This window comes from Leptodactylus fuscus, chromosome 3 (assembly GCF_031893055.1).
Source record: "Leptodactylus fuscus isolate aLepFus1 chromosome 3, aLepFus1.hap2, whole genome shotgun sequence".
NCBI classification, from domain to species: Eukaryota; Metazoa; Chordata; class Amphibia; order Anura; family Leptodactylidae; genus Leptodactylus; species Leptodactylus fuscus.
This window is the reverse complement of record NC_134267.1, coordinates 243,154,194-243,226,282: the sequence shown is the minus strand read 5'-3', so window position 1 is coordinate 243,226,282 and position 72,089 is coordinate 243,154,194. Positions and strand designations below refer to the sequence as shown.

General features: G+C 47.2%; 1 protein-coding gene across 7 annotated transcripts; it reads left to right on the top strand.

The window, feature by feature from the left end:
* Window positions 1-14,670: 14,670 nt before the first annotated feature.
* EMILIN1 (elastin microfibril interfacer 1) lies at window positions 14,671-64,273 on the top strand. Of its 7 annotated transcripts, none has more exons than XM_075269396.1 (9): window positions 14,671-14,733; window positions 29,012-30,008; window positions 43,731-43,856; window positions 46,168-46,379; window positions 50,603-52,771; window positions 53,266-53,391; window positions 57,251-57,268; window positions 57,951-58,085; window positions 60,264-64,273. In XM_075269396.1, exons 2-9 carry the CDS (start codon window positions 29,797-29,799, stop codon window positions 60,596-60,598), a joined length of 3,333 nt encoding a protein of 1,110 aa, XP_075125497.1. In that variant the 5' UTR covers window positions 14,671-14,733; window positions 29,012-29,796; the 3' UTR covers window positions 60,599-64,273. The 7 variants fall into 7 exon arrangements, 2 of the variants coding, with proteins under 2 accessions (XP_075125497.1, XP_075125496.1); XR_012715354.1 differs by lacking the exon at window positions 14,671-14,733 and having other exon boundaries at window positions 28,979-30,008; window positions 60,264-61,882; window positions 62,087-64,273; XR_012715356.1 differs by lacking the exon at window positions 14,671-14,733 and having other exon boundaries at window positions 28,979-30,008; window positions 60,264-62,338; window positions 62,757-64,273.
* The last annotated feature ends 7,816 nt before the right edge of the window (window positions 64,274-72,089 follow it).

Below are 72,089 nucleotides of genomic sequence, written 5' to 3'. Positions count from 1 at the left end.
TACTGTCTGTAGCTCGGCCAAAATATGTGCCGACTCAGGAGTGCGAATAGTGTCTGAACCACAAGACAAGATGATGGGGCAACTGGCGCTCCGAGATCGTCCAGACAAGTGTGGCAGAAATCTTTTCCCTGCTAAGTCCCCTCGCCACATGTGGTCACTGAATGGTCAATGAATGGTCTATGATTCTAGTAGTCGGAGATGTCAACTATACATGTGGAAAATCAGAAACTATAGAGGTGCAGAGGTAGCATCCACCCATGGTCCTGAGGGCTAAAAGCCCATCTGCCACCTTGTTATAGGTAGCACCTGGTAGATGGGAGTGATGTTATAGATTTTGCGTTGGGCCCATGGAGCTTCACGTTACTGGACTGGACAAAAGTGCAGTAGGTCTCAGGTCACCCTCTGTACTTCTAGGATACATACATGGTGGTCCTGGGGATGGGACCCGATGGTCTGTCTGCTCAGATGGAGGTGACTGCAAGAGGCTCATATGAGTACTGTAGGCATACCTCCCAACTTTTGAAGAACCGAAAGAGGGACAAAATGTGCCCCACCCACTTTTGTGTTGACTCCGCCCACTCGTTAATTTTTCATGTGCCCTAACACAGTATAATCCTCCTACAGTCACCCGTAAATTATATGTCCCCCCTCTATCTCTCCCCCAGTTTCATATACACCCTTCATCTGCCCCCAGTTTCATGTCCCTCTTCCATCTCTGCCCCCAGATTCATGTCCTCTCCATCTCTGCCCCCAGATTCATGTCCCTCTTCCATCTCTGCCCCAGATTCATGTCCCCTCCATCTCTGCCCCAGATTCATGTCCCTCCATCTCTGCCCCCAGATTCATGTCCCCTCCATCTCTGCCCCAGATTCATGTCCCTCCATCTCTGCCCCCAGATTCATGTCCCCTCCATCTCTGCCCCCAGATTCATGTCCCACATCTCTGCCCCCAGATTCATGTCCCTCCATCTCTGCCCCCAGATTCATGTCCCCTCCATCTCTGCCCCCAGATTCATGTCCTCTCCATCTCTGCCCCCAGATTCATGTCCTCTCCATCTCTGCCCTCAGATTCATGTCCCCCCATCTCCTCCCCAGATTCATGTCCCACATCTCTGCCCCCAGATTCCTGTCCCTCCATCTCTGCCCCCAGATTCATGTCCCCCATCTCTGCCCCCGGATTCATGTCCCTCCATCTCTGCCCCCAGATTCATGTCCCTCCATCTCTGCCCCCAGATTCATGTCCCTCCATCTCTGCCCCCAGATTCATGTCCTCTCCATCTCTGCCCCCAGATTCATGTCCCCCCATCTATGCCCTCAGATTCATGTCCCCCCATCTCCGCCCCAGATTCATGTCCCACATCTCTGCCCCCAGATTCCTGTCCCTCCATCTCTGCCCCCAGATTCATGTCCCCCATCTCTGCCCCCAGATTCATGTCCCACATCTCTGCCCCCAGATTCCTGTCCCTCCATCTCTGCCCCAGATTCATGTCCCCCATCTCTGCCCCCAGATTCATGTCCCCACATCTCTGCCCCCAGATTCATGTCCCACATCTCTGCCCCCAGATTCATGTCCCTCCATCTCTGCCCCCAGATTCATGTCCCCTCCATCTCTGCCCCCAGATTCATGTCCTCTCCATCTCTGCCCCCAGATTCATGTCCCCCCATCTATGCCCTCAGATTCATGTCCCCCCATCTCTGCCCCCAGATTCATGTCCCACATCTCTGCCCCCAGATTCCTGTCCCTCCATCTCTGCCCCCAGATTCATGTCCCCCATCTCTGCCCCCAGATTCATGTCCCTCCATCTCTGCCCCCAGATTCATGAACCCACATCTCTGCCCCCAGATTCATGTCCCTCCATCTCTGCCCCCGGATTCATGTCCCCTCCATCTCTGCCCCCGGATTCATGTCCCTCCATCTCTGCCCCCAGATTCATGTCCCCTCCATCTCTGCCCCCAAATTCATGTCCCCTCCATCTCTGCCCCCAGATTCATGTCCTCTCCATCTCTGCCCCCAGATTCATGTCCCCCATGTCTGCCCCCAGATTCATGTCCCCCATCTCTGCCCTCAGATTCATGTCCTCTCCATCTCTGCCCCCAGATTCATGTCCCCCATCTCTGCCCTCAGATTCATGTCCTCTCCATCTCTGCCCCCAGATTCATGTCCCCCATCTCTGCCCCAATGTCATGCCGTCCTCTCCTTCATCTGCCTCCAGATTCACGTTCCACCTCCACATTAAACTTACCTTCTCCTCCGCTCCCTCGCCGCCTCTCTCGCTGACACATGCGGCTGAAGGAAGGAGCTGACACAGGTCAGCTCCTCGCTTCGCCGCTGCCCGCCTCTCTCTCTGACACATGCGGCTGAAGCTGCTCGCGTGCTCGCTTCGCCGCTGCGTCTCTCTCTCTCGCTGATACATGCGGCTGAAGCGAGGAGCTGACCTGCTGCCGCCGGCTTCTGGCTTGTAGATGCGATGTACACGCCAGAAGCCGGCGGCAGCAGCAAGCAAGGAGCTGACACAGGTCAGCTCCTCGCTTCAGCCGCATGTGTCAGCGAGAGAGAGAGACGCAGCGGCGAAGCGAGCACGCGAGCAGCTTCAGCCACGTGTGTCAGGGAGAGAGGCGGGCAGCGGCGAAGCGAGGAGCTGACCTGTGTCAGCTCCTTCCTTCAGCCGCATGTGTGTTCAACTCAGATCTGCGTCCTCTGGATGCAGATCTGAGTTGAAATCGGGACATACCTCCCTCCAACCGGGACCGCGGGACATGTCACCCAAATCGGGACTGTCCCGCGGAAATCGGGACGGTTGGGAGGTATGCTGTAGGGACTGTCCAAATATGAAGAGAAAGAGAAATCTGCTCCACCGTCTTTAGCCCGTGGTCCACACCATCATCATGGGAAAGTAGACAGACCCAGGGCGTCCACTGCTGAAAGAACCGGTCACAAATCAAAACCGCAGAACTGAGCGACAGAGATCGGGTATGTAGGAAAAGGGTCAGTGTAAAACTTGGAAATGCTACAGATTGAGGAAAATGGGGGATGTGAGGGAACGTTTCATACTGCACAATGGCTGCAATGTCTCGGGGTCCTGTATGTGGACACATCTTGTGTGACACCTCGGTACATGACCCCAGGCTCTTGTGCTGTGTAGGAGACTGATCCTGTGCTGGAGGAATGTGTCTGATTGTTTATGATCTGCGGCTCCTGGCTCTGGAGACCTCTCAGTAAATAGCCCAGGGCCAGCTCTGACCTGAGCACTTCCAGCCTGAGCTCCATAACTCTGGCCTTTCATCCTGGCCCGGGAACAGATGTTGCTGTGATTTATCGGTGACCTCTGTAATTGTGCTGAGTCTGGGGGATGGGACCCTGAGCAGAAATATTCCTTCTGTACACACAAGCTCAGGCGGATCTGCTCTATCTCCAGAGCCCTGGTATTTGTAGCTCCTCAGGCCTCGGCCTCCCTCTGGGGATCACACATTCAGTGTTTATGTTACTTACAGTATATGTGATGGGGTCTGGAGAGCTCTCCACTCCATGCTGCTATATAGAGATGTCCCAATGTACCAGGACCAATCACCGACATCATCTAGCCCAAAGATGGGTCTCTAGCAGCATCATGGACAGCCTCTCCTCAATCCATCCCTGGACCTGTCCACCATTTGTGGCCAAATCTTACTGCCATGTTGACGGGCATCATGAGAAGAAGTTGTAGCGAGGAGCACGCTTTCCTGGGCATCTAGGTGGCCGTAGTGTTAGAGATCCAGCCAGCCTGCTAAGTTTTTGAGCGCAGTGGCCAGTTGGCACGCGATGGTCTGAGAGCAAGACACAGCCCAAGGAGAGACTTGACAGATGGAGGCTGGAAAGAACCAGTGGAGGGGCTCAGGTTTGGAAGAGGGTGCTTTGTCAGCTTTGTACTGGCAGTGACAATAAAGTTGAGGTGGTTGGAGTAAGATCACAATGAGAGCTCAATGATCTGAGGAGTCACCAATGTATGACCAAAGACCAAGAGTGGAAGATCTTTATCATTATTCTTCTTAAGTTGTTCTTTGTTTTCAGTCCACAGCTCCTTAAGACATCCAGTCATGATATAACCAGTCACCCAGCAGGATGACATGGACAGGACATTGCACCAGTGACTCCCTGCTACAGAGGTGCTCCATGGTCAGAGTCACACTTGGTCCTGTTCAATTGTTGGGATCATGGTATGTGTAATATGCATTGTCGACCATTGTCCTGTTCACTTCAGTTTGTGTCAGACAGGGCCCTTCAGCCCCCTGGCATAGGTCCTATGTACTATAGTGGGTTCTCCATTGTGTGTTACTCGTAGCAGCAGGCAGTCTGTTCCGGACACCTACGATTCTGGACTGTGACTCCTGATCTTCATCACATTATTTACTCCCAATTATATCAGCATCGTATACAGGACATTTTGTCCTGTTGCGGCCTGTTCATTGTATACGGACGTTGTGTCCTACTGCAGCTAGTTCAGTGTATACGGACGTTGTGTCCTACTGCGGCCTGTTCAGTGTATACGGACGTTGTGTCCTACTGCAGCCTGTTCAGTGTATACAGATGTTGTGTCCTACTGCGGCCTGTTCATTGTATACAGGTGTTGTGTCCTACTGCAGCCTGTTCAGTGTATACAGATGTTGTGTCCTACTGCGGCCTGTTCATTGTATACAGGTGTTGTGTCCTACTGCGGCCTGTTCAGTGTATACGGACGTTGTGTCCTACTGCAGCCTGTTCCGTGTATACGGACGTTGTGTCCTACTGCGGCCTGTTCATTGTATACGGACGTTGTGTCCTACTGCGGCCTGTTCCGTGTATACGGATGTTGTGTCCTACTGCGGCCTGTTCCGTGTATACGGACGTTGTGTCCTACTGCGGCCTGTTCAGTGTATACGGACGTTGTGTCCTACTGCGGCCTGTTCAGTGTATACGGACGTTGTGTCCTACTGCGGCCTGTTCAGTGTATACGGACGTTGTGTCCTACTGCGGCCTGTTCAGTGTATACGGACGTTGTGTCCTACTGCGGCCTGTTCAGTGTATACGGACGTTGTGTCCTACTGCAGCCAGTTTTGTGTATACGGACGTTGTGTCCTACTGCGGCCTGTTCAGTGTATACGGATGTTGTGTCCTACTGCGGCCTGTTCATTGTATACGGACATTGTGTCCTACTGCAGCCAGTTTTGTGTATACAGGTGTTGTGTCCTACTGCGGCCTCTTCTGCTGCAGGTTGGTGGCTTCCACCACAGAGACATCCTTATCCATATTTTGGATCGCCAGGGCAGTGGTGAAGGTCATTTGTCCTCAGCCCCGGTCAATGACCTGACATCATACATATAGACTGTAAGCTCCGAGGGTCAGGAATGGCTGAAGGTCTGCTGTTACCCCGCACTATACACCCCGGGAGGTTCTCCGCAGTAATGGCCCTTGTGATAACTTTCAGTGATGGAGAACAAGCTTGAGGTGAAATGTTTGTGACCTGAGCCAGGAAAATGATTTGTTGGAGATCCCCGACTCCTGTGTCCATAGATGGGAAGACATCAAGTAAATGCTCCGCATGTTCACATCACCTTATAATAATATTTAGTCTGTAACCAGATCATTCCTTATAACCAGCTCCTGCCCAGTAGTAACCCCGGAACCAGACAGAAGACACACGACGATCCAGACCTTCCTACTGCTCCTCCTGGCAAGTCAAAGCTTCCACTGAAAGTTAAGATGTCAACAGCAACTGGACTTTGGGCCTTGTACGGGACATGGGGCTCTTTCCAGAAATCAGCCATCTGGTTCGTATTGAGCCAAATTCACTACAAATTCTTTCAAAATCTGAGGTCACCCACAAATCACTATTATGTGTCAAGATCTCGTCTGACCCATTGGGAGGTGCGAAAACATAATAAACACTGATCCCTGTATCCCCGCATCTCTCCACGGTTCCCTCCATCGTAGTTGTCTTGAGTCATCTACCGGCCTCCTGGGTGACATTGTGGGTCCCAGGGGACTGCTGAAGGATGTGATTGGGCCTCAGTGGTCATGTGGTGTCTGCCAATATCAGGCTGTGGGAAGTGAATTGCCTGGATAATCCGAAACGCGTTGTGCCTACTGTTTTTATCTTCATTAAATTTCCTTTTGTTTAACAAACAAATTATTTTTTGGGTATTTTCCTTTTCTACGACCTTTGGAGCGCGGATCCCTGACCTCCGATACTTTCACAAATATCAGGATTTGTGATGTCACCCATGAGGCCTAACGACAACTGAAGACAACCATGACGGAGTAACTTGGTGTGCACTACAATAAAATGTCCCCTGAAACACCACCACCCTCTAGTGCCATATAGGACCTCCTGTCTTCTAGTAACCCAGTGTGCACTACAATATTTGTACCCCCAGAAACACTACTCTGAGGTAGTGTGATATTATAAGACCTTCCGTCTCCTAGTATCTTGGTATGCTGTACAATAAATGCCCCCCCCAGAAGTACTGCCCCGAGGTATATGGTCCCCGTCCAGTGTAAATTAAAGTGATCCATTATCCATAGGATAGAGGATAAATACCTGATCGATGGGGTCTGACCACTGAGATCCCCCCAGAGAACTGGTCTCCTCCCCCCCCCCACTGAATGTGGCCGTGACTGATGGTGGATGGTGCTCCCACTCACGTCAATGGGACTTGTGGATACAGCCAAAGTAAAGCACTGGATATGGAGTCAACTGCATCAACTCCATCACTGTTAGAAATGTTGCCCCCTGCAGGTCATTCTGATCATCTAGAAGTTGATGTGGTCTTCATGAGTTCATGTAGTGTTTTCTCATCCAAGGAGGTCACAGGGTGCTACAGATCGGGACTTCAAGACTCCAGTAGATACGGATATGGTGTAATATCTGCTGCAGATGGGGTCACGACTGCGACTGTACCAGAGCGGGGCCCGAACATTGCCTGGCCTGATATACTTAACCCTGTCATGGGAAATAGTCCAGTCACACATCTATTCACGTAGCAGGATTCAGGGCTCGGTGCGATCTATGTAGATTGTGGTGAGCCAGGCGATGGTGTCTACGCACAAAGGGTTAACGCCTGAACTTCTGTTAACAGCATGTAAAATAAGACGAGCGGTCAATGGCCTGATATTAGGATGACGGGCGAAGGTCAAGCACCTACTACAGGGCTCTGATCAGATGGATTGTGTCAGAGATGTGACCCGAGTGGTGGAGGAGATGTGACGATGTGACCCGAGTGGTGGAGGAGATGTGACCCGAGTGGTGGAGGAGATGTAACCCGAGTGGTGGAGGAGATGTGACCCGAGTGGTGGAGGAGATGGGACTCGAGTGGTGGAGGAGATGTGACCCGAGTGGTGGAGGAGATGTGACCCGGGTTGTGGAGGAGATGTGACCCGAGTGGTGGAGGAGATGTGACCCGAGTGGTGGAGGAGATGTGACCCGAGTGGTGGAGGAGATGGGACTCGAGTGCTGGAGGAGATGTGACCCGAGTGGTGGAGGAGATGTGACCCGAGTGGTGGAGGAGATGTGACCCGAGTGATGGAGGAGATGTGACCCGAGTGGTGGAGGAGATGTGACCCGAGTGGTGGAGGAGATGTGACCCGAGTGGTGGAGGAGATGGGACTCGAGTGCTGGAGGAGATGTGACCCGAGTGGTGGAGGAGATGTGACCCGAGTGGTGGAGGAGATGTGACCCGAGTGATGGAGGAGATGGGACCCGAGTGGTGGAGGAGATGGGACCCGAGTGGTGGAGGAGATGTGACCGCAGGTCTTGGGAGTTAGATCTGTGTCTATAAAGTGACATATCCGACAGCCTTGGTGGCATTAGGTCTGTCCTCTCTATATATAATCCTTCACATAGTCCTCTCTCGCACTCTCTATATATAAATATACTGCTCCTGCAGGTCACCTGGAGTTTTCCACGTAACACTTGGCTGTGGTTTCCTCTGAATTACAGCAGATGTTATAGTACACACATTGGGGTGATGGAATACGGTGGTGATGAATGCCTGGCTCCCACTATCATGGCGGGTGCACCACCAGCTACCGCCATACAATGGCTCCTGCTGTCCAGGTGGTGCGGAGGTGCCCTGGTTCACCCCTGGTGACCGTGTCCTTTTTTTGATTTGGCTCTCCTAGCTCACCTGGTCTCTCTAGATGTCCTCCACCACAAGCTGTCCTCCAGTAGTGAGTAGGGTTGAGCCGATCTTGAAATTTCAGGCTCGATTTTAAAATCTGATTTCCGATAATTTTCCAGCTGATCCCGATCGCTCAACCCTATTTATGATATATACATGAATAGAGTTGAGCCGATCTTGAGATAACCTCTGACCTTGATCCCGCTGGAAAAGTTCGGGATCGGAATTCCGATCGCGATCATGAAATTTACTCGATCGCCGATCGGAATCCGATCTTTTCCGATCCTGATTGCTCAACCCTAGTAGTGAGTTCTCCTCCTGATCCTACGAGCCGTCTCCCTGCCATCCTGATCTCTGAGCCATGTCCTGCCCTGGGTATCTGGGGTAACACCTAACATTAGTGAGGCGCACCATGGGGGAGCACCAAACCACCTCTCCAGTGTGCAGCTCATAGGCACAGCTTAGTCCTGCCTCTGAGGGATCATGGTGTGATATGGCTTATGGAGAGTCCCAGAACACTGAACAGGACCGGTTATTATATAACGTGACCAATAGACCTATGCGCCAACCTACTAGCACTGCCATAACAGGAACAATCAGGACAGGACTTAAGCCTTCCATGTGCAACAGACTAACAGTTCAAGGTGATATCATCTGGTATAATATTATACATATATACATATGACCTTCACTTTCCTATATCTTCTCCAGATGTGCAGCACATTCACTGTATATACATCATAACACAGGTGACCTATGACACAAATCACACATGTGCACAAAACTGCTGAGAGTGTTCTCCATGTGTGTATCATACCATGAAGTGTCCTGTATCTACCCTCCAAGTGTCCCATATCTACCCTCCGTGAGTCCTGTATCTACCCTCCATAAGTCCTGTATCTACCCTCTGTGTGTCCTGTATCTACCCTCCGTGAGTCCTGTATTTACCCTCCGTGTGTCCTGTATCTACCCCCCAAGTGTCCTGTTTCTACCCTCCAAGTGTCCCATATCTACCCTCCGTGATTCCTATATCTACCCTCTGTGTGTCCCGTTTCTACCCTCCATGCAGCCCGTATCCACCCTCCATGCAGCCCGTATCCACCCTCTGTGTGTCCTGTATCTGTGCTCCATATGCTCTATGTATAATTGTCAGTAGGTTGAGCATATGTCTCATGTACTCTCAGCTGGGGTCTCACAATGTCACGGGTCTTCAGCAGTATAAGGCCTCCTTTGTTCTGAGAAGTTGCTCGTCATCTCAGGCGTAGAGGAACGTTAACTTTTTCCAGGTGCACATCCATTACTTATCTCCAGGTATCCTGAGAATTTGGGGCGTAACTTGGATAGGACCTGGGAAAAGGCAATGAACACGAGACATATAGACAGATGGAGCGTCAGCTCCTAGGTCAAGAGTGAGGGTGAGTGAATGTAATGTCCTACAGGACCCATATTATAGCCTAGCAATCCCTTTGGATTGGAAGATGGAGATGGGGTTGCCACTGATCTTATTAGTGACCTCTCGTATTACTGGTCTCGCTTTTCCCTGGCCTCTCATCAGCGGTCTTTCCACCAGTGGTGTCTCTCAGTGAGGGTTTCTTCTCTCTTCTTATTCTTCTGGACCTCTCTGCAGCTTGTGACACTGTTGACCATCATCTCCTCCTCACTATGCTCCGCTCAGTCGGCCTCAATGACACTGCGCTCTCCTGGTTCTCCTCTTATCTCTCAGGCCGCACTTTCAGTCTATCATTTGCGGGCTCTGTTTCCTCCCCTCTTTCCCTTGCTGTTGGGGTTCCTCAGGGCTCGGTCCTCGGCCCCCTGCTCTTTTCTCTCTACACAGGACCCATTGGACAAACCATCGCCAGATTTGGCTTCAGATACCATCTTTATGCTGATGACACCCAATTATACACATCTTCCCATGACATCACCCCTGCACTCATACAGAACACCAGTGACTGTCTCTCTGCTGTCTCTAATATCATGTCCTCACTCTATCTGAAACTAAATCTCTCTAAGACTGAACTACTACTGTTTCCACCATCTAACAGATCTGTCCCTGATATATCCATTGCAGTCTCAGGCCTTACTATAACTCCTAGGCAGTAGGCCCACTGCCTCGGGGTCATGTGTGATGCAGACCTTTCCTTCACCCCTCATATTGAATCACTCGCACGTTCATGTCACCTCCAGCTCAAAAACATCTCCAGAATACACCCTTTCCTTACCAGAGATACACTAAAGACACTTACTGTCTCTCTGATTCATTCTCACCTTGACTACTGTAACTCCTTACTAATCCGTCTTCCCCTCACTAAAGTCTCCCCTCTACAATCTATTCTGAATGCAGCGGCCAGGCTCATCTATCAGGCTAGACGCTACAGTGAGGCCTCCGATCTGTGCCGGTCACTACAGCGAGGCCTCCGGTCTGTGCCGGTCACTACAGCGAGGCCTCCGGTCTGTGCCGGTCACTACAGCGAGGCCTCCGGTCTGTGACTGTCACTACAGCGAGGCCTCCGGTCTGTGCCGGTCACTACAGCGAGGCCTCCGGTCTGCACCGGTCACTACACCGAGGCCTCCGGTCTGCGCCGGTCACTACAGCGAGGCCTCCGGTCTGTGCCGGTCACTACAGCGAGGCCTCCGGTCTGTGCCGGTCACTACAGCGATGCCTCTGGTCTCTGGTCTGTGCCGGTCACTACAGCGAGGCCTCCGGTCTGTGCCGGTCACTACAGCGAGGCCTCCGGTCTGTGACGGTCACTACAGCGAGGCCTCCGGTCTGTGACGGTCACTACAGCGAGGCCTCCGGTCTGTGCCGGTCACTACAGCGAGGCCTCCGGTCTGTGACGGTCACTACAGCGAGGCCTCCGGTCTGTGACGGTCACTACAGCGAGGCCTCCGGTCTGTGACGGTCACTACAGCGAGGCCTCCGGTCTGTGACGGTCACTACAGCGAGGCCTGCGGTCTGTGCCGGTCACTACAGAGAGGACTCCGGTCTGTGACGGTCACTACAGCGAGGCCTCCGGTCTGTGCCGGTCACTACAGAGAGGACTCCGGTCTGTGCCAGTCACTACAGAGAGGACTCCGGTCTGTGCCGGTCACTACATTGGCTGCCTATTCATTATAGAATAAAATATAAAGGTCTCCCCCTCCCCCACAAGGCTCTCCATAATGCCGCACCTCCCTACATTTCCTCCCTCATCTCTGTCTACCGCCCAACCTGTGTTCTCCGCTCACTCAATGACCTAACACTTCCATCCTCTATTATCAGAACCTCCCCCACTCGTTTACAAGACTTCTCCCGAGCTGCACCACTTCTCTGGAATGCTCTACCCTGGACAATCAGAGTAACTCCCAATTTCTACAGTTTCAAACGCAAACTAAAGACGCATCTTATCAGAGCGGCCGATCACAATGTCTAACATAAACCCTTAACCCTCCTCTGTCCCCGCCCCCACATTACCCCACATGATATGATGTCATCTCAGGATAACTTTATCTGTCCAAGCTCCATCCACATGTTACAGGACACGACTGGTGACGGCTCATAAAGTCTTATGTTTGTGTAATGACAGTCACCTCTATTACAGAAGTGTCTGACCCCTGTATAAGCAATGCCGCCCCTGCTACCTCTTGTGTCCCCCCTCTACCTCATAGATTGTAAGCTCTTGTGAGCAGGGCCCTCAGTCCCATTGTGTGTAATGACTTTCTTTGTTATGTATCTTTCTAATAATAAAATGTATTATTATTATCAATGACCTCCAATAGAGTCACATCTATGGTCTCTGTCACCAGTGGTCTCATCATTGGCCTCCAGTAGTCTCTCTCATCTTCACCGTCCTCCTCAGTGGTCTCTATCATTATCTGCCCCCAGAAGCCTCTCACATTGGTGGTCTCACTTATCACTGACCCCCAGTAAGGTCCTACAAGAATTTGCCCTGAGGGTCCTTTAGTCTGAGGCTTTATCAGGTGTGTAGGGCCCCGTCCTGCAGCAGGTTACACATTACAGTACACTGGAGGTCCAGGGGCCCCGGCCTGCAGCAGGTTACAGATTACAGTACACTGGAGGTCCAGGGGCCCCGGCCTGCAGCAGGTTACAGATTACAGTACACTGGAGGTCCAGGGGCCCCGGCCTGCAGCAGGTTACACATTACAGTACACTGGAGGTCCAGGGGCCCCGGCCTGCAGCAGGTTACAGATTACAGTACAGTGGAGGTCCAGGGGCCCCGGCCTGCAGCAGGTTACAGATTACAGTACACTGGAGGTCCAGGGGCCCCGGCCTGCAGCAGGTTACAGATTACAGTACAGTGGAGGTCCAGGGGCCCCAGCCTGCAGCAGGTTACAGATTACAGTACACTGGAGGTCCAGGGGCCCCGGCCTGCAGCAGGTTACAGATTACAGTACACTGGAGGTCCAGGGGCCCCGGCCTGCAGCAGGTTACACATTACAGTACACTGGAGGTCCAGGGGCCCCGTCCTGCAGCAGGTTACACATTACAGTACACTGGAGGTCCAGGGGCCCCGGCCTGCAGCAGGTTACAGATTACAGTACACTGGAGGTCCAGGGGCCCCGGCCTGCAGCAGGTTACAGACTACAGTACACTGGAGGTCCAGGGGCCCCGGCCTGCAGCAGGTTACAGACTACAGTACACTGGTGGTCCAGGGGCCCCGGCCTGTAGCAGGTTACACATTACAGTACAATGGTGGTCCAGGGGCCCCGGCCTGCAGCAGGTTACAGATTACAGTACACTGGAGGTCCAGGGGCCCCGGTCTGCAGCAGGTTACAGATTACAGTACAGTGGAGGTCCAGGGGCCCCGGCCTGCAGCAGGTTACAGATTACAGTACACTGGAGGTCCAGGGGCCCCGGCCTGCAGCAGGTTACAGTACACTGGAGGTCCAGGGGCCCCGGTCTGCAGCAGGTTACAGATTACAGTACAGTGGAGGTCCAGGGGCCCCGGCCTGCAGCAGGTTACAGATTACAGTACACTGGAGGTCCAGGGACCCCGGCCTGCAGCAGGTTACAGATTACAGTACACTGGAGGTCCAGGGGCCCCGGCCTGCAGCAGGTTACACATTACAGTACACTGGAGGTCCAGGGGCCCCGTCCTGCAGCAGGTTACACATTACAGTACACTGGAGGTCCAGGGGCCCCGGCCTGCAGCAGGTTACAGATTACAGTACACTGGAGGTCCAGGGGCCCCGGCCTGCAGCAGGTTACAGTACACTGGAGGTCCAGGGGCCCCGGCCTGCAGCAGGTTACAGACTACAGTACACTGGAGGTCCAGGGGCCCCGGCCTGCAGCAGGTTACAGATTACAGTACACTGGAGGTCCAGGGGCCCCGACCTGCAGCAGGTTACAGATTACAGTACACTGGAGGTCCAGGGGCCCCGGTCTGCAGCAGGTTACAGATTACAGTACAGTGGAGGTCCAGGGGCCACGGCCTGCAGCAGGTTACAGATTACAGTACAGTGGAGGTCCAGGGGCCCCGGCCTGCAGCAGGTTACAGTACACTGGAGGTCCAGGGGCCCCGGTCTGCAGCAGGTTACAGATTACAGTACAGTGGAGGTCCAGGGGCCCCGGCCTGCAGCAGGTTACAGATTACAGTACACTGAAGGTCCAGGGGCCCCGGCCTGCAGCAGGTTACAGTACACTGGAGGTCCAGGGGCCCCGGTCTGCAGCAGGTTACAGATTACAGTACACTGGAGGTCCAGGGGCCCCGGCCTGCAGCAGGTTACAGTACACTGGAGGTCCAGGGGCCCCGGTCTGCAGCAGGTTACAGATTACAGTACACTGGAGGTCCAGGGGCCCCGGCCTGCAGCAGGTTACAGTACACTGGAGGTCCAGGGGCCCCGGTCTGCAGCAGGTTACAGTACACTGGAGGTCCAGGGGCCCCGGTCTGCAGCAGGTTACAGATTACAGTACAGTGGAGGTCCAGGGGCCCCGGCCTGCAGCAGGTTACAGTACACTGGAGGTCCAGGGGCCCCGGCCTGCAGCAGGTTACACATTACAGTACACTGGAGGTCCAGGGGCCCCGGCCTGCAGCAGGTTACAGATTACAGTACAGTGGAGGTCCAGGGGCCCCGGTCTGCAGCAGGTTACAGTACACTGGAGGTCCAGGGGCCCCGGCCTGCAGCAGATTACAGTACAATGGTGGTCCAGGCGCCCCGGCCTGCAGCAGGTTACAGATTACAGTACACTGGAGGTCCAGGGGCCACGGCCTGCAGCAGGTTACAGTACACTGGAGGTCCAGGGGCCCCGGCCTGCAGCAGGTTACATTACTGAAGGACGTCAGAGGCTCCAGCACTGAAGTTGTTAATCCCAGTAGATGGAAACTATGAAGAACTCGCAGGGTCTGAAGCCTTTTCCCTCATTTCTGTTTACCCAGTATCCTAATATTAGCCCGGCGGTCCCTGGGGCCCGGGGTGTGAGGGGCTCCTTATAAGGGATGGGTGAGGTCACGTCTGTGGACTGCCGCCTATTAACCATATCCTTGCCAGGGGCCACCACAATATGACACAATACACACAAGGGCTCCGATGAGACCTCACATGGAAATCTTTCAACAGGGTCCAAACATGGAGGCAAGAGAGGAACATAGAAGACATATAGGTACCATGTAATAATGTATATATATGTGTGTGTGTGTATAATATCAGGACATAATATAGAGGAACGACGGATGGGGGATAATAATATGTAATAGTCAGTATATAATACATCAGGACATAATATAGAGTAGGGGTCCACTACATGTAGAGGAAAGGATGAGAAGGACCACTAGGAGGGCTGTGTGGACTTTCTTAGAGGTTTTTGCTACTAGTGCACTGGACCTGTCTACTGGATGTCCTCAGAAGAACATCTGCCATGTGTCTACACCTGTCCGCTATCGGTCAGAAGATGCACAAAGGATGGAGAGTCTGGCACAGGTGGCCACAGCTAAGAGACAAGGAGAGGGACATGAACATCTGGAACATCTGGTGTCCTACTACAGTAGCCCGAACCTTCAGTATAACCCCCAGTCAGAAGGTCCAGAAGGGTCACTGTTACTGGACACGGGTGACAACGCCCCATATAGTAATATAATATCACTCCTCATCCCCTCCTGTCTTCATATGAGATAAGAGACATTCGCCATATAGTAAGAAAACTGAAGAATCCCAGAGAAGATTGCAGAGGAGGATCGAATAATGTGTGAAGACGGAGGAGAAGTCCTTGTGTCAGCCATGAGATGGAGAAGACGTCACCGAGACCTTGAACAATGGATGTTTTATACTCAGGATCTTCTCAGGAGCCTCCACCCTGTCACATGGGATACGGGAGAAGAATGACATTCAGGTCATGGCACAAGATGTCCACCTGCAGGCCGTACTGATAGTATACACAGCGCTGAAGGAGATCACAGGTCCTGACCTCAGTATACACAGAGTACACCTATACACAGTATACACAGACAGCAGGAGATCACAGGTCCTGACTTCAGTATACACAGAGTACACCTATACACAGTATACACAGACCACAGGAGATCACAGGTCCTGACCTCCGTATACTCAGAGTACACCTATACACAGTATACACAGACCACAGGAGATCACAGGTCCTGACCTCAGTATACACAGCGTACACCTATACACAGTATACACAGACCACAGGAGATCACAGGTCCTGACCTCAGTATACACAGCGTACACCTATACACACAGTATACACAGACCACAGGAGATCACAGGTCCTGACCTCAGTATACACAGAGTACACCTATATACAGTATACACAGACAGCAGGAGATCACAGGTCCTGACCTCAGTATACACAGAGTACACCTATACACAGTATACACAGACAGCAGGAGATCACAGGTCCTAACCCTTCCCTATAGTAACAAATCCTTATATATTAGATACAAGGGTCTATCTACCACCATATATAATTCCCTTGGACCTCGGGGGTGTATTCCATCTGGATCGGGTGATTTCTCTATTTTAGTGTTTTGCAGGCGGCGCCGCACTTCTTCCTGGGTTAAGCAGGTGACATTTCATTGAGAGATAACATTCCCCCTAATCATGTTCTGTCTATTGTATTTTCTTGTGTAAACACTGTAGAGAAGAAGGCATTTAATACTTGTGCTTTTCCTCATCCTCCTCCACCATTACTCCCAGATCACATCGTCAGTTTTTTATCTTCTTCTTATTTATGTAATTGAAGAATAATTTTGGATTATTTTTACTTTCCTTGTCAGTTTTTCTCTCCGCCTCAGTCTTCGCCTCCATTATTTATTTGTCTTTTGGACAATTAGTTCTTCTCCTTATAGATTTTATGTCACTACTTTCTTGTTTTAGCGCTTGTTGTCTTTTTATCCCTCATTGCTCTCCTTACCATGTTAGCCATATTGGTTTTCTATGATTTCTGTCCCGCTTATTTCCATAAGGTATACGGCTTGTACTGCCCTATTTAGGCTGAAGCCCTACGAGGTGTCTACACCACGGTTTGGCCGCGGTGGAATTGCCGTGGAAAATAACTCAGTGTTTTACGGTCCCTGCAAATTGGCGTTTCCCATTCAAACATTGCAGAACAATTTATTTAGTTTTATTCACATTTTAACCCCTTAAAAAATCCCAAAATTTTGGAAAAAAATACATTGCCATATTCTGACTCCTGTAACTTTTTTTTTATATGTAGTGGGATGCATAGGGCGTATTTTTTGTACTGTATTTATTAGATTCCCTCCTGGGGGTCTTGAACCTCAGAGGGTCTGATCACCTTGGCAATGCCAGCACTTCCTTGGGCTCCCGGCGGTCATGGCACCAGATTCCTGACCCCGGATCTTGTTTTGGGCGCCAGCGATCCTCTACAAAGCTCAATTCCTAACAGTGTGGCGGATGTTGGGAAGGGGTTAAAGTGCACATAAAATGTTATGCCATGGTCACTATGACCTTGATGACCCACGACCTCCACTTTTGACAATCTGTCTCATTGGTTGGTCAAAATTCGATGTGTGTGTTTATATGTAATGTGTATATGGTTGTGCTATGTGTGTAGAGATCACAGCGGGGGGTGTATATGGGAGGAGGGGTAACTTTAGGAGGGGTAGAGGCCTGAGGGGCGCAGGATCCAGCTGTTCTTGTCAAAAGGTAAAATTCTGAGTATGTGAAATATGCGATTCTGCTGCCACCCCAGACACTTACAGATCTATCTTATTGATATCCCGTCCCCTCAAGACTTCTTTGTCCTTCTTCAGGTTACCGTTCCCAATTCTCCAGTGGTTCGGGGTTAAGCAGGAACTTTCCATCAATCCTCCTTCTTACAAAGCATGGGTAGTCAGAAAGGTAAACAAGCATGGGGCGCTCCTCAAACTAGAGGGTGCTATCTGATGGCATGGGAACATGCAAAGTGGTCCCATTGCTGTAGGGTCCCGTCTCCCCTATGTATGTCCCTAACTTGATTTACAGGTCTAGAAAACCTGAACTATTGAGGAACTTTAGACTGGTGGCTGTTGGGAAGACCTCTGTGTGACCTGAAATAGTGGAGTAGGTTCTTCGGTCTCACAGTCTATGGGGTGATATGGTGGGGAGTGTATTATACAGCAGTCATAGATAGCTTGAGGGCTGGAGAACTTGGCCTTCTGCGAGGTGTGGTAGGTTAGGGAGAAGGGATTTGTGATTGTTTGGTTCAGATATTATGGTGTTTCCACTAGAGAGGTTGTCCCCACCATTATAGATAAGGGGCCCCTCAATCTATACGACATGTAATACATAAGGACATGAGGTCTTCTCCTGCGCCATCCTCTCCTCTGGTCTGTCCTCCAGTATGTAGATGTGTGATATCAAATCCCGGGGGTGTCCATGAAGGTCCCATCACGTGTAACTAAGTAAGGAAGGAAGTTCACGACATCCTAGCACAAAAACATCCTTCCCATGGGTCCTATCTGATCCCTCACGTCATAATCCTCCGCACATCAGTCATCAGTGAGAAGGTCCCTGGCTCTGACAACCCATCACACTCTTCTCAGCGGGCATTTTCCACTTGTTGACCCCTCGCCTGCTAATCTTTCTTAATTGTTCTAGAAATTCATCTAAATGTCCTGATGAGAAGCAGCGGCCTCGGCTACGGAGAGTCCTGGATGAGATCCATTACATGGCGCGTATAACCCACTCATTACACTGCTAAATATAGAACCAGAAGTATGCTCCTCACCCTGCCAAATCCTGCCTCGTAATAGCCTGCAGCCGGTCATAGCAAAGTCCAATGTCTACGATACTACTACACGAGAGGAAAAGATGTACAGAACCATCACTGTGTGAGAAGAGTGGACCTTCTATACTACATGATATAGATATCACTAAGTGGGGAGAGCGGACCTTCTACAGAACCTGATCTAGATGTGAGGAGAGTGGATCTTCTACAAAACATGATATAGATGTGAGGACAGCGGACCTTCTACAGAACCTGATATAGATGCCATGTGAGGAGAGCGGACCTTCTATAGAACCTGATATAGATATCATTATGTGAGGAGAGCGGACCTTCTACAGAACCTGATCTAGATGTGAGGAGAGTGGATCTTCTACAAAACATGATATAGATGTGAGGACAGCGGACCTTCTACAGAACCTGATATAGATATCATTATGTGAGGAGAGCGGACCTTCTACAGAACCTGATATAGATGTGAGGAGAGCGGACCTTCTACAGTCCCATTTATGGGAGAGGGGTAAGAAAATCTCGACCGATGAAAGTTGTCTTGGTCGATCTACTCTTATAGACGTAAAGTGAAGAATCTCTTGGTCAGACTCGTCTTCTACCCTCTAAGAACCATCAGGACATCACAACTCCAGCCATACTCACATGGTGCACCATCGCTGTCAGTGTCACACACATATCAGGTCTATTCAGGCCCTTAGTAGGTGGGTGAGGGGTTGTAGGGGGTATTGATCGCAGTAATTGATGTGTTGGTCACCAGTCTTTCTTCTTGTCCTTTGATCTCCAGTTCCAGGTCAGTGATGTGAGGAGCCTTCACTTCCTTCCCAGAACTCTCCTGTTCTTTGTTATTTAACCCCTTCAGTAATAAAGCGGGAGGTTTTTAAGATAGCATGTGAAACCTTCAATGGTCCCTCATCCAACGCCATTCACTACACCTTCTCCTTGTGTGAGTCCTTTACTTTGTCCCGATTTCCTCCCTTACATTTTCTGAGTATTCTTATTATCATCTGGGGATCTCCGACCATGGTCACTAGAAGTAGCCATGGGCCTGACTAACTGACCTGAGAGGGGGCGAACACAGCCAGAGAAATAACAGAAAACCTGACTTGGTTCACATTTGAATGGAGAGGCAGAAACAGAGAAAGCCCCGCCCAGGTGTCCGACTGGACTAACGGCGAATATGAGGGAACACAGAGACACTATGCAAAAGTGTAGGAAAAACAGAACTTAGCATCACACACCAAAGCCCTACAAAAAGTCCAAACCTCCAAGTAGTAAAAGCCTAGACCTCATTACACCCGGAACACTAAGCTCGGAGCAATGTGCTCAATACTTATCAACTTCCCACAGCCTGTAATGAGTCTTCAGCATTGCAGAGAGACTTAAAGGGATCCTATCTTTCAAACAAATTTTTTTTCTAACTAATACGTAGGAATAGCCTTAAGAAAGGCTATTCTTCTCCTACCTTTCTTTGTCTTCTCCGTGCCGCTGTTCGCTTGAAATTCTGGTTTTTCTCAGTATGTGAATGAATTCTTTTGCAGCACTGGGGGCGTCCCCAATGCTGAGAACTCTCCAGCGCCGCCTCCGTCTTCTTCTGGAACGAGGTCTTCACCGTGTCTTCTTCCGGCGGCGTCTTCTTACTTCTAGGCCTCGGGCAAGCCGACTGTGCATGCTCACAGCCACAAGAAAAATGGCCGCTTGCACAGTATTGTGGTCAACTGACCTGGTAGAGGTGAGAGGCGCTAATGGCTTAATAAGATTCCACACACCTAAATGGTGGTCTCTCCCTATGGAGTGACGATATCCCCCCGACCCTGTCTAGAAGCCTCTCACCTCTGCCAGGTCTGTGTCAGGCTGATGAGATGCAATAACATCGAAACAGCTGTCCTCGGCTGTGAGACTACCTGGTAAAATCCCAACATCATTGCAAACAAAGGCCGGGCATGATGTTAAAGGGAGCGCCACCTATTGGGCTGCATGACTGAGACTCTGTCTTCCTAATTACATCATGGAAGATAGACTTGCACATCCTCAGGGAGCGCCACCTATTGGGCTGCATGACTGAGGCTTTGTCTTCCTAATTACATCATGGAAGACAGATTTGCATATTCTTCCCATGTTCCCTTGCACAGTGGAGCGCTCATGGCTTAATAAGACTCCACACACCTAAATGGTGGTCTCTCCCTATGGAGTGACGATATCCCCCCAAAAAAAATTTGTTTCAAAGATAAGATCCCTTTAACCCCTTCAGAGGCAAAGACACACTAGAGCACAGACCAGCGGTCCAGCTCATTACGTGATCCACGTGTGACATGCCCAGTGTGAACATTCCCCTGCCGCGTGTCAGACGATTCACACGCAGAATGATGTACAGACCTTCTATGCCTGAACCTAACAGGCTGAGATTGCGAAGACTGGGCCATAACACTTCTCCTTTAACACCTCCTGGTCTCCTCTGTTACTTTCTCCTGTTCTCTTACAGTCCTCCCCTTTGACATTTTTCCCAGAAGCAGTGCGACTTGAAGAGGTGCAGACAGTGCAGTTGCATCCAGGCCCAGGAGCCTTGGGGCCCATTAAGGTTCTCTTCCCAATAATAATACATTTTACTTCTATAGAGCTAACATAGGTCACAAAAGCTTACAATCTATGATAAATGATATATTATCGTCAGGGGGCCTGGTCTTCTCTCTTACCCATTCATGGTCATCTCTCTTACCCCCTCATGGCCTTCTCTTTTAGCCCCTCCTGGTCTCCTCCCTTACCCTTCTCTTTTAGCCCCTCCTGGTCTCCTCCCTTACCCTTCTCTTTTACCCCCTCCTGGTCTCCTCCCTTACCCTTCTCTCTTACCCCTTCATGGTCTTCTCTCTTACCCCCTCATGGTCTCCTCCCTTTCCCTTCTCTCTTACCCCCTTATGGTCTTCTCTTTTACCCCCTCCTGGTCTCCTCCCTTACCCTTCTCTCTTACCCCTTCATGGTCATCTCTCTTACCCCCTCATGGCCTTCTCTTTTACTCCCTCCTTGTCTCCTCCCTTACCCTTCTCTCTTACCCATTCATGGTCATCTCTCTTACCCCCCTCATGGTCTTCTCTTTTACTCCCTCCTTGTCTCCTCCCTTACCCTTCTCTCTTACCCCCTCATGGCCTTCTCTTTTACCCCCTCCTGGTCTCCTCTCTTACTCTCTCCTACTTTCCTGCTCTACCTTCTCCCATCTCCTCTTTTACCATTCACCTCCTCCTTGTATGTTCCCCCTCCTTTGTTTTTCTAGAAGTGTTTCCAGTTCTCAGTCTCCATTTTGCGGTTCAGTAGCCATGTCTCCTATGCATAGAACAGAACTTTAGACCCTGAGTTCCTCCAGCCTGTGCTGACCCTTGCTCGGGTCTTCTGTTCTTACTTTTTGACATTGTTCTCATCCTATTAATATTATAAATGTGAAAGTTTGTGAGTTTGTGGGTTTGTGTGTTTGGATGTTTGCATGTTCGGATGTTTGTTCCTCAATCACGGAAAAACCGCTCCACCGATTTGGCTGAAATTTTCCACAAACATAGTCATTACACTCGATTAAACAATAGGCTACTTTTCGTCACAATAGCGCACATACGTTTGTGCCAGGACCCCCACAAAACCCAAACTCACACCACCATCTCTGCAATCTCACACACTTTGGACCATAGCAAGCCACAAAATTCATATTACCCTCTCCAGCCTCGCCCCTAACCCCACACAATCTCATATACATAGACTTTACCACTCTGCCCCTCACCTTAACGATACTCCAGGAGGCGCTCTATAACGCTCCGGAGCAGCCATGTTTGCCAACCCCCACCGCTCTGACAATCCGCGACACCGCCCACCCATGTCAATACCCCTAGGAGGTCTAATAAATGCAAAAAAAAAAAGTTTTAAAAAAGTAAAAAAATATAAAAAAATAAATAAAAAGGATTAAAAATTCAAATCACCCCCCTTTCCCTAGAACACATATAAAAGTAGTTAAAAACTGTGAAACACATACAACTTAGGTATCCGCGCGTCTTAAATCGCCCGCTCTACAAAGCTATACAAATATTTTTCCTGTTCGGTAAACGCCGTAGCGGGAAAAATGGTCAAAAGTGCCAAACCGCCATTTTCTCACTGTTTTGATTCTGCTAAAAATTTGAATAAAAAGTGATCAAAGCAATAACATTTCCCGAAAATGGTAGAACTACAAAGTACACCCGGTCCTGCAAAAAAAGACGCCCTATACATCCCCGTACACGCACGTATAAAAAAAGTTACGGCTGTCGGAATATGGCGACTTTTCAAAAAATAATTTTTTAACACAGTTTTGGATTTTTTTTAAGGGGTCAAAATGTAAATAAAACCCTAAATATTTGGTATCCCCGGAATCGTAACGAAGCACAGAATACAGGGGACAGGTCATTTTGGTTGCACAGTGAACGCCGTAAAACCAAAGCCCGTAAGAAAGTCGCAGAAATGCATTTTTTCTTCAAATCCACCCCATTCTGAATTTTTTCCCTGCTTCCCAGTACATTATATAGAATAAATAATGGTGGCATCAGGAAGAAAAATTTGTCCCAGGAAAAATTAAGACCTCATATGGCTCTGGGAGCGGAGAAATAAAAAAGTTATGGGGTTTAGAAGGAGGGGAGTCAAAAACGAAAATCAAAAAATGCCATCGGCGGGAAAGGGTTAAATTCAAATACTTCTGTCCCAAAGTCACTATGTAAAGTTTCTCACAACACCGTATATATAGCAGCGCAAATACAAAGTAACTGCAACACAAAAGTCTCACGGATTCTCTGAATTATAGCAACAACAAGATACAAAGTTACATGTCATATCCCATACCTTATACACAGTACAAAAACCTTACCCGCGCCTGTATATACCCACTGCTACAATCACCGCAGACCAAGTCGCGGGTACCAGCTAGTAGGTCATATTGTCCTTTAGTCTTTTCCACACCTACCTCGGGGATTCAGCCTCCAGACCTCATCCTTGAGTCCACCATGTCTGCTTCTCACTGCCGTGCTCATGCTTGTATAGCCTGTGCCAAGGTTCTGGGCCCCTCTATTGCTCTCCTGGATCTTCTGTGGCTCCTTCCTACATGCATGCTGAGTCTTGGCTCTTATAGGTTCCATGTGTACCAAAGCAATGCCTTGCCAGCCAAAGCCAAGGATTTACAGGATCCCATGATCTTGTTTGCTTTGGCAGCAGCTTTCTGACACCAAATGTTATGAACCCTGAAAAATGCTCCTGTGACAAATAACATGGAGAACGGACAAAGAGTGATCTAAAATAGTAGAGATATGCAGCTGGTTTGTTACAAATTTTCCAAAATTTCTAGGGGTTCATCACCCACAAATCATTATTAAACCAAAAGGGTGGTGTGGAAACCTAATACTCACATTCCTCATCTCTCGACTCCCTCGTAGCATCCAGTGCTCATTCCCCGGTGATTTTGGTTGTCTATGGTCCTCTTTTGGCCTCTTCTGTGTTGGCATGAGAGCCAAGGTCACTACTGAGGCCTGTAAGTGGGCTGGTGATGTCACTAAAGTGGCTGGAAAGGCCAGAAGAGGACGGAAGACGACAGAGAATGAGCAACGGCTGCCAAAAGGTGATGGAAGTTGAGTATGACCATTATTTTTCTGCGCATTAGATTGACACACTGATGGGTGAACCTCAAATATTGTGAAGTTTGCCCATGTGTCCTACAGCCAAGACACCAAAGCACAATGACAAAAATGTCTGATATCGTTCTGACCAGAAGATCGGGGCAAAGATAGGAGTGTGCTACAAAGTGAGGTGTGTGCAAATGTGCTATCATTGGGTCACCAACTCTAGGGAACTTCTACACCTTGATCGGCTTTGAACATGGGGCCCGGGTCACCTACAGGTAGGTATGGGGCCAACCTGTATACACCTACTGTCTAAGCTTCCCAATGCATTAGCGTTCCCGTTCCTTACCGATAGTCCAGGCCACTGATCAGAGCGGATACTACACTTGGTCTTAGTCAAAGTGCTGAGAATTGTGGTGTCCATCAGCATTAAACACCCGTATCCTCTCAATGGACCGTGTCAGGGGGTCAGATCTCGGGGTCCGGACTCTGATGTTGGGATTTCCTTCTCTTTATTCCCTCCCAGTTGGGATTTAGCTTTGTATTTTCCTCAGTCTCTATATTTCCGCCTTCATAAGATAAAAGCTTCTCTCTATATTATAATCCTCACATTGTTCCCTCCATAGGGTAATCCCTCACTAACCGTCTAATCTCCACCATCAAAGCCGGTACCAGTCACTTGTGACCTCAGTCAATGTCCTTTATGTCAGGCGCAGACGCCTTACACCCACATATGGGGGTCTTATCTTATCACAGCCATCGGCCCATTGTTTTGATCTTGGGAATATTTGCAGTTGTGTTCATGGAGGCGCCATCAGATGAGGGATGAGGAGATCCGGCCTCACCTGCTGTGCTTCTTCTGTACGATCTGCACATGTTCATCCCCATGAGACTTCAAAACCCCTGTGTCCCCTCCTGATTTCGTTGTCCCCTCCAGACCTACATGTCTCCTCCAGACCTATATATCCATTCAAGAGTCCTCTGTCCTTCTCCAGACACCTTTATCCCCTCCCGACTCCTCCGTCCCCTCCAGACCTACATGTCCCCTCAAGAGTCCTCAGTCCTTCTCCAGACACCTTTGTCCCCCACAGACTCCTTTGTCTTCCTGCAGACTCCTCTATCCCCTAGCTTACTCTTTCTGTCCTCTCCAGGCTCCTCTGTCTCCTCCAGACACCTCTTTCCCCCTCCAGAGTCTTCCAGAGAATGGTTATACCATTAACAATACAGTTCTCCTGATATCTGTCGTCGGGGAGAAGCTAAAGACCACCATACATAGTAGAGAGTCTATGTTTGTAGATCTCTTTGCTTGCTGTCCATCACTGGTAGTCCTTTGGTCTATCCTGGATTGGCCCTTACTGATGACGGGTTCTTCATCCTCCAAATACTAGTCTATGATTTCCCCTTCGCCTGTCTAGAGTCCCCTTTGTTGGTCCCTGTTACATCTACTTGGCTTGGCTCCATTCTTGGTGTGCAGGGTTTCTGGATCTTGTGCGACTCTTCTTCAGGGTCAGTTGTGAGTTATCATTATCCATCAGCTCCATTAGCTACTCCCACCACCATCATCATTGTCTGTCATCATGTATGCGGTTCCTCTCCTAATAGTGAGTCCTGCAATACCCATTATCTTCTCCATATACTGTCCAACTGTTACACCATTCTACCATACCATGTCCTGGAGACACTGATAGTACCCAGGAAAGTGACTTCTACAGATAATGTCCAGGGTATGACACAATAATGGCCAGCAGAAGACACCCAGATTTGAAGGGTATAATGAGCTATATTTTAAGGGTTGTCCACCAAAATAATCTCATCTTGTGGAACCAAGGAACTTCCTTCTGCCACTACTCTAGTGTTCGGCTAGCATTGTCACTCCATGATAAATATGAGCTCGGTGGGTTCAGCGCAATCCACAAACAATTCTCTCTCTGTATTCCGGAAATTAGAGGAAGTTGCTGCGTCCACCACCGCCCATGGACTGGCCACCAGGTGGATCTCTGGATCTTCATTCTACATTCAGATCAATGACCTGTATGGTGTTCTCCGATGTCTGACCCGTTCTTACATGTTCCACCTTTACCACTATGTGCCTGGAGCAGGATCCATGATGGTTCAGACTGTCTTGTGCAACTTCTCATGACATTCCTCTTCCTTTAGGCTTCACACACACGACCAATTTCACAATCTATTGGACTTCCCTTCCAAGTATCCGTTCCGAATATTATACAACATGTCCCATTCATATCCATTGCAATCTGGAGCAATAAGGGCATCTGCAGTGCTCCAAACTGCTAACCCCCGCTGCGCTGTGATTGGCCTCCTTTCTTCCCCCCTTCCTTGAGTGACTGGGTCTGCACCATGTATTGTATAATTATACACCAGTTTTGTCATGGTACAGCCAGAATCTCGTTCCTCTTCATCAGTGAGAAGCCGCGGCCCCATCGTTTATGAGTGCACTGTGACACAATTGTGCAAAATCAGAGTAGTAATGCGCATGCGCCGAATGTGCAATTTGCAGAGTGAATGCGAGATACAGGGCCAGGCAGGGGTTCAGCTCAGTTCCTCAGCCCTATTATTCAAGTAAAGGAAGGGGAAGGGGAGGCCAAATATAGGACAGCGGGGCATAGCAGTTTGGAGCACCTGAGCCGCCCTCGGTGACTCCAGTTAACCGTTCTCTAGTTCTCCGTTATCTTTGTTTATGGCTTCTTGTCCGGACCCTGTGGCCACTGCTTTATAGAGAGGTGACATAATGCTCTCTTCCCTAGAAGCTAGGCCTTTCCTAATACACGTCAATATCTGGTGGCTTCTGACACAGCAGACTGGCACTGAGGGCTAAGATTCACTCAATTCTATAACCTGCCCACCTGCGTGTCACCTGGAGTATCGAGACCACAGGTGACCGATGTGTAGGTGAGTGACTGAGGTGACGGAGGCTGCAGAGGGGCCCTGGGCAAAACCAGTATTCACACCCTATTAATAAACTGCTTGTAAGATTGCAGAGGGACCCATACCTAATGGGGCTCTAACGTGTGTCTACCCCCGAGACCGGGATACTCAGACTTATACTAGAGCGGTATATACAGAAAGAGAGAGAGAGAGAGCAAGAGGAGATACAGAGATATACCAGGATGGAAAGAAACAGAGAGAAGGATAGAGAGACAGAGAGAGAGAGAGACTGAGAGGGATAGAGAGACAGAGAGAGACAGAGATAAACCTAGAGAGACAGAGAGAGACAGAGATAAACCTACAGAGACAGAGAGAGGGATAGAGAGACAGAGAGAGAGAGAGACTGAGAGAGGGATAGAGAGACAGAGAGAGACTGAGAGGGATAGAGAGACTGAGAGAGGAATAGAGACACAGAGATAAACCTAGAGAGACAGAGAGAGACAGAGATAAACCTACAGAGACAGAGAGAGGGATAGAGAGACAGAGAGAGAGACTGAGAGAGGGATAGAGAGACAGAGAGAGACAAAGATAAACCTAGAGAGACAGAGAGAGAGACTGAGAGAGGGATAGAGAGACAGAGAGAGACTGAGAGGGATAGAGAGACTGAGAGAGGAATAGAGACACAGAGATAAACCTAGAGAGACAGAGAGAGAGACTGAGAGAGAGAGAGAGAGAGACAGAGAGAGAGACAGAGATAAACCTACAGAGACAGAGAGAGGGATAGAGAGAGAGAGAGAGAGAGAGAGAGAGAGACTGAGAGAGGGATAGAGAGACGGAGAGAGACTGAGAGAGGGATAGAGAGACAGAGAGAGAGAGACAGAGAGAGACAGAGATAAACCTAGAGAGACAGAGAAAGACAGAGAGAGAGACTGAGAGAGGGATAGAGAGACAGAGAGAGACAGAGAGAGAGACTGAGAGAGGGATAGAGAGACAGAGAGAGACAGAGAGAGGGATATAGAGAGAGAGACAGAGAGAGAGACTGAGAGAGGGATAGAGAGACAGAGAGAGACAGAGAGAGGGATATAGAGAGAGACAGAGAGAGGGAGACTGAGAGAGGGATAGAGAGAAAGAGAGACAGAGATAAACCTAGAGAGAGAGACTGAGAGAGGGATAGAGAGACAGAGAGAGACAGAGATAAACCTAGAGAGACAGAGAGAGAGACTGAGAGAGACTGAGACAGGGATAGAGAGACAGAGAGAGGGATAGAGAGACAGAGAGGGACTGAGAGAGGGATAGAGAGACAGAGAGAGACAGAGATAAACCTAGAGAGACAGAGAGAGAGAGACTGAGAGAGGGATAGAGAGACAGAGAGAGACAGAGATAAACCTAGAGAGACAGAGAGAGAGAGACTGAGAGAGGGATAGAGAGACAGAGAGAGACAGAGATAAACCTAGAGAGACAGAGAGAGAGAGACTGAGAGAGGGATAGAGAGACAGAGAGAGACAGAGATAAACCTACAGAGACAGAGAGACAGTGAGAGACATACTGTAGGGCTTCTCTCAAAAAATTTCTTTCATTTCATATCCACTGGCTAACACGGTACAAAGACATTTTTTCTTAGACATAGAGAGATGGAGAGAGGGATAAAGAAACTGAGAGAGACAGAGATAAACATAGAGAGACAGAGATGGAGACAGAGAGGGATAGAGAGAAGGGAAGACAGACAGAGAGAGGGACAGAGATATACCAGTGAGAGAGTCGGATAGAGGGAAGGAGAGAAGGGAAGACAGAGAAAAAGAGTGACACAGAGGGACAAAGATTTATCAGAACTGAGGGAGAAGGAGAGAGAGATGGAGTGTGAGTGAGAGACAGAGAGAAACAGACATATCACAGTACTAAAATATGGACTGGGAAATAGAGAGAGCGCTCTGATGTCTTTCTACATCCATTATAGACCAGAGACATTTCTAAAGACGTCTCGCTCCCCACTTCTGCTCCGGCCAGCGCTCTCCTGAGCCCCCAGAGCTCACACTCCTCACTGTCACTATAGAAGGTGATCTGTAGGGTTAATATCCAGACTTAGGGGAGGCAGGAAGTTTTGGGAGGGGGTTGGGAATGAAGATTTTCTTTCAGTTGTCCCTCCTCCCCCTCATTCTCCTGCTCCAGGCTTTCTTCTCCCTCTCCAGGAGGATGCTGGCAGTGCTGTGCTGTCCAAGGAGACTTAAGGAGGCTTGTGAGAGTGCGGGGGCAGCAAGAGAAGTGACGTCCCAGAAGAGGCACCAAATGCATGAGACCAGCCTGGCTACAAGGGACCAGGTGTGAACACGATACGAGAGACAAAGTGTGACCTAGAAAACCAAGTAGGATTTGCATCTAGTAGACCAAGAGTGATCTTCATCCAGGAGACCAAGAGTGATCTTCATCCAGGAGACCAAGTGTGATCTTCATCCAGGAGTCCGAGTGATCTTCATACAGGAGACCAAGAGTCTTCTGGTTCCTGGAGATCGTGTGATCGAGTGCGGATTTCTGCAGTTGGGGAAGAGGTTTGACGTGGAGTATTTTGTGGTGATGTAAAATCACTTGGATTGTAGTCTGGGATGTACACAAGACTTCATGCTTTGTCACGTAAGGGAACATGTTCTTGGTTATGTTGAGGAACACCACAGCTTGCTTCACTTCTGAAGGTACTACCACCACTATCTGGATGCATCTCCAAACATCTGCCTGACACATGACAACATCCCCCATCAGGCGGGTAGACATCCCTGAGGAATTCATCATTGATAGCTCAGATACTTTGGATCATTCAGCGTCCCATGATAATCTTGGCCATCAGCCTTGGATTGACGTGTGCAGGATCAGTTATCTATTATCTAGCGTGACACTATCCGAGGCCGGTTCTGGTTTCTTCCATTGATATCTTCTGGGTTGGGATGTCCTCGGATTCTTCTCATCTTGGCCATTGTAATTAATGTCTCTACAATTGTTCACAGTCATAATGATGGAAAAGTCTAAAGTCTTGTGTTTTGTAGCCTACCTACTGTACATTAGTGGAGCCCATGCCACTAACTACCCTCCTCGCTATAACCTGTACACAGGGGGTGCTGCCCCCCAGGGACAAGTCATGACAGCACAGGGGGTGACACAGCCCCAGAACGGACTGCGGGCTGCCAGTCGGCACAGGTAGGTGACAATATTTTCCGTAATGGAACACAGATTGGGGTAACTAATCTGAAGATACTGGACAGTAGGTCATTGATGAGCGCCACAAGATGGGCAGAGAGGGGCAACACACATTGGGGTAACTGATAGTTGGTGATGTGCGCCACATGATGGACACAGAGGGGCAACACACATTGGGGTAACTGATAGTTGGTGATATGCGCCACATGATGGACAGAGAGGGGCAAGACACATTGGGGTAACTAATAGGTGATGATGAGCACCCAACTGATGAGTAGAGAAGGGCTACACACATTGGGGTAACTCTGTAGATACTGGGCACTAAGTGATGACAGCCATATGATGGACAGAGAAGGGCCACACACATGTTGGGGTAACTCTGTAGATACTGGCCGGTAGGTGATGAGTGCCACATGATGGACAGAGAAGGGCCACACACATTGGGGTAACTCTGTAGATACTGGCCTGTAGGTGATGAGCACCACATGATGGACAGAGAAGGGCCACACATATTGGGGAAACACTGTAGATACTGGGCACTAAGTGATGAGAGCCACATGATGGACAGAGATGGGCCACACATATTGGGGTAACTCTGTAGATACTGGCCGTTAGGTGATGGATGAGCGCCACATGATGGACAGAGAAGGGTCACACACATTGGGGTAACTCTGTAGATACTGGCCGGTAGGTGATGGATGAGCGCCACATGATGGACAGAGAAGGGTCACACACATTGGGGTAACTCTGTAGATACTGGCCTGTAGGTGATGAGCACCACATGATGGACAGAGAAGGGCCGCACATATTGGGGTAACTCTGTAGATACTGGCCGGTAGGTGATGAGTGCCATATGATGGACAGAGAAGGGCCACACATATTGGGGTAACTCTGTAGATACTGGCCGGTAGGCGATGGATGAGCGCCACATGATGGACAGAGATGGGCCACACATATTGGGGAAACACTGTAGATACTGGGGACTAAGTGATGAGAGCCATATGATGGACAGAGAAGGGCCACACATATTGGGGTAACTCTGTAGATACTGGCCGGTAGGTGATGGATGAGCGCCACATGATGGACAGAGATGGGTCACACATATTGGGGTAACTCTGTAGATACTGGCCGGTAGGTGATGGATGAGCGCCACATGAAGGACAGAGAAGGGCCACACATATTGGCGTCACTCTGTAGATACTGGGGACTAAGTGATGAGAGCCATATGATGGACAGAGAAGGGCCACACATATTGGGGTAACTCTGTAGATACTGGCCGGTAGGTGATGGATGAGCGCCACATGATGGACAGAGATGGGCCACACATATTGGGGTAACTCTGTAGATACTGGCCGGTAGGTGATGGATGAGCGCCACATGATGGACAGAGAAGGGCCACACATATTGGGATAACTCTGTACATACTGGCCGGTAGGTGATGGATGAGCGCCACATGATGGACAGAGATGGGCCACACATATTGGCGTCACTCTGTAGATACTGGGCACTAAGTGATGAGAGCCACATGATGGACAGAGAAGGGCCACACATATTGGGATAACTCTGTACATACTGGCCGGTAGGTGATGGATGAGCGCCACATGATGGACAGAGAAGGGCCACACATATTGGCGTCACTCTGTAGATACTGGGCACTAAGTGATGAGAGCCACATGATGGACAGAGAAGGGCCACACATATTGGGGTAACTCTGTACATACTGGCCGGTAGGTGATGGATGAGCGCCACATGAAGGACAGAGAAGGGCCACACATATTGGCGTCACTCTGTAGATACTGGGCACTAAGTGATGAGAGCCACATGATGGACAGAAAAGGGCCACACATATTGGGATAACTGATCTGTAGATACTGGCCGGTAGGTGATGAGCACCCACATGATGGACAGAGAATGGCCACACACATTGGGGTAACTGATCTGTAGATACTTTCCGGTAGTTGAAGAGCACCAAAAATGAGGGACAGAGAAGGGCCACACACAGTGGGGTAACTGATCTGTAGATAATGGCCGGTAGGTGATGAGCACACACATGATAGACAGAAAAGGACCACACATATTGGGGTAACTGATCTGTAGATACTGGCCGGTAGGTGATGAGCACCCACATCATGGATAGAGTGGGGTCGCACACATTGGAGTAACTGATCTGTTGGCCGATACGTGATGAGTGATCACCCTTATTATGAAGATCACCACATCCACTGTTATAACAGGGTCAGGCCATGGCTACCCAATGACGATAAAGACCTTGTTCCTGTGGTGGAAGTGATGAGGACTGAATCATGTCTGTTAATAGAAGACCACCCATGGCTTTTACCTCACCATGACCTTCCTGGTGACACAGATTAACCCACACTAGAGGTCATGCACAGGATTGACTATGTGACCTTCACATCAGGAGATCTTCTTGAGATGTTACATTGGAAGGTGGCCAGGTCCAGCATCTCCTGTAGGGGCAGCCATCTGCAGTTTGCTGGGACATATGATATAGATGTCAGCAAATGGGGTCAGGGGTCTCCAGTATATCAGGGTCTCCAGCTGAGTCTTGTCTGACAGAACTGATACACAAACTCCCTGGTGGGGTCATAAAACTACATGAGCTCACAGCCTGAGGCATCTGCTCTACAGGGACTGCTGGGAACATGGAGGATTTATGGCCGGTAATGTCCATGTACTAAGCAGATACTGTGTATAATACTGCGGTCCTAGAGTAAGGGCAGAGATGGAGGCCTCCAACCCACAGGTCAGGTGTAAAGATAGAGACATATGACAAGATATACAGACCTCACCTCTAACACATTATATAATCTGATATAATTTCCTGGTGATATAATCTGAGGGTGCGTGATATAATCTCCTGATATCACCTCTCATACACCTGATATAATCTCCTGATATCACCTCTAATACACCTAATATAATCTGATCTCACCTCTCATGCACTTGACATAATCTCCTGATATCACCTCTCATACACCTGATATAATAACCGATTCACCTCTCATACACCTGATATAATCTCCTGATATCACCTCTCATACACCTGATATAATCTGATATCACCTCTCATACACCTAATATAATCTGATATCACCTCTAATACACCGGATATAATCTCCCGATAACACCTCTCATACACCTGATATAATCCCTGATAGCACCTCTCATACACTTGATATAATCCCCTGATGTCACCTCTCAAACAGCTGATATAATCCCCTGATATCACCTCTCATACACCTGATATAATCCCCTGATCTCACCTCTCATACACCTGATATAATCTGATATCACCTCTCATACACCTGATATAATCCCCTGATATCACCTCTCATACACTTGATATAATCCCCTGATATTACCTCTCATACACTTGATATAATCCCCTGATATCACCTCTCATACACCTGATATAATCTCCTGATATCACCTCTCATACACCTGATATAATCCCCTGATATCACCTCTCATACACTTGATATAATCCCCTGATATTACCTCTCATACACTTGATATAATCCCCTGATATTACCTCTCATACACTTGATATAATCCCCTGATATCACCTCTCATACACCTGATATAATCTCCTGATATCACCTCTCATACACCCAATATAATCTGATATCACCTTTCATATACTTGATATAATCTGATATCACCTCTCATACACCTGATATAATCCCCTGATCTCACCTCTCATACACCTGATATAATCCCCTGATCTCACCTCTCATACACCTGATATAATCTGATATCACCTCTCATACACCTGATATAATCCCCTGATATCACCTCTCATACACTTGATATAATCCCCTGATATTACCTCTCATACACTTGATATAATCCCCTGATATCACCTCTCATACACCTGATATAATCTGATATCACCTCTCATACACCCAATATAATCTGATATCACCTTTCATATACTTGATATAATCTGATATCACCTCTCATACACCTGATATAATCTGATATCACCTTTCATATACTTGATATAATCTGATATCACCTCTCATACACCTGACATAATCTGATATCACCTCTCATATACTTGATATAATCTCCTGATATCACCTCTCATACAGCTGATATAATCTGATATCACCTTTCATACACTTGATATAGTCTGATGGCACCTCTCATACACTTGATATGATCTGATATCACCCTTATACACTTTATATAATCCCCGATATCACCTCTCATACACTTGATATAATACCCTGATATCACCTCTCATACACGTGATATAATCTAATATCACCTCTCATACACCTGATATAATCCCCTGATATCACCTCTCATACACCTGATATAATCCCTGATATCACCTCTCATACACCTGATATAATCCCCTGATATCACCTCTCATACACTTGATATAATCTCCTGATATCACCTCTTATACACCTGATATAATCTAATATCACCTCTCATACACCTGATATAATCTCCTGATATCACCTCTTATACACCTGATATAATCCCCTGATATCACCTTTTATACACCTGATATAATCCCCTGATATCACCTCTTATACACCTGATTTAATCCCCTGATATCACCTCTCATACACCTGATATAATCCCCTGATATCACCTCTTATACACCTGATATAATCCCCTGATATCACCTCTTATACACCTGATATAATCCCCTGATATCACCTCTCATACACCTGATATAATCTGATCTCACCTCTCATACACCTGATATAATCTCCTGATATCACCTCTTATACACCTGATATAATCCCCTGATATCACCTCTCATACACCTGATATAATGCTCTGATATCACCTCTCATACACCTGATATAATCTGATATCACCTCTCATACACCTGATATAATCCCCTGATATCACCTCTTATACACCTGATATAATCCCCTGATATCACCTCTTATACACCTGATATAATCCCCTGATATCACCTCTCATACACCTGATATAATCCCCTGATATCACCTCTCATACACCTGATATAATCTAATATCACCTCTCATACACCTGATATAATCCCCTGATATCACCTCTCATACACCTGATATAATCTCCTGATATCACCTCTTATACACCTGATATAATCCCCTGATATCACCTCTCATACACCTGATATAATGCTCTGATATCACCTCTCATACACCTGATATAATCTGATATCACCTCTCATACACCTGATATAATCCCCTGATATCACCTCTTATACACCTGATATAATGCTCTGATATCACCTCTTATACACCTGATATAATCTCCTGATATCACCTCTTATACACCTGATATAATCTCCTGATATCACCTCTTATACACCTGATATAATCTAATATCACCTCTCATACACCTGATATAATGCTCTGATATCACCTCTTATACACCTGATATAATCCCCTGATATCACCTCTCATACACCTGATATAATGCTCTGATATCACCTCTTATACACCTGATATAATCTAATATCACCTCTCATACACCTGATATAATCTCCTGATATCACCTCTTATACACCTGATATAATCTCCTGATATCACCTCTTATACACCTGATATAATCCCCTGATATCACCTCTCATACACCTGATAAAATCCCCTGATATCACCTCTCATACACCTGATATAATCCCCTGATATCACCTCTCATACACCTGATATAATCCCCTGATATCACCTCTCATACACCTGATATAATCCCCTGATATCACCTCTCATACACTTGATATAATCTCCTGATATCACCTCTTATACACCTGATATAATCTAATATCACCTCTCATACACCTGATATAATCTCCTGATATCACCTCTCATACACCTGATATAATCCCCTGATATCACCTCTTATACACCTGATATAATCCCCTGATATCACCTCTCATACACCTGATATAATCTGATATCACCTCTCATACACCTGATATAATCTCCTGATATCACCTCTTATACACCTGATATAATCCCCTGATATCACCTCTCATACACCTGATATAATCTGATATCACCTCTCATACACCTGATATAATCTGATATCACCTCTCATACACCTGATATAATCCCCTGATATCACCTCTTATACACCTGATATAATGCTCTGATATCACCTCTTATACACCTGATATAATCTAATATCACCTCTCATACACCTGATATAATGCTCTGATATCACCTCTTATACACCTGATATAATCCCCTGATATCACCTCTCATACACCTGATATAATCTCCTGATATCACCTCTTATACACCTGATATAATCTAATATCACCTCTCATACACCTGATATAATCTCCTGATATCACCTCTTATACACCTGATATAATCTCCTGATATCACCTCTTATACACCTGATATAATCCCCTGATATCACCTCTCATACACCTGATATAATCCCCTGATATCACCTCTCATACACCTGATATAATCCCCTGATATCACCTCTCATACACCTGATATAATCTCCTGATATCACCTCTTATACACCTGATATAATCCCCTGATATCACCTCTCATACACCTGATATAATCCCCTGATATCACCTCTCATACACCTGATATAAACCCCTGATATCACCTCTCATACACCTGATATAATCCCCTGATATCACCTCTCATACACCTGATATAATCCCCTGATATCACCTCTCATACACCTGATATAATCCCCTGATATCACCTCTCATACACCTGATATAATCCCCTGATATCACCTCTCATACACCTGATATAATCCCCTGATATCACCTCTCATACACCTGATATAATCTCCTGATATCACCTCTCATACACCTGATATAATCCCCTGATCTCACCTCTCATACACCTGATATAATCTGATATCACTTCTCATACACCTGATATAATCTCCTGATATCACCTCTCATACACCTGATATAATCTCCTGATCTCACCTCTCATACACCTGATATAATCCCTTGATATCACCTCTCATACACCTGATATAATCTGATATCACCTCTCATACACCTGATATAATCTCCTGATATCACCTCTCATACACCTGATATAATCTCCTGATATCACCTCTCATACACCTGATATAATCCCCTGATATCACCTCTCATACACCTGATATAATCCCCTGATATCACCTCTCATACACCTGATATAATCTCCTGATATCACCTCTTATACACCTGATATAATCTAATATCACCTCTCATACACCTGATATAATCTCCTGATATCACCTCTTATACACCTGATATAATCTCCTGATATCACCTCTTATACACCTGATATAATCCCCTGATATCACCTCTCATACACCTGATATAATCCCCTGATATCACCTCTCATACACCTGATATAATCCCCTGATCTCACCTCTCATACACCTGATATAATCTGATATCACTTCTCATACACCTGATATAATCTCCTGATATCACCTCTCATACACCTGATATAATCTCCTGATCTCACCTCTCATACACCTGATATAATCTGATATCACCTCTCATACACCTGATATAATCTCCTGATATCACCTCTCATACACCTGATATAATCTGATATCACCTCTCATACACCTGATATAATCCCCTGATATCACCTCTCATACACCTGATATAATCTCCTGATATCACCTCTTATACACCTGATATAATCCCTTGATATCACCTCTCTGATATTCAGTAATCTCTCCTGGTCTGATATCTCTCAGTATAATCCCTTACTATGACCTGTGATATAATCGCTGATACATTTCCTGTTGTGGCTCGGATATTTCCTGGCAGGATTCCCGGTAGTTCCCGGTGTTATCGATTGGATTTCTCTGGGACTTCCTTCTTGGTGTCAGTGTAGACTAAGAACATCTGTAATCCATGTGGTTGTAGCCGGGGCTGGATCTGTGCTGGCGTACTACTAATCCCAGCAGACCCATCCGCCTGTTACTTCTAGGATTAGTGAGGTCACCTGTAAGATTCCTCCTCCTAATCCTGCCTGTATAATAGTCACACCCAGCCTGAGCAGTGACCTGGATCCAGTCTGTAGTCCTGTGTATACTATATACCTCTGCCGTCCGTCCTGTGTATAGTATATACCTCTGCCGTCCGTCCTGTGTATAGTATATACCTCTGCCGTCCGTCCTGTGTATAGTATATACCTCTGCCGTCCGTCCTGTGTATAGTATATACCTCTGCCGTCCGTCCTGTGTATAGTATATACCTCTGGCGTCCGTCCTGTGTATAGTACATACCTCTGCCGTCTGTCCTGTGTATAGTATATACCTCTGCCGTCTGTCCTGTGTATAGTATATACCTCTGCCGTCTGTCCTGTGTATAGTATATACCTCTGCCGTCTGTCCTGTGTATAGTATATACCTCTGCCGTCTGTCCTGTGTATTGTATATACCTCTGCCGTCTGTCCTGTGTATAGTATATACGTCTGCTGTCTGTCCTATGTATTGTATATCCTCCAGGAGGTGTTCTCTATATATCAGCCCCTTCTACACTGTTGGCCAAAAGTATTGGCCCCCCTGCAATTCTGTCAGATAATACCCGTGTTCTTCCAGAAAATGATTGCAAGCACAAATTCTTTGGTATTGATATCTTCATTTAATTTGTCTTCAATGGAAAACCACAAAAAGGGTGCATTCACACTGAGTAAATGCACGTGTATTTTTGCAAAAAATATGTGTAAAAAATATCATTGAAGTCAATGGGATAGCAAAATTTACAAGTGTAATTTTACTCTACAAAATAAGCTAGCATTTACTCAGGGTGAACTTACCCTAAGAGTTGTCAAAAAATCATGTGATGCTTCTCTAATTTGTATAATTAACAGCACCTGTTACTTACCTGAGGCACCTAACAGGTGGTGGCAATAACTAAATCACACTTGCAGCCAGTTGAAATGGATTAAAGTTGACTCCACCTCTGTCCTGTGTCCTTGTGTGACCACATTGAGCATGGAGAAAAGAAAGATGAGCAAAGGACTGTCTGAGGACTTGAGAAGCAAAATTGTGAGGAAGCCTGAGCAATCTCAAGGCTACAAGTCCATCTCCAAAGACCTGAATGTTCCTGTGTCTACCGTGCGCAGTGTCATCAAGAAGTGTAAAGCCCATGGCCCTGTGGCTAACCTCCCTAGATGTGGACGCAAAAGAAACATTGACCAGAGATTTCACCGCAAGATTGTGCGGATGGCGGATAAAGAACCGCGACTAACATCCAAACAAGTCCAAGCTGCCCTGCAGTCCGAGGGTACAACAGTGTCACCCCGTACTATCCAGTGTCAGCGTCTGAATGAGAAGGGACTGTATGGTAGGAGACCCAGGAAGACCCCACTTCTTACCCACAGACAGAAGCCAGGCTGGAGTTTGCCAAAACTTACCTGAGAAAGCCAAAACTGTTCTGGAAGAATGTTCTCTGGTCAGAGGAGACAAAAGTAGGAAAAGGCCTCAACATAGAGATTACAGGAAAAAAGAGAAGAAGACGCCCCCTACAGTCAGACATGGCGGAGGGTCCCTGATGGTTTGGGGTTGCTTTGCTGCCTCTGGCACTGGACTGCTTGACCGTGTGCATGGCATTATGAAGTCTGAAGACGACCAACACATTGTGCAGCATCATGTAGGGCCCAGTGTGAGAAAGCGGGGTCTCCCTCAGAGGTCAGGGCTCTTCCAGCAGGACAAGGACCCAAAACACACTTCAGGTCAGCACTAGAAAATGGTGGTGAGAGAAAGCCCTGGAGACTTGTAAAGTGGCAGCAATGAGTCCAGCCCTGAATCCCATAGAACACCTGTGGGGGAGGGGGAGAGATCTCTTGGTGGCAGTTTGGAGAAGGCCCCCTTCACATCTCAGGGGGGACCGCGAGCAGGAGCCAAAGAAGAAGGGTCTAAGATTCCAGCAGAGCCTTGTAAGAAACTCATTGCTGGTTAGCGGAAGCGGTTGTGCGCAGTTATTGTGTCTAAAGGTTGTGCTACCAAGTATTAGGCTGAGGGCGCCAATACTTCTGTCCGCACCAGTTCTGGAGTTTTGTGTAAAATGATCAATGATGTGACTTTTTTTTCATTCTCTTTTGTGTTTTTTCATTGCAAGCAAAATAACTGAAGATATTACCAAAGAGTTTGTGCTTGTAATCATTATCTGGGGGACACCGAGGATTATCTGACAGGACTGCAGGGGGCGATACTTATACTGTATATACCCTGTGTCACTTATATACTATATAAGAGTCTGTGCTGTGTAATCATTATCTGGGGACAGCGAGGATTATCTGACAGGACTGCAGGGGGCGATACTTATACTGTATATACCCTGTGTCACTTATATACTATATAACAGTCTGTGCTGTGTAATCATTATCTGGGGGACACCAAGGATTATCTGACAGGACTGCAGGGGGCGACACTTATACTGTATATACCCTGTATCACTTATATACTATATAAGAGTCTGTGCTGTGTAATCATTATCTGGGGACAGCGAGGATTATCTGACAGGACTGCAGGGGGCGATACTTATACTGTATATACCCTGTGTCACTTATATACTATATAAGAGTCTGTGCTGTGTAATCATTATCTGGGGGACAGCGAGGATTATCTGACAGGACTGCAGGGGGCGATACTTATACTGTATATACCCTGCTGTGTCACTTATATACTATATAAGAGTCTGTGCTGTGTAATCATTATCTGGGGGACAGCGAGGATTATCTGACAGGACTGCAGGGGGCGATACTTATACTGTATATACCCTGTGTCACTTATATACTATATAAGAGTCTGTGCTGTGTAATCATTATCTGGGGGACAGCGAGGATTATCTGACAGGACTGCAGGGGGCGATACTTATACTGTATATACCCTGTGTCACTTATATACTATATAAGAGTCTGTGCTGTGTAATCATTATCTGGGGACAGCGAGGATTATCTGACAGGACTGCAGGGGGCGATACTTATACTGTATATACCCTGTGTCACTTATATACTATATAAGAGTCTGTGCTGTGTAATCATTATCTGGGGACACCGAGGATTATCTGACAGGACTGCAGGGGGGGCGATACTTTTGGCCAACACTGTATATCCTTCAGTCGGTGTTATCTACCTTGTTGTTGCAGTACATGTATTCCTCTCCAGGGGGCGCTCTCCTGATGCTGCAGCAGTCACTGTGTATATTCCCAGTTATTGTCCACGTAGCTTGCGGTTTGTGTGTCCTAGAATTGTGTGAGCGGTGCCATAGCCCCACCTGCTGGTCAGATGATGTTCTGCACCCCCATATTATTATCTTAATGGCAGGAATATGTCTGACTGCACCGCAGAGTCCACGGGGGCAATTTTATGTTTCACCAGAAGGGTCTCCTAATAAATCCGATATCCACAAAGTGTCGCCATCATCACAATGACCCACGAAAAAAGTTATCAACAGTGAACCCCCAAAGAATTAGTTTTGAGGGTTTTTCCCACAATTCAGACAATGATAAAGGATAAAACATTATTTGTACCCCAAAATGTAAAGTGACACCCATCACACAAAAACCAAGCCTGATGCCAAGAGAGGCTGGAACCGCCCCACGGGACACTGCACTGACCCCTACAGGACAGGACACCGCACTGACACCTACAGGACAGGACACCGCACTGACACCTACAGGACAGGACACCGCACTGACGCCTACAGGACAGGACACCGCACTGACCCCTACAGGCAGGACACCGCACTGACCCCTACAGGACAGGACACCGCATTGACCCCTACAGGACAGGACACCGCACTGACCCCTACAGGACAGGACACCGCACTGACACCTACAGGACAGGACACCACACTGACACCTACAGGACAGGACACCGCACTGACCGCTACAGGACAGGACACCGCACTGACACCTACAGGACAGGACACCGCACTGACCGCTACAGGACAGGACACCGCACTGACCCCTACAGGCAGGACACCGCACTGACCCCTACAGGACAGGACACCGCACTGACACCTACAGGACAGGACACCGCACTGACCCCTACAGGCAGGACACCACACTGACACCTACAGGACAGGACACCGCATTGACCCCTACAGGACAGGACACCGCACTGACCCCTACAGGCAGGACACCGCACTGACCCCTACAGGCAGGACACCGCACTGACACCTACAGGACAGGACACCGCACTGACCCCTACAGGCAGGACACCGCACTGACACCTACAGGACAGGACACCGCATTGACCCCTACAGGACAGGACACCGCACTGACCCCTACAGGCAGGACACCGCACTGACACCTACAGGACAGGACACCGCACTGACCCCTACAGGACAGGACACCGCACTGACCCCTACAGGCAGGACACCGCACTGACCCCTACAGGACAGGACACCGCACTGACACCTACAGGACAGGACACCGCACTGATCCCTACAGGACAGGACACCGCACTGACCCCTACAGGACAGGACACCGCACTGACCCCTACAGGACAGGACACTGCACTGACCCCTACAGGACAGGACACCGCACTGACCCCTACAGGACAGGACACCGCACTGATCCCTACAGGACAGGACACCGCACTGACCCCTACAGGACAGGACACCGCACTGACCCCTACAGGACAGGACACCGCACTGACCCCTACAGGACAGGACACCGCACTGACCCCTACAGGACAGGACACTGCACTGACCCCTACAGGACACCGCACTGACCCCTACAGGCAGGACACCGCACTGACCCCTACAGGACACCGCACTGACCCCTACAGGCAGGACACTGCACTGACCCCTACAGGCAGGACACTGCACTGATCCCGACAGGACACTGCACTGACCCCTACAGGACAGGACACCGCACTGACCCCTACAGGACAGGACACCGCACTGACCCCTACAGGACAGGACACCGCATTGACCCCTACAGGACAGGACACCGCACTGACCCCTACAGGACAGGACACCGCACTGACCCCTACAGGACAGGACACCGCACTGACCCCTACAGGACAGGACACCACACTAACCCCTACAGGACAGGACACCGCACTGACCCCTACAGGACAGGACACCGCACTGATCCCTACAGGACAGGACACCGCACTGACCCCTACAGGACAGGACACCGCACTGACCCCTACAGGACAGGACACCGCACTGACCCCTACAGGACAGGACACCGCACTGACACCTACAGGACAGGACACCGCACTGACCCCTACAGGACAGGACACCGCACTGACCCCTACAGGACAGGACACCGCACTGACACCTACAGGACAGGACACTGCACTGACACCTACAGGACAGGACACCGCACTGACCCCGACAGGACAGGACACCGCACTGACCGCTACAGGACAGGACACCGCACTGACCCCGACAGGACAGGACACCGCACTGACCGCTACAGGACAGGACACCGCACTGACCCCTACAGGACAGGACACCGCACTGACCGACCCCTACAGGACAGGACACTGCACTGACCCCTACAGGCAGGACACCGCACTGACCCCTACAGGACAGGACACCGCACTGACCCCTACAGGACAGGACACTGCACTGACCTCATGGCCCAGGTGACTCAGTGTGCTGGAGATAGCCGCCATTCCAGGCAGTGCACAGGTTGGGGCGGTTTGGTTTGACCACTCAGTGTGCTGGAGATAGCCGCTATTCCAGGCAGTGTGCTGCAGTTCATCTCCTCATTTGCCATTTCTTTTTCTTTTCCAGGAACTGGTGCGCTTATGTTGTGACTCGGACGGTCACCTGTATGGTGGAAGATGGGGTGGAGGCCTATGTGAAGCCGGAGTATCAGCCCTGTGTTTGGGGTCAGATCCAGTGTCCTCGCACCGTCCAGTGAGTACAGGGGTCCAGCCAGTTGGGGACACTTGAGTGCAAGGAATTTCTTTGAGGTTCCAATTCTTTTGGCCTCCTCCAGTTCACTACTTACTTCTTACTATTACTTGTTTTTCTTCTTCTCCTTATCTGGTGCTTGTTCTCCTTCTCCTCCTGCTCTGGTCACCGTTCTATCTTTTTCTTATTCTGGTGCTTGTTCTCCTTCTTCTATGGTGTGTGTTCTCCTTCTCTGGTGGTTGCTCTACTTTTCCTCCACTGGTGTTCGCTCTCTCCTCTTCTGTTGATGCTTCTTTTCCTTCTCCTCCTCTGCTAGTACTTGTTTTCCTTCTTCTACTCCTCTAGTCCTCCGTCTCCTCCTTTTCTGGTGCTTGATCTTCTCCTTCCTCTACTCCTCTGGTGCTTATTTTCCTTCTTCTCATCCTCTAGTGCCTTATCTCCTTCTTCTCCTGCTCTGGTCCTTGTTCTCATTCTCCTCTGGTGCTTGATCTTCTTCTTCTCCTCCTGCTCTGGTCTTTGTTCTTCTTCTCCTCCTGCTCTGGTCTTTGTTCTTCTTCTCCTCCTTCTCTGGTTCTCGTTCTTCTTCTCCTCCTGTTCTGGGGCTTGTTCTTCTTCTCCTCCTTCTCTGGTGCTTGTTCTTCTTCTCCTCCTTCTCTGGTGCTTGTTCTTCTTCTCCTCCTTCTCTGGTGCTTGTTCTTCTTCTCCTCCTTCTCTGGTGCTTGTTCTTCTTCTCCTCCTATTCTGCTGCTTGTCCTTCTTCTCTTCCTCCTCTGGTGCTTGATCTTCTCCTCCTCCTTCTCAGCTCCTTGTTGTTCTCCTCCTATTCTGGTGCTTGTTGTTATTTTCCTCCTCTTGTACTTGTTTTTCTTCTCCTCTTCTTCCTCTTCTGGTGCTTGATCTTCTCATCCTCCACTGGTGCTTATTCTTCTTCTACTCTTCTGGTCCTTGTTATCTTCTGTTCCTGTTCTGGTGCTTGTACTCCTTCTCCTCCTTCTCTGGTGCTTTATCTTCTCCTCCTCCTGCTCTAGTCCTTGTTCTTCTTCTCCTCCTGCTGTGGTCCTTCTTCTCCTTCTCCTCCTCCTCTGGTGTTTGTTCTTCTTCTCCTCCAGCTCTGGTGCTTGTTCTCCTTCTCCTCCAGCTCTGGTGCTTGTTCTCCTTCTCCTCCTGCTCTGGCACTTTTCCTCCTTCTCCTCCTATTCTGGTGCTTGTTCTTCTTCTCCTCCTCCTCTGGTGCTTGATCTTCTCCTCCTCCTGCTCTGGTCCTTGTACTTCTTCTCCTCCTGCTGTAGTCCTTGTTCTCCTTCTGCTTCTCCTCTGGTGTTTTTTCTTCTTTTCCTCCTGCTCTGGTGATTGTTCTCCTTCTCCTCCTATTCTGGTGATTGTTCTTCTTCTTCTCCTCTTCCTCCTCTGGTGCTTGATCTTCTTCTCCTGCTCTGATCCTTGTTCTCCTTCTCCTCCTGCTCTGGTCCTTGTTCTCCTTCTCCTCTGGTCCTTGTTCTCCTTCTCCTATGGTCCTTGTTCTCCTTCTCCTCTGGTGCTTGTTCTACTTCTCCTCCTGCTCTGGTGCTTTTTCTCCTTCTCCTCCTGTTCTGGTGCTTGTTCTTTTCGTCCTCTTCCTCCTCTGGTGCTCGATCTTTTCCTCCTACTACTCTGGTCCTTGTTCTTCTCCTCCTCCTGCTCTGGTCCTTTTTCTTCTTCTCCTCCTGCTGTAGTCCTTGTTCTCCTTCTCCTACTGCTCCTCCTCTGGTCCTTGTTCTTCTCTTCCTCCTGCTCTGGTCCTTGTTCTCCTTCTCCTCCTATTCTGGTGCTTGTTATTTTCATCCTGTTCCTCCTCTGGTGCTTGATCTTGTCCTCCTACTACTCTGGTCCTTGTTCTTCTCTTCCTCCTGCTCTGCTCCTTGTTCTCCTTCTCTTCCTCTGGTGATCTTCTCCTCCTCCTCCTTGTTCTCCTTCTCCTCCTGCTCTTCTGTCTGTCCCTCTCCCTTCTGGCAGTGCAGAAGAAAATCCCCCTCTTCTAGGAGTTGAAGGTTTAATCTTTTCTTGCCCTTCTCCTGGACATTTAGGAGAGTCGTCATGTCTGGGATTACAATATGAGTAGCGTGTAGTTGGTTCTGCACTTCTATGGTAACTTACCAGTATATAATAACATTACCTGAGCTCTGTGTTTCTTCTGTATCTACTCTAGTAAGGTGATGGAGTTTCGGCACAGGTTACTAGGGGGTCAGTATCTTACATAGGAGAGCTGCCCACTCATCAATTTTACATCAATAAGCTGACGTCTTCCACCATCCATCTTGTCTTCCATCCATCCCAGGTACCGCAGCTACATGAGACCCCGATACAAAATAGCCTACAAGACTGTGACGGACATGGAATGGAAATGTTGCCATGGATATTCAGGAGACGACTGCACGGAGGGACCTGCAAATGGAGGTCACATCACAACAACCACTAGACCCAGGCCAAGACCTGTAAGACCCGGCTTTTCTGGATCAAATGGAGGAGGCCATCTTAGTGGATCTGGAGGTGAGGATGAGTCTGCTGTGGAAACCCAGTTTATGGTCGTAATGCTAATAATAGTGGTGACGAAACAGAGACCTAGAATACAGTCAGATGTGCCCACTACCAACCACTGGAAGCTGCGCGTCGATGGGTTACTGTGGGAAAGTTGTTTTTTTATAATTCTCCAATGACTCTGAAAGAATCATCCTACTACTCAATGTGCCCCCTGAACACCCTTCTGTGCTCCCCTAATTCACCATTTTGTTTTACTCTGACTACTTTGTCCCCTCACCCTTCTGTATTCCTCTGACTCTCCTGATTCCTTTTTCTGTTCTCTTCTGGCTCCCCCTCCTGTGCTCCTCTGACTCCTCCTGTGCTCCTCTGACTCCTCCTCCTGTGCTCCTCTGACTCCTCCTTCCGTGCTCCTCTGACTCCCCCTCCTGTGCTCCTCTGATTCCTCCTTCTGTGCTCCTCTGACTCTTCCTTCTGTGTTCCTCTGATTCCCCCTCCTGTGTTCCTCTGACTCCCCCTTCTGTTCTCCTCTTACTCCCCCTTCTGTTCTCCTCTGACTCTTCCTCCTGTGCTCCTCTGACTCCTCCTGTGCTCCTCTGACTCCTCCTCCTGTGCTCCTCTGACTCCCCCTCCTGTGCTCCTCTGACTCTTCCTTCTGTGTTCCTCTGACTCCCCCTCCTGTGCTCCTCTGATTCCCCCTCCTGTGTTCCTCTGACTCCCCCTTCTGTTCTCCTCTGACTCCCCCTTCTGTTCTCCTCTGACTCCCCCTCCTGTGTTCCTCTGACTCTTCCTCCTGTGCTCCTCTGACTCCCCCTCCTGTGCTCCTCTGACTCTTCCTCCTGTGCTCCTCTGACTCCTCCTGTGCTCCTCTGACTCCTCCTCCTGTGCTCCTCTGACTCCCCCTCCTGTGCTCCTCTGACTCTTCCTTCTGTGTTCCTCTGACTCCCCCTCCTGTGCTCCTCTGATTCCCCCTCCTGTGTTCCTCTGACTCCCCCTTCTGTTCTCCTCTGACTCCCCCTTCTGTTCTCCTCTGACTCCCCCTCCTGTGTTCCTCTGACTCTTCCTCCTGTGCTCCTCTGACTCCCCCTCCTGTGCTCCTCTGACTCCTCCTTCTGTTCTCCTCTTACTCCTCCTTCTGTTCTCCTCTGACTCTTCCTTCTGTGCTCCTCTGACTCCTCCTTCTGTTCTCCTCTGACTCTTCCTCCTGTGCTCCTCTGACTCCTCCTTCTGTTCTCCTCTGACTCTTCCTTCTGTGCTCCTCTGACTCCTCCTTCTGTTCTCCTCTGACTCTTCCTTCTGTGCTCCTCTGACTCCTCCTTCTGTTCTCCTCTGACTCTTCCTCCTGTGCTCCTCTGACTCCTCCTTCTGTTCTCCTCTGACTCTTCCTTCTGTGCTCCTCTGACTCCTCCTTCTGTTCTCCTCTGACTCCCCCTCCTGTGCTCCTCTGACTCCCCCTCCTGTGCTCCTCTGACTCTTCCTTCTGTGTTCCTCTGACTCCCCCTCCTGTGCTCCTCTGATTCCCCCTCCTGTGTTCCTCTGACTCCCCCTCCTGTGCTCCTCTGATTCCCCCTCCTGTGTTCCTCTGACTCCCCCTTCTGTTCTCCTCTGACTCCTCCTTCTGTTCTCCTCTGACTCTTCCTTCTGTGCTCCTCTGACTCCCCCTTCTGTTCTCCTCTGACTCCCCCTCCTGTGCTCCTCTGACTCTTCCTTCTGTGCTCCTCTGACTCCCCCTTCTGTTCTCCTCTGACTCCCCCTCCTGTGCTCCTCTGACTCCCCCTCCTGTGCTCCTCTGATTCCCCCTCCTGTGTTCCTCTGACTCCCCCTCCTGTGCTCCTCTGACTCTTCCTTCTGTGCTCCTCTGACTCCCCCTCCTGTGCTCCTCTGACTCTTCCTTCTGTGCTCCTCTGACTCCCCCTTCTGTTCTCCTCTGACTCCCCCTTCTGTTCTCCTCTGACTCTTCCTTCTGTGCTCCTCTGACTCCTCCTTCTGTTCTCCTCTGACTCTTCCTTCTGTGCTCCTCTGACTCCCCCTTCTGTTCTCCTCTGACTCTTCCTTCTGTGCTCCTCTGACTCCCCCTTCTGTTCTCCTCTGACTCCCCCTCCTGTGCTCCTCTGACTCTTCCTTCTGTGCTCCTCTGACTCCCCCTTCTGTTCTCCTCTGACTCCCCCTTCTGTTCTCCTCTGACTCCCCCTTCTGTTCTCCTCTGACTCTTCCTTCTGTGCTCCTCTGACTCCCCCTTCTGTTCTCCTCTGACTCCCCCTCCTGTGCTCCTCTGATTCCCCCTCCTGTGTTCCTCTGACTCTTCCTTCTGTGCTCCTCTGACTCCCCCTTCTGTTCTCCTCTGACTCCCCCTTCTGTTCTCCTCTGACTCCCCCTTCTGTTCTCCTCTGACTCTTCCTTCTGTGCTCCTCTGACACCCCCTCCTGTGCTCCTCTGACTCCCCCTTCTGTTCTCCTCTGACTCCCCCTCCTGTGCTCCTCTGATTCCCCCTCCTGTGTTCCTCTGACTCCCCCTTCTGTTCTCCTCTGACTCCCCCTCCTGTGCTCCTCTGATTCCCCCTCCTGTGTTCCTCTGACTCTTCCTTCTGTTCTCCTCTGACTCTTCCTTCTGTGCTCCTCTGACTCCTCCTTCTGTGCTCCTCTGACTCCCCCTTCTGTTCTCCTCTGACTCCCCCTTCTGTTCTCCTCTGACTCCCCCTTCTGTTCTCCTCTGACTCTTCCTTCTGTGCTCCTCTGACTCCCCCTTCTGTTCTCCTCTGACTCCCCCTCCTGTGCTCCTCTGACACCCCCTCCTGTGCTCCTCTGACTCCCCCTTCTGTTCTCCTCTGACTCCCCCTCCTGTGCTCCTCTGATTCCCCCTCCTGTGTTCCTCTGACTCCCCCTTCTGTTCTCCTCTGACTCCCCCTCCTGTGCTCCTCTGATTCCCCCTCCTGTGTTCCTCTGACTCTTCCTTCTGTTCTCCTCTGACTCCCCCTCCTGTGCTCCTCTGACACCCCCTCCTGTGCTCCTCTGACTCCCCCTCCTGTGCTCCTCTGACTCCCCCTCCTGTGTTCCTCTGACTCTTCCTTCTGTTCTCCTCTGACTCTTCCTTCTGTTCTCCTCTGACTCCTCCTCCTGTGCTCCTCTGACACCCCCTCCTGTGCTCCTCTGACTCCCCCTCCTGTGCTCCTCCTCCTCCTCCTCATGTTCGCCTCTGACTCCCCCTTCTGTGCTCCTCTGACTTCCTCTTCCGTGCTGCTCTGACTCCTCCTTCTGTTCTCCTCTGACTCTTCCTTCTGTGCTCCTCTGACTCCCCCTTCTGTTCTCCTCTGACTCCCCCTTCTGTTCTCCTCTGACTCCCCCTCCTGTGCTCCTCTGACTCCTCCTCCTGTGCTCCTCTGACTCCCCCTCCTGTGCTCCTCCTCCTCCTCCTCATGTTCGCCTCTGACTCCTCCTCCTGTGCTCCTCTGACTTCCTCTTCCGTGCTGCTCTGACTCCTCCTTCTGTGCTACTCTGACTCCTCCTCCTGTGCTCCTCTGACTTCCTCTTCCGTGCTACTCTGACTCCTCCTTCTGTGCTCCCCTGACTCCTCCTTATTTTCTCTATTGATCCCCCCTTCTCTTCTCCCCATATTCTTTTCTGTTTCACATGCATACTCAGATAAGGGGTTGGGGGGAATAGTTGCCCTCCAAATAAGCTCATCCACCAGCTATCTAAGGTATATAGTCTCCTTATGTTGGTAATTGTTGATACTTCTGAGATTGTTGTGACACCTGAGGACCACGCTTGTTCTCTTCTGACTTCACTCTTCATGTGAATTTCAACTATCTGGTCATTTAAGACACATTGCCCTATGGCTGCAGACAGACCACGTCCTGTGATTTTCTCCTCAGCTGTCTTCTCCTGTGTCCTGGATTCTCTCCTTCTACACCTTGGACTCTCTCTTCCACTGCGCCCTGGACTCTCTCTTCTTCCGTGTCCCCTGGACTATCTCCTCCTGTTAAGGTCCTGACCTGTCTATGTGTTCCCATCTTTGGTTTCCTTCTGGATCTGCATTTTCTTACCTTCTCTCTCACTCTTTGCAGTTTCTCTCTGGGTTCTGTCTTCTCTACAAGCTTCCAATCCTCCTAATATGTGGTCACCAGAAAGGTCTCCTAATATGAGGTATTACTGGATGTCAATCTATCCTTGTAAGGATGCCTGTGGTACATGTTTCAGCCCACATTGTAATACTCTCTGCATTACTGTTTCTGGCAGGTCAGGGAGACTCTGAGAAAGTGAAGCAGCTGGAGGACAAAGTGCAACGTCTGACCAAGGAACTGCAGAACTTGCAGTCTACAATGCAGGGGATGAATGAGAAGTTCCAGTCTGAGATTCGTCTGACTGTGGAAAATGTGTTGAATGGGAAGCAGCCGGCAGATTCTGCCTCTAGCCAGTCCGATATGTCAGACAAACTCAATGATATTCAAACGCTACTGACAAACCTGGACATGAAGGTGAAGGATCATGATCAAGAGCTTGGAAACCTCAATCACAACAAGCCCTCAGTCAATGCCGATTCTGTTACAGACCTGAGAGGAGACATCTTACAAGAAGTGGAAAGAAGGATGCTGCAGTCATGTTCAGCCTGCCTCTCGGGAGTAGATGGCCTCCGTAATCAAAACAATGATGACAGAGACCGTCTACGAGGACTGGAGAAGCTGATCAACTCTGTGGACCAAAGAAACAGAGAAGCCGTGCAGAATATCCAGTCACGGGTAGTGGAGCTGACAAGTCGGTTGCCAAAAGATTGCTGCTCAGAAGTCACTGATCTGCGCAGAAGAGTTGGTGAAGCTGAAAGAAGAGCAGACACCTTGTCTGGATCTGTGGTGGCCCTGACCGTCCGTCTAGACAAGGAAATAGGGGAAGGTAACAACAATGAGATCAAACCCACGGACACTAACCTAAACAGCCGCCTGTCAGATATTGAGGGGCGAATGAACACCACCAGGAGGACCTTGGAGGAACATTATTACCACTACAGAGATGAGATGAAGACCTATTTCCAGGATGAGATCGATAAACTGAAAGATGATTTAAGGAATCGCATTCAAGGCAACGACTACAAGATAAACATCTTGCTCACAGAGCTGGGCAACAGTTCTGGATTCCGAGACCTGATGGAGCAGAAAATGCTGGATTTCTCTCATGATATTGATGCCCTGAAAGATCGAGTTGGAAAGAATGAAGATCGCATTAAAAAAGTTGATGGAGATGTCCAGATCCTGAGCAGCCAGGTGACCAGCTCCGTCCACCATTGCAGGGACCAATGCAACAAGCAAAGCTCAGATGTGACTCAAGCCATCTCTGATCTAGAGAACAGGGTGAAGCAGAACTCCAACCAGATCCAGATTTTCCATTCTGATATCACAGAGCTGAGAGGATCTGGTAGCAAATTGCAAGGGACACTCAGTGACCTGGACGATGAGCTGAGTAATGTCAAGACCTTTGTGGATTCCAGCGGAGACTCCTTTACAAAGTTATACAATGACCTAAAGGATGCCCAGGACAGATTTACATCCACCATCTTGGATGATTTGGACAGATTTGATCTAAATATTGCTCAGTATCAGAATGACACTAATGGGAAGATGCTAGACATGGAGAATGATATCGCCACCCTCAAGAAGATGATACAGTTTGACTACAGGAGCTGTGGACAGGTGTGCTCCAACCTGCAAGAAGAAGTGGGCAAGCTGAAGGAACAGGTGGATGAGTGCACAGCCACCTGTCAGGCAATTCACAAGAAAGCTGAGGAGGGCCTGAGCGGCTCCAACAAACCTCTGGATGGCTTCACTGTCTTTGGAGGAAGTTCTAGTGGAGAACTGAAGCATTTACAGGGAGAACTTTCCAATATCATCGTAACCTTTACATCCTTGAACGACAGCGTTAAAGATCTACAAGAAAGCGTGGAGAAACACGAGACGGACATCCATGACCTTGGGACAACCAAACACAAACTCATCTCTGAGATTAATAAACTTCAGGAGGAGGTGACCGACCATATTAAGGACAACACTGAGAGATTCCATGTCTTCCAGAAAGAGATCAACAGTTTTGGCAACATGGTGATAGAGGAGAGCCAGGAGTGCAGGCGATCTTCAGGAGGTCTGGAGGACAGAGTCTCTAAGCTGGAGAACGTCTGCATCAAGCTTGATACCGTGTCAGGAAGCTTGCATAAGATAAAGGAATCCCTCAACAAGCATGTGTCGGGCCTGTGGAACTGTGTGCATGAGGTGAACAACACCCTGAGGACTCACACCGCCTGGTTTGATAAGCTTCACAATAAGCAGCTCAACAGCATCAATGGCAGGTTGAACACTCTGAACAACTCCGTGCTGATCCTGTCCTCCGAGTTCCAGAACTTCACTATCCAAGACTTTATGGGTAAGACGCAAGGAAGTTATTTAGAAAAGACCTGTAGGTGAAGGGCATCATGTGGATGTCTTCCTCGAGACCAGTATGTCAAATTTGGTCACAACCCCAATGGTCCAACCTGTTAAACCGTTTGACCGGTTGCGGATGAGTTTTGGCCATCAGACCTTCTATCTCCACGGTCCTAATGTCAGTGCCATTCATTACTTCCATTGTAGGTTTACATTTAGTGACTTGATGATGCCCCTATAGAGTCATGCTCCAGACTGCCCATTTTACCCTTGATATAGTATATTGAGGTTGAAGAAGGGAATATCACAGAGGGGTCTAATGAATTACCCCCAAGCAGATGTAACTGGGAGTCCATCTATTTAGAGATGGTCTCCATGAAATCTACCTCCATTGTGTGGAGCATATTAAACAGGGCACTATTATAGATGGAAGTTTCCTGTAGTACCCTCGTGTCAGGATCCAAAATGAAGACTAACCTGATTTCTTTATATTAGGACCCCCTGGTCTACCAGGACCTCCAGGACCAATTGGGAAAACAGGGCCGCAAGGTCCACCAGGACCGCAGGGACCATCTGGAAAAGATGGAGCTCCTGGAAAGGAAGGACCAGTTGGACCACCAGGTGAGACTTCAGAATTCCAGTTTTAGGGAACATGTTATGGGTTCGGCATGGAAGTGGTGTTATATGGGGTGAATATTGTGACAGGGTCATAGGATAGTCATGGGATAAGGTCATGTGATAAGGGCAGAATCCAACCGCATCTCTGCAACTGCAAACACATAACATTATATGGACTGTATGATATACATAGGGTTATATAACATTATATGGACTGTATAATATACATTATATGGACTGTATGATATACATAGGGTTATATAACATTATATGGACTGCATGATATACATAGGGTTATATAACATTATATGGACTGTATAATATACATTATATGGACTGTATGATATACATAGGGTTATATAACATTATATGGACTGCATGATATACATAGGGTTATATAACATTATATGGACTGTATAATATACATTATATGGACTGTATGATATACATAGGGTTATATAACATTATATGGACTGTATAATATACATTATATGGACTGTATGATATACATAGGGTTATATAACATTATATGGACTGCATGATATACATAGGGTTATATAACATTATATGGACCGTATGATATACATAGGGTTATATAACATTATATGGACTGTATAATATACATAGGGTTATATAACATTATATGGACCGTATGATATACATAGGGTTATATAACATTATATGGACTGTATGATATACATAGGGTTATATAACATTATATGGACCGTATGATATACATAGGGTTATATAACATTATATGGACTGCATGATATACATAGGGTTATATAACATTATATGGACCGTATGATATACATAGGGTTATATAACATTATATGGACTGTATAATATAGTATAGGGTTATATAACATTATATGGACTGTATGATATACATAGGGTTATATAACATTATATGGACTGTATGATATACATAGGGTTATATAACATTATATGGACTGCATGATATACATAGGGTTATATAACATTATATGGACTGTATAATATAGTATAGGGTTATATAACATTATATGGACTGTATGATATACATAGGGTTATATAACATTATATGGACTGCATGATATACATAGTGTTATATAACATTATATGGACTGTATAATATAGTATAGGGTTATATAACATTATATGGACTGCATGATATACATAGGGTTATATAACATTATATGGACTGCATGATATACATAGGGTTATATAACATTATATGGACTGTATGATATACATAGGGTTATATAACATTATATGGACCGTATGATATACATAGGGTTATATAACATTATATGGACCGTATGATATACATAGGGTTATATAACATTATATGGACTGTATAATATAGTATAGGGTTATATAACATTATATGGACTGTATGATATACATAGGGTTATATAACATTATATGGACTGTATGATATACATAGGGTTATATAACATTATATGGACTGCATGATATACATAGGGTTATATAACATTATTTGGACTGTATAATATAGTATAGGGTTATATAACATTATATGGACTGTATGATATACATAGGGTTATATAACATTATATGGACTGTATGATATACATAGGGTTATATAACATTATATGGACTGCATGATATACATAGGGTTATATAACATTATATGGACTGTATGATATACATAGGGTTATATAACATTATATGGACTGTATAATATACATAGGGTTATATAACATTATATGGACTGTATGATATACATAGGGTTATATAACATTATATGGACTGTATAATATACATAGGGTTATATAACATTATATGGACTGTATAATATACATAGGGTTATATAACATTATATGGACTGTATGATATACATAGGGTTATATAACATTATATGGACTGTATGATATACATAGGGTTATATAACATTATATGGACCGTATGATATACATAGGGTTATATAACATTATATGGACTGTATAATATACATAGGGTTATATAACATTATATGGACTGTATAATATACATTATATGGACTGTATGATATACATAGGGTTATATAACATTATATGGACTGTATAATATACATTATATGGACTGTATGATATACATAGGGTTATATAACATTATATGGACTGCATGATATACATAGGGTTATATAACATTATATGGACCGTATGATATACATAGGGTTATATAACATTATATGGACTGTATAATATACATAGGGTTATATAACATTATATGGACCGTATGATATACATAGGGTTATATAATATTATATGGACCGTATGATATACATAGGGTTATATAACATTATATGGACTGTATGATATACATAGGGTTATATAACATTATATGGACCGTATGATATACATAGGGTTATATAACATTATATGGACTGCATGATATACATAGGGTTATATAACATTATATGGACCGTATGATATACATAGGGTTATATAACATTATATGGACTGTATAATATAGTATAGGGTTATATAACATTATATGGACTGCATGATATACATAGGGTTATATAACATTATATGGACTGTATAATATAGTATAGGGTTATATAACATTATATGGACTGTATGATATACATAGGGTTATATAACATTATATGGACTGCATGATATACATAGGGTTATATAACATTATATGGACTGTATAATATAGTATAGGGTTATATAACATTATATGGACTGCATGATATACATAGGGTTATATAACATTATATGGACTGCATGATATACATAGGGTTATATAACATTATATGGACCGTATGATATACATAGGGTTATATAACATTATATGGACCGTATGATATACATAGGGTTATATAACATTATATGGACTGTATAATATAGTATAGGGTTATATAACATTATATGGACTGTATGATATACATAGGGTTATATAACATTATATGGACTGTATGATATACATAGGGTTATATAACATTATATGGACTGCATGATATACATAGGGTTATATAACATTATATGGACTGTATAATATAGTATAGGGTTATATAACATTATATGGACTGTATGATATACATAGGGTTATATAACATTATATGGACTGTATAATATAGTATAGGGTTATATAACATTATATGGACTGTATGATATACATAGGGTTATATAACATTATATGGACCGTATGATATACATAGGGTTATATAACATTATATGGACTGTATAATATACATAGGGTTATATAACATTATATAGACTGTATGATATACATAGGGTTATATAACATTATATGGACCGTATGATATACATAGGGTTATATAACATTATATGGACTGTATAATATACATAGGGTTATATAACATTATATGGACTGTATGATATACATAGGGTTATATAACATTATATGGACTGTATGATATACATAGGGTTATATAACATTATATGGACCGTATGATATACATAGGGTTATATAACATTATATGGACTGTATAATATACATAGGGTTATATAACATTATATAGACTGTATAATATACATAGGGTTATATAACATTATATGGACTGTATAATATACATAGGGTTATATAACATTATATAGACTGTATGATATACATAGGGTTATATAACATTATATGGACCGTATGATATACATAGGGTTATATAACATTATATGGACTGTATAATATACATAGGGTTATATAACATTATATGGACTGTATGATATACATAGATGCCGCCATCCATTGCCTGGAGCCTCAAGAATATGCCATAGGGAAGGCAGTGGAGTCTATAAGCTGCAGCTCGGGGTTGTCTTCTGATCATAGATGAGTTTGTGGCCACCACTAGATCTGACTGATATTTAATCTTTGGCTAATAAATGATTTTGGGATTTTTTCTTTCTTATAGGACTTCAAGGAGAACAAGGTGAGACTAATACACTAAAGAATATACAAGATGTACAGCCAGAGAACGGTCTAGAAAGTCGGTAACCACCATATTATTACATAAGTGACCAGAAGAACAGCAGATATCAATCCTATATTATTACATACATAGACAGGACAACAAGAGATATCAACTGTAGATTATTATGTACATGGACAGAAGAAGAGCAGATATCACCCCTAGATTATTACAAAGAGGAGAACAACAGATATCACTCCTAGAGTATTACATAGATGGACAGAAGAACAGCAGATATTACTCCTCCTAGAGTATTACATAGATGGACAGGAAAACAGCAGATATCACTCCTAGATTATTACATACATGGACTGGAGAACAGCAGATATCATCCCTAGATTATTACATAGATGCACAGAAAAACAGCAGATATCACCCCTAGATTATTACATACATGGACAGAAGAACAGCAGATATCATCCCTTGATTATTACATAGATGGACAGGAGAACAGCAGATATCACCGCTAGATTATTACATACATGGACAGGAGAACAGGAAACACTGTCCATATTCTAGTGGGTCAGATATTATTTGGGAGTTACCACCCCTTCAGGTGCCCCATGTCAGAGCTTAACAAACCACAGTGAAATAACGTTTTTTCTATTCACTTTCTATAGAACATATCCTTTTGTGATTTCAGGTCCCATTGGTTTGCCATTGGATGTTCTTCATATCTCCTTCTCGGCCGCACTCACTTACCCATTAACAGAGCCTGGAACTATCGCATTCGATAAACTTCTAGTAAATGATGGGAACGCCTATGATGCATCATCAGGTGAGCAATAGCTTCTTCCTCTGGACACAGGTATCTAGAGGCCGGTACTTCTGGAGGCAGGTATCTCTAGATGTGGTACTTATGGAGATGGGTGTCTTTAGTGGTGGGCACTTCTGGAGATGTGTGTCTCTAGAGGCCGGTACTTCTGGAGGCGTGTCTCTCTAGAGGCGGGTGTCGTTACAAACAGGTATCATTGTAGACTAGTATCTATTGAGACAGATTTCTTTGGAGACTTGGGTCAGGTCTGGTGACTTCTATTAATCTAAATGGGTTTTAAAAAAATAATAACAAATTTACCCAGTTTTCCATCCATTGACCAATGAAAATGAATCTGATCAATCCTGCAAAAAGATCCTCAATACTTATGGATCTTGTGTAAAACAATCCAAACTGACAGATCCTGTAATAAAAATTCCCCCCCCAGTGCCAACCGATCCTGTAATAAAATCCCTGATTCTGACGGATCCTGTAACAAAATCCCTGATACTGATGGATCCTGTAATAAAATCCTGATACTGACGGATCCTGTAATAAAATCCCTGATACTGACGGATCCTGTAATAAAACCCCTGATACTGATGGATCCTGTAATAAAATCCCGATACTGACAGATCCTGTAATAAAATCCCGATTCTGACGGATCCTGTAATAAAATCCCTGATACTGACAGATCCTGTAATAAAATCCCTGATACTGACGGATCCTGTAATAAAATCCCGATACTGACGGATCCTGTAATAAAATCCCGATACTGACAGATCCTGTAATAAAATCCCTGATACTGATGGATCCTGTAATAAAATCCCGATACTGACGGATCCTGTAATACATTCCCCTGATACTGACGGATCCTGTAATAAAATCCCCTGATACTGACGGATCCTGTAATAAAATCCCCTGATACTGACGGATCCTGTAATAAAATCCCCTGATACTGACGGATCCTGTAATAAAATCCCCTGATACTGACGGATCCTGTAATAAAATCCCCTGATACTGACGGATCCTGTAATAAAATCCCCTGATACTGACGGATCCTGTAATAAAATCCACTGATTCTGACGGATCCTGTAATAAAATCCCTGATATTGACGGATCCTGTAATAAAACCTCTGATACTGACAGATCCTATAATAAAACCCCTGATACTGATGGATCCTGTAATAAAATCCCTGATACTGACGGATCCTGTAATAAAACCTCTGCTACTGACAGATCCTATAATAGAACCCCTGATACTGACAGATCCTGTAATAAAATCCCTGATACTGACAGATCCTGTAATAAAACCCCTGATACTGACAGATCCTGTAATAAAATCCCTGATACTGACAGATCCTGTAATAAAATCCCTGATACTGACAGATCCTGTAATAAAACCCCTGATACTGACGGATCCTGTAATAAAATCCCCTGATACCGATGGATCCTGTAATAAAATCCACTGATTCTGACGGATCCTGTAATAAAATCCCTGATATTGACGGATCCTGTAATAAAACCTCTGCTACTGACAGATCCTATAATAAAACCCCTGATACTGATGGATCCTGTAATAAAATCCCCTGATACCGATGGATCCTGTAATAAAATCCCCTGATACCGATGGATCCTGTAATAAAATCCACTGATTCTGACGGATCCTGTAATAAAATCCCTGATATTGACGGATCCTGTAATAAAACCTCTGCTACTGACAGATCCTATAATAAAACCCCTGATACTGATGGATCCTGTAATAAAATCCCCTGATACCGATGGATCCTGTAATAAAATCCACTGATTCTGACGGATCCTGTAATAAAATCCCTGATACTGACGGATCCTGTAATAAAACCGCTGATACTGACAGATCCTATAATAAAACCCCTGATACTGATGGATCCTGTAATAAAATCCCCTGATACCGATGGATCCTGTAATAAAATCCACTGATTCTGACGGATCCTGTAATAAAATCCCTGATACTGACGGATCCTGTAATAAAACCGCTGATACTGACGGATCCCGTACAATAACCTCCAATGCTGACATACCCTTCAATAAAACCCCTGGAGGATCGTCACAGACATGAGACCCCTCTTATTAATCATCCAGTGGATCTTCTGACTCATGGACTTCTTAGGACAGTAACAATATAGGATCCGTCCAGTAACAATTCCCTTTTTCTCCTGGCAGGTATATTCACTGCACCCGTGGCTGGCCGATACTTCTTCAGCGCCATTTTAACTGGCTACAAAGATGACAAGATCGAAGCTGTCCTCTCCAAATCCAACACCGGCATTGCACGTGTGGACTCGGCAGGCTACCAGCCGGAGGGTCTCGAGAAGAAGCCTCTAGTGGAGGACAAGACGCCCCCCGGTGCCCTGGCAGTTTTCAACATTATCCTGCAGCTGACTGCTGGGGACACCATCTGTATCGACCTGGTGACCGGGCGTCTGGCTTATTCTGATGAACCCCTGACAATCTTTAATGGCATTCTCCTATACGAAGGGGAAGCAGACCTGGAATAGACCACATTGGTTCCGTCCTACTAAGGAGCTAGAGGAGGGACAAAGTGTTTTCCTCATCAGTATAAAGGACTTTCAGCTGTGACAACTGTAGGGGCTTGAGAAGAATATGGGGGGAACCTTACCCTCAAAAATGAGCCCTGGAGAGCACTGCAGAACATCACCGAGCCTGTGATATCAGTATTAACACCACAATGTACCTCACTCATTCAGTAACGCCCGTGATAAAACCACTTACAGATGTTACCCCATCACCACGACTCTCACAGCTGAGGACCAGAAACTGGCCGTCCAGATATTTATATATGTTTGTGAACCTCGATGTATGGTCCTACCAGGGTGTACGTAGCTTCCTACCATGGTGACATCTGGTGAGGAAGTGAATACCCAACCCAGCGAAGGTCTATAGGTGTTTTAAAGTGGTGGGTTACAGTCTTGTGCAGTCAATGTTCTTGTGTGTGACCATACATAAGGAGTATTTTCTTGTTGAAGGAGTTCTCTAATGACAGACGCCTATAAGTTACTGTAACCCGTCCATCAGAAGCCTCCTAGTGTCATCATGAATGTCCACTAGGATCACCGCTGGTTAATGAAAAGTGAAGGTGGATGTGTGACCACCAAACGTAGAATACTTGGTCAGGAAGCCAGGCGGGATCTTCTCACCATCGTCTGTCATAAGAATACTCATTTACATAAACATACAATGATGGAGAGCAGAGAATATTTACAGCAAACCCATTGTCTCCTCCTTCAGAGAGGACATGAAGGTCTGAGACCCTACGTGACCCCCACCTTAATTCAATAGATGGGATGTACCATGCACCAGTTACGAGTCACACAGCCAAGGCCCCCGCACTGCAGCTTTCCACTATGTATAGTTTATAAGATTTTGATATATGTGAAGGAGTCAGGTGTTAAGGATATAGCATGATGACCACATGTACAGTATTATCCAGATCAGATATCACTCTCAGTCCACGCACCTCACACCCTGGAACCCGCAGAAAAAGTCTATTTATATATTTATAGAGAAGGTAAAGTTATATGATGGCTGCTGGTCCATTCTACTGGGCTTCTGGGGTCTTATCTTGTCTCATTAGGTGTTATCGCTTCACCACAGTCATCACCCATTTCAGGACATCGTAGCCATCAGGAAGGGTAAGAGTTACGAGAGCAATGAGATCACAAATCCCAACCTATTAAACTTTTCCCACAATTTGCTACGAGATTGTTCTGGAGCAGCTGAATGATGAAATGCTGGCTGAGTGATGAGAGAGGACATGAGTGGTGAGAGAGAAGACGAGTGGTGAGAGAAAAGATGAGTGGTGAGAGGGAAGATGAGTGATGAGAGAGAAGACGAGTGGTGAGAGAAGATGAGTGATGAGAGAGAAGACGAGTGGTGAGAGAGGACGAGTGGTGAGAGAAAAGATGAGTGGTGAGAGAAAACAAGTAGTGAGAGAAGACGTGTGATGAGAGAAGACAAGTGGTGAGAGAAGATGAAGATGAGTGATGAGAGAGAAGACGAGTGGTGAGAGAAAAGACGAGTGATGAGAGAAGACGAGTGATGAGAGAAAACAAGTGGTGAGAGAAGACGAGTGATGAAAGAGAAGATGAGTGGTGAGAGAAAAGACGAGTGATGAAAGAGAAGATGAGTGATGAGAGAGAAGATGAGTGGTGAGAGAAGATGAGTGGTGAGAGAAAACGAGTGATGAGAGAGAAGATGAGTGATGAGAGAGAAGATGAGTGGTGAGAGAAGACGTGTGATGAGAGAAGACAAGTGGTGAGAGAAGATGAAGATGAGTGATGAGAGAGAAGACGAGTGGTGAGAGAAAAGACGAGTGATGAGAGAAGATGAGTGGTGAGAGAAAAGACGAGTGATGAGAGAAGACGAGTGGTGAGAGAAAAGACGAGTGATGAGAGAAGACGAGTGATGAGAGAAAAGACGAGTGATGAGAGAAGACGAGTGGTGAGAGAAAAGACGAGTGATGAGAGAAGACGAGTGGTGAGAGAAAAGACGAGTGATGAGAGAAGACGAGTGGTGAGAGAAAAGACGAGTGATGAGAGAAGACGAGTGGTGAGAGAAAAGACGAGTGATGAGAGAAGACGAGTGATGAGAGAAAACGAGTGGTGAGAGAAGACGAGTGATGAAAGAGAAGATGAGTGATGAGAGAGAAGATGAGTGGTGAGAGAAGATGAGTGGTGAGAGAAAACGAGTGATGAGAGAAGATGAGTGATGACAGAAGACGAGTGGTGAGAGAGAAGATGTGTGATGAGAGAAGACGAGTAATGAGAGCAGACGAGTGATGAGAGAGAAGACGAGTGATGAGAGAGGATGATTGATGAGACAGAAGATGAGTGGTGAGAGAAGTCGAATGATGGGATGGAAGACAATTGATGAGAGAGAAGACGAGTGATGAGACAAATGTGAGTGATGAGATAAATGAGAGTGATGTGATGAGACAGAGGATGAGTGATGAGATAAATGTGAGTGATGAGACGAGAGTGATGTGAGAGACAGACACGAGGTGATGATGGGAATGGAGGTCCATCCTGTTCTCGGCTTCCTTCCACTCAGCAGATATTTTTCCACTGAATCCAGACAGAGTCATTACTTGAATATCAAGACCCCTCACCTACCATGTGTCATTTATAACACCAAGGTCTCCTTATGCACCTTCAGGATCTCTCCAGGTGTGGGTGCAACTTCTACCTCTGCGCCCTTATAGCTAAGTCCCAGCAGAAGAGACTAAATGGTCAGATAGTTCTGGATAAGGTCTAGCAGAGAGAGTGAGATGATCATCTCATGATGTCTGATGTAATCTCTGATATCATTGAGAATAATGTCCTCCAGTACACCCCAGTACAAAAGTTCAGATCCAGGCAGATAGTACAAGGTGCTGCTTTATATGCCCGTGTGATATAGTCATCTGAGCATCTGCTGATTGTAGGAGAATTATCAGCAGAGACGTCTACTGTGTCTAGGACTCACAGATCAGATGAGGTCTACAAGAAAAGAGAGGACATCCTACAAGAAAAGAAAGGACATCCTCTGCAAGGGAAGAGAGGAGATTTTCTACAAGAGAAGGGAGGATATGCTCAACAAGGGAAGGGGGCATGTTCTACAAGAGAAGGGAGGATATGCTTTACAGGGGAAAGGAGGGCCTTCTCTACTGAGGGTAAGGGAGGACATAATCTAAAGGAGGTCATGCCCTACAAGAGAAGGTAGGACATGATCTTCAGGTGAAAGAAGGACATGCTCTACAAGGGAAAGAAGGGCATGCTCTACAAGAGAAGGGAGGACATGTTCTGCAAGAAAAGGGTTAATGTCCTACAAGAGAAATGAGGATATGATCTACTAGAGATGGGAGGATATGCCCTACAGAGGATAAGGGAGAACTTACTCTAAAGGAGGGCATTTTCTGCAAGAGAAAGAAGGGCACAAGGAAGGACAGTCCCACTGACCGCAGCGTAACCTCGTCCCACTCCCAAAAACAAGTCCTTGTTTTAATGTCATGTTATATTTACCGATGCCCCCAGAATCTGGTACCGAGAAGCTGCTGAGCCAGGATCTACTGTGACCTGAGAACAAGTCTCTTATAAGCTGGATGTCGTGATGTTGAGCCGTACTCGTATTATTGTTATCTTTTATTGTATAAATTTGGATTTTCAATAAAGTTTATTGTTACAAAAATACAACATGGAAGAAAATGGTCGGGTCATCTCCTTGGCTGGTCTATCACACATGGCATCTCCACCTCTCTGGTAGACCATTACCACTCTGCTTTCTTAGGAGATTTATAGAAGGTCAGGACAGGGTTAAGTTCTGGATTTGGGGTGGGATACCAGGTGGAGCTCACCAGACATTGCGCTCAGCTAGTCCTCAGTCTGCTCCATTCTCTGGACTGAAGGTCAGTTTTTTCCAACTGCAAGTGTCAGCATGTCCATAGGTCCTCGATCACCTTTTGGGGGCCATAAGGGAGTCCTTTCAGCTTCTGGGTGGTATGGGTCAGTGTATGTAATTTTTCTATATATGGATCTCTATGGGTGACAGATGCCACTATATAGGACCTGCCAGAAGCCTCCACTGGATGTCTATACCTTCAGTGTGTACAGGATGTCCAGCAGAAAAACCAATGGAAGGCTCAAGCACAATGGAGGCAATTTATTTAGTCTGGTGTTCTCCAAAATCATAAACTTGTCAGGCTGAAGAGTCCCCGGCCCACACTGCCCACTTTCATAAAAAATGGCAAGCGGGACATAGAAAGAGGGAAATGGCACAACAGTGACATCAATAAGGCACATGCACTACAACTATTCTGGTGTACATTCCCCCAATATATAGAGAGTTCACTTCAGTATACTGTCCTGCATAGGTTACATCTCCAGGTATAGGTTAAGACTCTATGTGCACAGCCGAGTGTTATACCAATGTAGCAAAATGGACCTGGATGACAGTCGCAGTGACATCCAAGTTTGTGTTATGCGCTTTGTAGGGTTTCCAATCCATTCTGTTTCGATAACATAGGTGATTTTAGAGAAGGTCCTAACCTGCTAAATGTTATTGGAACAGAATGGATCTGATGCCCCCATAGAAGTCCACCACACAAATGCAGATGTCTCTCCAAGTGCATTCCACTGCAAACCCGGTGCAATGAATCTATCCGGGACGGGTTCTTCAGCTGAGTTATGTGGATATAAATAAGGCTATGTTCACATTTGGCATCCTCTGTACTATTTCATCTAGCAAAATCCTGGGCACCGTAACGAAAACCAGATGATCTCCATTAAGCTGAATTAAGTCTGTCGCAACCTGTTGGTATCCATCATGATTTGGATCTGTGCCTGGTTTAATATTTATTTTTCTGATCTATTTGGAAAGCCCAATGGAGATGTGAACTGAGCCTAAGAACTCTATCAGGAGTGACAGACCTTCCATTTCCACCAATCCCTCCACATAACAGACACCAAGGGGATGATGAATGACCATGCAGTTCCACCTTTCTGGATTTTCTCCAGATTGCACCCGCTCCTACTCCAGTCGTTCTTGTACCCGTACTAATAGTTTCTCCAGTTTTTCAGCAAAACACTGAAGACCTCAACATTTGTGAGGCTTTATGAGCCAGTTTTCCATCCATTATGAACTTTGTGTTGTACAACTTCCTGAGGATGGGCTAAAATTGCTTTTATTATTTCTCTGCTCCTCGGAAAAGTCCTGGCCCGGGTGTCACCTTATTGGGAATGCAAAGATAATACTTTCTCCTCGATACAATGTTCCTTGGTGACCGTCTGTAGAAGAAGCCTGGGCAGACATCCACAATCTCCTCCGCAATGTTCCACTTTAGGAATCTTCCTCTGTTGGACAATCTCAGATGTAGAAGTGGGAGACTCACTTTGAATCAGCCTCATGGTGGGAAACCAGCAGTGACCGCCGGCTACTTTACCACTAAGTTTCAGTTCTAAACCCTACCTATTGTTATCACGTCAACCACCTACACGTTACAAGCCTCCAACAACCATGATGAACACTACAAAAACCTAGCCATGCCCGTTAAGGGTTGCCTTGCTTTGTCTCTGTTACCGTTCATATGTGGACCATAAAAATCTGGAATACCTTTAAGCCATCTACAGACTAATCCCAAACAAGCCTGCTGGTCTCTGGGCTTCATGTTGTTTGACTTCACATTCATGTGTAGACCAGTTCACAAAAATGTAGGGTCAATCTCCTGTAATATGTCCATCTCTTGTCCTCGTAGACAATGTATTTTAGTCTCTTTTTGCCATTTTTTTTAGTCATCTGAGCTTTGTTTCACCTGTTTTACATCATTGGGTTTTACGCTCGGTGTGTTCTTCTATGTTGTGTGGTCACCCAGGCAGTTTACAATCATGTTTCTCCTCACAACATACAACTGGTGGCCCCATTAGAGAAATCATGTTATGTGCTTTGTATTGGCCTGCACCAATACCAAAGTCTTTCTTTTATTTCTTTGCACCCTCTAGTCTTCTGTAGCAATTACTTATTCCCACACAACCTTGATCAATATTTCCTTGGACTTCATCTCCAATTTACCTGTTGCCCGGGGAAATTCTATAACATGGATGGTGGAGATGACTCATTTTGTTCCTCTGCTGGAATGAACGCCTGCTGGTTTCCACCCCCTTCTACAGCAGAGACTGGTGGAGGTCCCTGCTGTAGATGGGCTTGCACCATTCGCTTCATTCATTTGTTTGCTGTTGTTTTGTTTCTTTTTATTATTCTTTTGTCCTAGGCAGGATCCGAACCCAGAACTCCAGCACTGCAAGGCTGCAGTGCTAGCCACTGGGCAACCACCATGTTGCCCCTTGTTGGCTGCGTTTTAGTATTACTGGTGGTGATGACCTGCATATTTGCACTTTGAATGCCTCTGCTGGGTCTTTGCAGCATTTCCTTTTCTGGCATGTCCTGCAGGGTGGCGGTATGGTCATTCTCTGACCGGTGGACATCATCATGCCTATAGGTTTTGGGAGTCCGGCAGTCAGTCCAGTGTAGACTGTTACCCAGTTCTGTTCAGAGCTACAAAACCCGTCTTAAAAGCTATGGAGGTGACTTGTAGTGGTAAGTCTTGAGTATCCAAATCATGTGAGGTTGACATGCATTCCCTGTGCAAACAAGACTGTGTCCCTCTGCGGCCTTTGTGATCCTGACGCTGCCACTGTTGTGTCTTTGCTGTGGTCCAGCTCTGAAGCTGTTTAGTAAATACAACTACCTCAAGTAACGTATCCGTGATCCTGAGACTGTCTGAGTGGTCACATCTCAATTATAAACACAAGGGGTAACTGGGGTGTGGGCTGATCTACTCCATTGGGTTAGATGACATGACACGGGCCACAGTAGCCATTGATTGTTACACGTACACATGGACTTATTTGCGATATACAGTAGCTGTTGCTTGAGTAGTTTGCAGTCCAGGTTCTGGAGGTGATTATATAAAATACTGAAGATATCTCTGGATTTCTTCTCAAACTTTGGAATGGACTGGTTAGTCTGAGAACAATTGTAGCACAACTACAGTCTATGGTACATCAATCTGCACCAAGATAAGTGTCCCGACCTCCTGCCATGGTCAAAATGTGCCTACGCTAACCACGTCTCCGGAGCTTCGGTCCAATCTCAGACTCCAACATGGTCTTCCTCCTTTTGTAGTCAATGGTTTGAGCTCCATCTAATATTGGGTAAATCTGAAACCACAAATGGCTAAAAAGTCTGGTCTAGTCTTATATAGAACATTCCCCAAAAATTCTTATCTCTTAAATATTTCCAGACTTCCATATCTCTCCGATAGGTGCTTTTGATTTTGGACCACCAGACACAGACTCAGAGGAGGGTCATCAGATCCTACTATTATAAATGTGCTCATTATATGGTGTCCCAGTGAGCTGCTGAGATGCCGCAACAATCACGGGCACGGCAAGAAACAAATTGAGCAGCAGGCCAGCTTGAGAGCTGCCGAAATGCCGGAGCAGGCGGATCATCGACGCCAACAACACGCTCATTATATGGTGGCCAAACGAGCTGTATAGATGATGCAACAATCACAGGCACGGCGTGAGGAATGAGTTCAGCGGCAGGCCAGCTTGAGAGCTACCAAAATGCTGGAGCAGGCAAACCATCGACGGCAGCAATTTGCTGAATATAGGCGGATCATCGACGCCAACAACACACAGACGAATTCGCAGGCAGAGGTTAGTCCTTGATAAGTTTGTTCTGGGCAATGTCTATTACTAAATAACTGGAAGGGTTACAGATCAGAGAAGAGATTGTGGCTACCAGGAGGAGTTGTCCATGGCCCGTGTTATCAATGTTTCCTGTCAAGACAACCAGATCGATCCTGGAGGAATATTTACCTCAGACAAAGGCCTTCTGTTTGGTGTCGGAGTATCGGAGCCATCTGTGGACGTGTAATAAGAATATTCAGACTGATGAAGGTCAGCTACGTCTGCTCACCTACTCAGAGGTCCATGATCTGGTCCTGGTGCTCAGGGATGAATGTCCTTATGGGGTCCCTCTGTCTATCTCTGTCAGTCTCTGACCCTCTGTCTCTTCATCAGTCTCTATCTCTGTCTCCGTCCGTCTCTGTCCCTCTATGTTCCTCTCCCTCTGTCCCTCTTCGTCAGTCTCTATCTCCCTCTGTTTCTGTCCATCTGTCTCTCTTCCTCTATCCCTTTGTCTTTCTCTGTCTGTCTCTCTGTCTCCCTCAGTCTCTGTCCATCTGTCTCTCTTCCTCTGTCTGTCTCAGTCTCCCTCAGTCTCTGTCCATCTGTCTCTCTTCCTCTGTCTGTCTCTCTGTCTCCCTCAGTCTCTGTCCATCTGTCTCTCTTCCTCTGTCTGTCTCTGTCTCCCTCAGTCTCTGTCCCTCTGTCTTCCTCTGTCTGTCTCTCTTCCTCTGTCCCTCTGTCTCTCAGTCTCCCTCAGTCTCTGTCCCTCTGTCTTCCTCTGTCTGTCTCTCTTCCTCTGTCCCTCTGTCTCTGTCTCCCTCAGTCTCTGTCCCTCTGTCTCTCTTCCTCTGTCCCTCTGTCTCTCAGTCTCCCTCAGTCTCTGTCCCTCTGTCTCTCTTCCTCTGTCCCTCTGTCTCTCAGTCTCCCTCAGTCTCTGTCCCTCTGTCTCTCTTCCTCTGTCCCTCTGTCTCTCAGTCTCCCTCAGTCTCAGTCTCCCTCAGTCTCTGTCCCTCTGTCTCTCTTCCTCTGTCCCTCTGTCTCTCAGTCTCCCTCAGTCTCTGTCCCTCTGTCTTCCTCTGTCTGTCTCTCTTCCTCTGTCCCTCTGTCTCTCAGTCTCCCTCAGTCTCTGTCCCTCTCTCTTCCTCTGTCTGTCTCTCTTCCTCTGTCCCTCAGTCTCTGTCCCTCTCTCTTCCTCTGTCCCTCTGTCTCTCAGTCTCCCTCTGTCTCTGTCCCTCTGTCTCTCTTCCTCTGTCTCTCTTCCTCTGTCCCTCTGTCTCTCTTCCTCTGTCTCTCTTCCTCTGTCCCTCTGTCTCTGTCCCTCTGTCTCTCTTCCTCTGTCTCTCTTCCTCTGTCCCTCTGTCTCTCTTCCTCTGTCTCTCTTCCTCTGTCCCTCTGTCTCTGTCCCTCTGTCTCTCTTCCTCTGTCTCTCTTCCTCTGTCCCTCTGTCTCTCAGTCTCCCTCAGTCTCTGTCCCTCTGTCTCTCTTCCTCTGTCCCTCTGTCTCTCAGTCTCCCTCAGTCTCAGTCTCCCTCAGTCTCTGTCCCTCTGTCTCTCTTCCTCTGTCCCTCTGTCTCTCAGTCTCCCTCAGTCTCAGTCTCCCTCAGTCTCTGTCCCTCTGTCTCTCTTCCTCTGTCCCTCTGTCTCTCAGTCTCCCTCAGTCTCTGTCCCTCTGTCTTCCTCTGTCTGTCTCTCTTCCTCTGTCCCTCTGTCTCTCAGTCTCCCTCAGTCTCTGTCCCTCTCTCTTCCTCTGTCTGTCTCTCTTCCTCTGTCCCTCAGTCTCCCTCAGTCTCTGTCCCTCTCTCTTCCTCTGTCCCTCTGTCTCTCAGTCTCCCTCTGTCTCTGTCCCTCTGTCTCTCTTCCTCTGTCTCTCTTCCTCTGTCCCTCTGTCTCTCTTCCTCTGTCTCTCTTCCTCTGTCCCTCTGTCTCTGTCCCTCTGTCTCTCTTCCTCTGTCTCTCTTCCTCTGTCCCTCTGTCTCTCTTCCTCTGTCTCTCTTCCTCTGTCCCTCTGTCTCTGTCCCTCTGTCTCTCTTCCTCTGTCTCTCTTCCTCTGTCCCTCTGTCTCTCAGTCTCCCTCAGTCTCTGTCCCTCTGTCTCTCTTCCTCTGTCCCTCTGTCTCTCAGTCTCCCTCAGTCTCAGTCTCCCTCAGTCTCTGTCCCTCTGTCTCTGTCTCCCTCAGTCTCTGTCCCTCTGTCTCTCTTCCTCTGTCCCTCTGTCTCTCAGTCTCCCTCAGTCTCTGTCCCTCTGTCTTCCTCTGTCTGTCTCTCTTCCTCTGTCCCTCTGTCTCTCAGTCTCCCTCAGTCTCTGTCCCTCTCTCTTCCTCTGTCTGTCTCTCTTCCTCTGTCCCTCAGTCTCCCTCAGTCTCTGTCCCTCTCTCTTCCTCTGTCCCTCTGTCTCTCAGTCTCCCTCTGTCTCTGTCCCTCTGTCTCTCTTCCTCTGTCTCTCTTCCTCTGTCCCTCTGTCTCTCTTCCTCTGTCTCTCTTCCTCTGTCCCTCTGTCTCTGTCCCTCTGTCTCTCTTCCTCTGTCTCTCTTCCTCTGTCCCTCTGTCTCTGTCCCTCTGTCTCTCTTCCTCTGTCTCTCTTCCTCTGTCCCTCTGTCTCTCAGTCTCCCTCAGTCTCTGTCCCTCTGTCTCTCTTCCTCTGTCCCTCTGTCTCTCAGTCTCCCTCAGTCTCAGTCTCCCTCAGTCTCTGTCCCTCTGTCTCTCTTCCTCTGTCCCTCTGTCTCTCAGTCTCCCTCAGTCTCTGTCCCTCTGTCTCTCTTCCTCTGTCTCTCTTCCTCTGTCCCTCTGTCTCTCAGTCTCCCTCAGTCTCTGTCCCTCTGTCTCTCTTCCTCTGTCCCTCTGTCTCTCAGTCTCCCTCAGTCTCAGTCTCCCTCAGTCTCTGTCCCTCTGTCTCTCTTCCTCTGTCCCTCTGTCTCTCAGTCTCCCTCAGTCTCTGTCCCTCTGTCTTCCTCTGTCTGTCTCTCTTCCTCTGTCCCTCTGTCTCTCAGTCTCCCTCAGTCTCTGTCCCTCTCTCTTCCTCTGTCTGTCTCTCTTCCTCTGTCCCTCAGTCTCCCTCAGTCTCTGTCCCTCTCTCTTCCTCTGTCCCTCTGTCTCTCAGTCTCCCTCTGTCTCTGTCCCTCTGTCTCTCTTCCTCTGTCTCTCTTCCTCTGTCCCTCTGTCTCTCTTCCTCTGTCTCTCTTCCTCTGTCCCTCTGTCTCTGTCCCTCTGTCTCTCTTCCTCTGTCTCTCTTCCTCTGTCCCTCTGTCTCTCTTCCTCTGTCTCTCTTCCTCTGTCCCTCTGTCTCTGTCCCTCTGTCTCTCTTCCTCTGTCTCTCTTCCTCTGTCCCTCTGTCTCTCAGTCTCCCTCAGTCTCTGTCCCTCTGTCTCTCTTCCTCTGTCCCTCTGTCTCTCAGTCTCCCTCAGTCTCAGTCTCCCTCAGTCTCTGTCCCTCTGTCTCTGTCTCCCTCAGTCTCTGTCCCTCTGTCTCTCTTCCTCTGTCCCTCTGTCTCTCAGTCTCCCTCAGTCTCTGTCCCTCTGTCTTCCTCTGTCTGTCTCTCTTCCTCTGTCCCTCTGTCTCTCAGTCTCCCTCAGTCTCTGTCCCTCTCTCTTCCTCTGTCTGTCTCTCTTCCTCTGTCCCTCAGTCTCCCTCAGTCTCTGTCCCTCTCTCTTCCTCTGTCCCTCTGTCTCTCAGTCTCCCTCTGTCTCTGTCCCTCTGTCTCTCTTCCTCTGTCTCTCTTCCTCTGTCCCTCTGTCTCTCTTCCTCTGTCTCTCTTCCTCTGTCCCTCTGTCTCTGTCCCTCTGTCTCTCTTCCTCTGTCTCTCTTCCT

Bases quoted from the DNA above. Each gene is read 5' to 3' on its own strand.
- EMILIN1 (XM_075269396.1), top strand. From the start codon at position 29,797: ATGTCTCTACAATTGTTCACAGTCATAATGATGGAAAAGTCTAAAGTC. The intron at 43,857-46,167 runs GTGAGTACAGGG...CATCCATCCCAG, and splicing joins CAGTGTCCTCGCACCGTCCA to GTACCGCAGCTACATGAGAC. The intron at 58,086-60,263 runs GTGAGCAATAGC...TTCTCCTGGCAG, and splicing joins CGCCTATGATGCATCATCAG to GTATATTCACTGCACCCGTG.